This window comes from Lotus japonicus, chromosome 1 (assembly GCF_012489685.1).
Source record: "Lotus japonicus ecotype B-129 chromosome 1, LjGifu_v1.2".
Taxonomy (NCBI): domain Eukaryota; kingdom Viridiplantae; phylum Streptophyta; class Magnoliopsida; order Fabales; family Fabaceae; genus Lotus; species Lotus japonicus.
The window spans coordinates 44,751,129-44,823,217 of NC_080041.1; the positions used below are offsets into that span (position 1 = coordinate 44,751,129).

The 72,089-nt window shown below is 38.4% G+C and overlaps 2 protein-coding genes, 2 long non-coding RNA genes and 1 pseudogene across 5 annotated transcripts; 2 read left to right on the forward strand and 3 right to left on the reverse strand.

Annotated features, from left to right (window-relative positions):
- Positions 1 to 303, forward strand: part of LOC130729817 (serine/threonine-protein kinase STY46-like) — a 5,466-nt pseudogene extending 5,163 nt beyond the window's left edge.
- A 26,863-nt stretch (positions 304 to 27,166) lies between these two features.
- On the reverse strand, positions 27,167 to 30,087 carry LOC130731852 (uncharacterized). Its single transcript, XR_009016850.1, has 3 exons — positions 29,226 to 30,087; positions 28,986 to 29,055; positions 27,167 to 27,584 (listed from the first exon to the last, which is right to left on the reverse strand). It is a non-coding gene; the product is annotated as an uncharacterized LOC130731852 (long non-coding RNA).
- Positions 30,088 to 32,313: 2,226 nt separating this feature from the next.
- Positions 32,314 to 35,906, reverse strand: LOC130731853 (uncharacterized). 2 transcript variants are annotated; one of them, XR_009016851.1, is made up of 3 exons: positions 34,947 to 35,906; positions 34,707 to 34,776; positions 32,314 to 33,305 (listed from the first exon to the last, which is right to left on the reverse strand). It is a non-coding gene; the product is annotated as an uncharacterized LOC130731853 (long non-coding RNA). The 2 variants fall into 2 exon arrangements; XR_009016852.1 differs by lacking the exon at positions 32,314 to 33,305 and adding an exon at positions 33,335 to 33,673.
- Positions 35,907 to 37,243: 1,337 nt separating this feature from the next.
- On the reverse strand, positions 37,244 to 44,441 carry LOC130729902 (DEAD-box ATP-dependent RNA helicase 27-like). The gene is made up of 12 exons (XM_057581787.1): positions 44,015 to 44,441; positions 43,680 to 43,865; positions 43,408 to 43,593; positions 42,669 to 42,752; positions 41,830 to 41,871; positions 41,513 to 41,584; positions 41,129 to 41,428; positions 39,321 to 39,359; positions 39,115 to 39,219; positions 38,811 to 38,879; positions 38,595 to 38,720; positions 37,244 to 37,727 (listed from the first exon to the last, which is right to left on the reverse strand). Exons 1-12 carry the CDS (start codon positions 44,360 to 44,362, stop codon positions 37,614 to 37,616), a joined length of 1,671 nt encoding a protein of 556 aa, XP_057437770.1. The 5' UTR covers positions 44,363 to 44,441; the 3' UTR covers positions 37,244 to 37,613.
- A 5,077-nt stretch (positions 44,442 to 49,518) lies between these two features.
- LOC130729990 (kinesin-like protein KIN-8A) lies at positions 49,519 to 54,403 on the forward strand. Its single transcript, XM_057581889.1, has 7 exons — positions 49,519 to 50,134; positions 51,213 to 51,486; positions 52,157 to 52,207; positions 52,308 to 52,400; positions 52,493 to 52,858; positions 53,057 to 53,743; positions 53,928 to 54,403. The coding sequence occupies exons 1-7, from the start codon at positions 49,737 to 49,739 to the stop codon at positions 53,958 to 53,960; spliced, it is 1,902 nt and encodes a 633-aa protein (XP_057437872.1). The 5' UTR covers positions 49,519 to 49,736; the 3' UTR covers positions 53,961 to 54,403.
- Positions 54,404 to 72,089: the final 17,686 nt, after the last annotated feature.

Consider the following 72,089-nt stretch of genomic DNA (forward strand, 5'->3'; position numbering starts at 1 on the left):
TAATAATATACTTTAGTATAGTAATAAATATATTAAATATTAAATATTAAATATTAAATACAAGTCCTTAACTTAGGACTTTGAACCAAGCTTAATGGCAGAAATAAAGAGCCAACTCTGCTTCATCTGCAGAGTAACCGTTCCCCAACACGCGGCAAACCATCTTCTTTAATTCATTTATTGCTTTGAGTATATCAAAATTCTCATTCCTTTTTCTTTTTCTTCTTCCTCACATCAAACACACACTCCCTAGTCCCTCCCTTTCATTTCTCAACTCTGTTTCAGTTCTTCCCCTTTTTTTGTTCTCTGCTAAGAATGTCAGCCACCGGCAGCGGCGGTGACGACGGCATGTTCTACCCTCCTCCACTTGCCTATCATGAGGACATCGTCAATGATGCTAGCCTCTTCTGGAACACTCTCAAGCGCTTTCACTATGATATGGGTTCCAAGTTCATGTAAGCTTCAATAATTCCTTCATTTCTTAGATTATAGGAATTTTTCTTCTACCAGAGTACTGGATAATGGATATGTGATTTTTATTTTATTGAGTTTAAATTTTTCCACTTTCTTCAGAATTTAGTTTTTTTTTTAATTATATTATGTGATGATTATACTTGGACCATTTTGCCCTCATCATCTTGTCAAGGATTCCTGTGATTGGAGGGAAGGATCTGGATTTGCACACCCTTTACGTGGAGGTTACTAGGAGAAGTGGTTATGAGAAGGTGGGCTCCATTATCCAATCAGTTTTCATGTTTTTATTTTATTTTAATTTTTTTATTAAATAAACAATTTGTGGTTTGTGGATGATGCATGTTTTCATGTGCAGGTGGTTGCTGAGAAGAAATGGAGGGAGGTGGGCAGTGTGTTCAATTTCTCCGCTACCACCACAAGTGCTTCTTATGTGCTCAGGAAACACTATCTGAATCTCCTCTACAATTATGAACAAGTTCACTTCTTTAAGGTTCAGGGTCCTATGCATTCTTCTCCTGCAGGTACAGTACTGAATTCATTCACTCTTTGTTTTATGGAAATGGATTCTCTGCAGGGAATGTATCCCAACATTCACAAAGTCACCGAATTTGAGTCACTCTGTGTTGATCAAATTGGACGACTTAAATTTTAAGACATGTCGACCTATCTAAATCACAGGGTGCGTGTATTGTGAATGCATGATATCTCGAGATTTGGATTTCCCACCCCAAAGATTAGATTTGCCACCCAGCATTTTAAAAAAAATGCCAGGAGTACCCTTCGGAACATAAACTTCCGAAATATGTTATGTTCAAAAGATAAAGTTCCGAAACCTACAATATTTCAGAAGATTAACTCCCGAAACTATTATTCACAGCAAACGTTGGTTTTTTAAGATTCGGATCATTAAGCTTGAATGGCACAATGGAACAATGGTGAAATGGTGGTGGTGGTGTCTTGTGGTGGTGGTGGTGGAGATCTCGTGGTGGTGGTGCAATGATGGTGGTTGGGAAGAAGGCAGGAAGAATAAAGAGAGAAGTGGAGAGGGTTGGTGGTGGAGGAGGGTAGTAATAAATCAGTAGAGTAGTAGGATAGGTGGAGGAGTGTGGGAGAAGTCATGGTGGCAGGGTGGCAGACTTGTGCACCTTTAATTTCGGAACTTTATGTTCTAAATGATTCCGGTGATTTATATTCCGAAACAGTAAAAATTAGATTTGCCACCCCTTATTTGTAAGGTTTTGGAACTTTAAGTCCCGAAAGGTTTTGGAACTTTATGTTCCGAAAGGTTTTGGAACTTTATATTCCGAAACCTTTCGGAAAGTGAAACTATAATGTCTAAAGACTGGTGTTGTTCCAGAATATCACCTGGTACAATTTCTTAAAGGGAGAGGATGTCGAAGAGGGAGACGATGTCGAAGAGGGAGACGATGGGGGGAACTGGTTTGGAATTGAAATGAAATTGAATGGTTTGGAACTGGGAATTATAAAATCGATTAGTTTCGGAACTTAAACTACCGAAACCTTTCAAATCTTTATCTCCCATAAAATAACACGGAGGGATATTTTAGTAATTCCCCACGTTAAGTGGGGTGGCAAATCTAAATATAGGAGTGGGAAATCCAGTTCTCTGATATCTCTCACTCCATTTTGGTTTTTCTTTTTTCTTATGGTGTAACAGTTTATTTTTTTGTTGTTTTATTCATTGGCATATGAAACTACTTAAATGTAAAAGAATTACCCAATTTTATTGCATGGCAATTTGCAGGTGCATTTTCTGGTGGCAGCTCCTCGTCGAAACCTGATTTTAATCTTGTGGAGTATTCACCTAAGCCTGCAAACAATAGCCCTGAATCCATTGTTGAAGGTACCTAATTGAAAAATCTCAACTTATATAAGAAATGACTGAATACTCAATTTCGACCGTGAAAGTGAAAGTGTCCTGTCAACTTAGTCTCTAGAAAGGGGGATACCTCTGGCCGTCACGGATTGTGTTAAAATCAGTGTAACTGACCGATCCAATATTTGACACAATCAGAACTGCAAGAGTATTTTGTTCCTATAGGACTAATTGTCAAGATGCTTACAGTTTCACATTCAAAATTGAGCAATCAATTGGAATTGTTATTAGTAACATGAAGTGTAAGTTGGAACTGCTTTTGATGCTGAATTGCAGCTAAGGGAGGCCTCTATGGAGAGGGAACAATTGAAGGAAAATTTGATTGTGGCTATTTAGTGTCTGTGAAGCTGGGCTCAGAGGTTCTCAGAGGGGTGCTTTTCCATCCAGAGGAATCGGTTCCTCCTCCATCATCGGTTCCGCAGGATGTCGGAGCCATTGTACCATTCAATCCCAAAGCTCGCCGTTCTGTCCGGAAGAGGAGGAACAGGAGAAGGTGGGACCCTAATTACCCCAAGCCTAATAGGAGTGGCTACAACTTCTTCTTTGCTGCAAAGCATACCAAACTGAAAGAACTCTACCCAAATAGAGAAAGGGAGTTTACCAAAATGATTGGCCAGTCCTGGAACAGTCTTAGCCCTGATGAAAAAATGGTAATTAAATTGTCATTTTGTTATGTTCATTGTTTTGATTAGAGTAAGGTAAAATGTAGAGGGAATTGTAAAATTGTTCGCAGAAAATGTTGGGCGCTGGTAATACTAAGCAATAGTTACAATAAGAAGGAAATGCTCTCATAATCTCTTAATTGTGTAAAATGTCAGTCACGTTTTATCTCATTAATTTGACGACATTTTACACAATTAAGGACTGCACGAGTATTTCTTAAGCCCAAATGAATTTACCTGCGTCTAACACTTCCGGGACCAATTTGAGCATTCACTCATAAAATGTATAATACTTATGAGTTGTGAATGATGCAGGTTTACCAGAACATTGGGTTGATGGACAAGGAAAGGTACAAGAGAGAGTTGACGGAGTACAACGAGAGAATGAAGCTTCGGCAGCCAGAAGAGGTTGAACGTCGTCAATAACTTTATGGCAGAGGAAAGATAGAGTGGCTGGGATTGGAGTTCTATTATAACCTGATGGCTTTTTTAAGTTCATATATTGTTATTGTGGATAATGATCCACTGGACTAAACTATGTAGAACTATTTTTCTTTTTTCTTTTTTTTTTTGAAAACTTTTGTCGTTTCTTAGGTGATATTCACTATGCTGTGTTTTCCTGGGAGGATTTGCTGTTGGTCAGTAGGGAACTGAACCAGGAGCTTCCTGGCGCGGCAGATGAATCGAACCTGGTTTACAGGACGGTTCGGTTTGAGGTTTTGAAGATGGATTGGAAGGGGTTGAAATGGGACAAGATTGAAACATTGGGTGACAAGGTGTTGTTTGTTGGGGGGTATTCTTCGCTTTCGTTTTCTACTTCTGATTTTGGGGGATGTTGTGAAGCTGATTGCATCTATTTCACTGATGATTATTCTGAGTCTAATCACGACGAAGCGTGTGGGAAACATGATTTGGGCATATTTAGATTACAGGATCAGAGCATTGAGCCTTTGGCCTGTTATTCCAGAAATTCATATTCTGGGTTGGGTTGGCCACTTCCAATTTGGCTGACACCAAATCCATGTTAATCTAAGAATCTCATCATGTAAGTTTAGTTGCTTCTCTTACTCTCTTGTTTAAGTCAAATGAATTATTTTGCAGCTTGCTCTATTGTATCTTCATCTATTATACTGCATTACTGATCCTGACATTGCAAACTTGATAATGTAACTGTGTGAAAGTGGCTAATGGTCTAGTTGATGCATGTCTATTTGGTTGAAGCTATGGTTTAGACTCTATAGCTGAACTTGATTTTCTTTTGGAAGAAAAAAGAACAAGAGATATGAGAGACTTGAATCACATCCTGCACTGAATGCTCATAGATATCATTTCATTCGTTCATATTCCTTCTGCAGGATGCCTTGGCTGGATCTAGATTGCAAGGCTAGATCAATGTATTAATGCTGGATTGGATTGAGAGAGAGAGAGAGAGAGAGAGACATTGTTTTATGGTTGATGAAGAAGGGACTCTGATGTATAAATGCTGGAAATTTTTAAATGATTAAGTGAATGTTTATACATGTTGAACAGCCAGTGTTTTAGACTTATAAGTGGTTGACAGAATGCTTTAGTTTGGTGAACATACATTATAGTATTTTAGACTTTTAAGGGTGTGTCTGTTTGGTGATCTCTAAAACTATTCCCGGGAAAGTTCGCATGGGAATGTTGTTTGTCTCGCAATTTGTACAAGTTATGTAAAAATATACCCAAACAACTTATTCTCCGGAAAGTTGATTACACACATTTTATCCAATTTTGATTCTCATGTTAAAGGTTGGGAATCTTATATTCCCATGAGAGTGGAAATTATTTTTTAAGATAACTACCCACTTCTACCATATTCTATCTGATGTTTTTGTATTTTTTTTTTAATAAATAAAACTTTAAAATTTTCATGGGAATTGAATTCATTAACCAAACGTTTTTTAAAAGATGCTCTGGAATAACATTCTCATCATGATATTTTTGGGAATAAAATTCATGGGAATCATTTTCTAAAAGTTGAAACAATCGCCCCTTAAGTAATTGAAAGAATGTTTTTAGTTGAACATATATTGTGTCTTAGCATGTGTGTCGGGAGAGCTTCACAATTCTAACACTCATTGGTTTTAGAATCTCAATTGTATAACATGTTGGATTCTTTATATTAGAGCATGTTTGGATACCATCGAATGAGCTCTTTTTACAGCTTATTCACTAGCATAAGCTTTTTCGTAATAAGAAGTGGTGATTCGATCACAACTTCTTAAATTTTGGAAAAGCTCTAAAGAGAGCTTATTTGGAAGCTAATCCAAATAGTTATTTATGGCTTTTTTCAGGAAGCTGATCCTGAAATATCACATTGACTAAAAATACTTTCATGAGAACTTCATAATTACAACTCAATGGAAAACCCTAGCAGGTGAGGAAAAGGGTGGATTTTGGTGAACCAGAACCATAAATCCATGCCGGTCCACCATATGTCGTGTCACTGTTGGCCCTAGCATAGCTGGAGTACTACTTGCCCTTATGAATATTTTGATTTTCTTTGCATTTATTACCTAAAAAGAATAAATGCAAATGAAGATCATGAAGGAGGTGTACCTACACCTTCTAGTACCCCAAGTTTACGGGTATGTTCATCTTTTTCATCACATGATGAAGGAAATGTTATCGAGTTGGCTGAGTTGTCTTACAACTCAAACAACTCGCTTCCATTCGACCAAACATGTTGTCTTATATGTTTAAACAACTTTGAAATTGATGAAGAATCATTTAGTTTTGCATGTAGACATGTATAACAAAGGAATTGTTTGTCTACAGCTATTTTATACGAACATGAAGCGTGTCCACAATGTAGGGGGACCTAAACTATATTTTTAACTTTGTATTTAAATTTAAATAATAAGAAAATATATTGTGTTTCCTTTCACTTATTATTATTGTAAATGTGATTCAATCTTTCTAGTTCATCATTCAATGAAATAATTTTAAAGTTCTGATATACACAATAGAAGAATTTTGCACTCTAAATTTATTTTGGAGCTTTAAAATTTATATGAAATGCTTAACTAGAGATGACATATTTTCTTTTAATTTGCATTTCATTTTAGTTTTCGATAAACCAATCTAATAGTTTGTGTACAATGAAACTGTCGTTATTAATCTTTGCTAAGTTTTTCAAGCAAGGCTTCAGAGGTTTGTTATCATACTTGACGTTGACATTCATGGACTGATTGTATATTCAATAATCGATCTCTTAATTTTCTCTTGGTCCATCTATGTTTTCAAGTTATGATCGTCTTAATTGATTGATTACTTCAACAACTTACCTTAAAGCGGATTATAATTGACAAGCAACAAAAATGGAGGAATTTTATATATTCTATCGCTCATATGTTTTACTGCAATACATCGATTAAATATTATTCTTATATTTAATATGATATTGATCTTGCTTCGGAGATGGCACAAGTTGTGTCAACATGATAACAAACATATGATTGTTGTTTTTATGATATATATCTATGTTGTAGGTAGGGATGTCAATGAGTACATGTGGGCATGAATAGTGTATATATCCAGCACTCGTTTCGCAGGTAAAAAATTTGCACCCGTACCCGCTTCATAGCTACAAGGATATCCATTAAGTGGATTTTTAACGAATTTTGGAATATCCATGGATATCCATTGATATATATGGATTCACAAATATTTGTTCAAATGAGAATATAATAATATTAAAAATTAAATTCAAAATTAGACTCACAGTCCATACATAAAGGCGAATAATTATTTTCTTCCCCCTTTTTTGGGTTTCAGGACTTATTTTTACCATTACCAGTGAACATGTGTTTACCTGAAGGAGAACCAAAACTCAAAACCTAAGTGCAAAGTCATTAGAGTTAAGACTTAATATACATATATTGTTGGATTATGTGTGTGTGTGTGAGCGCGCGCGTGCGTGCTGCATGCGTGCATGTGCGTTTACGTGTGTGTGTGGTATTGTAGTAATTTATATATTGGTTGGGTATCCTTGGGTATGGATACCTCAATATTCGTACCTTCCCCATCAAGAAACGGATACTAAAAATATTCATCAAATAATTTCGTGGATGCCCATAGGTGTGGGTAATTTTTCCAATAGAGAATTTTTACTCACTGGTATACGTGGATGTGGGTAATTTTGACATCCCTCTCTTAGTTTTGATTAAGGCATTGTTTTCTAGAGCAGTTCTTGAGGCTGTTTGGTGCTTATTTATTATCATTTTCATTCTTTTATCTTCAAGTATTTGGAGTAGATTTTATTTCAAGAATCATTTGTCTGTTCTTTATAGATAATTGATGTTTTTTATACATTATGTGTGAAAGTTAACAAAAATGTTTCAATTTCCTAATTTAATTTTAATTGAAGTCAATTGATGACAATTCTAATATTATTTTTATGAATATGACGACCGACGGCCACAATCTTCTTGAGCATGTACCACATAGTAGAACTCTCGCTATAACTCTCGTTATAGTTGGAGTACTACTTGCCCTTATGATTATTTTGATTTTCGTTTGCATTTATTATCTAAAAAGAATAAATGCTTGAAGATCATGAAGGAGGTGTATCTACACTTTCTAGTACCCCAAGTTTACGGGTATCTTGATCTCTTTCATCACATGATGAAGGAAGTTGTCTTACAACTCAAACAACTCGCTTACATTCGACCAAACACGTTCTCTGATATGTTTAAACCACTTTGAAATTGATGAACAATTATTTAGTTTTGCATGTAGACATAAGACATGTATATCATAGGAATTTTTTGTCTACAGCTATTTTATATGGACATGTACCGCCCGCTAAACCAAAATTTAAATGTGTTCAAGCAGGGCCACTGGCGGCGACCGCCCTTAAATTGCAAAAGTGCTTTGCGCGGTTTTAACCGCCGCTATTCTCAAGATACATTGGGTTGAATAAGTGGCGCCTTTGGCGATTGTTTTAAACCTTTATTTCTTAATGTAATTATGTTAAATTTTATTTTATTTTTAAACTACTCAAAAAAAATCTTCGTTTAGTTCATTCTATGGTTACATTGTGTTTAAAACAATATATTTCTTTGAAATGATTTTTTTACTATGAACTTATTTATACTTGTTTAATAGTTAGACATATTTTCTTTTATGTTGTATGCTCAATTTGATTACAATTCTAATATTATCTTTTTTTAATATGACGACCGGCGGCCACGACCATCTTGAGCATGTACTACAGAGCTATAACTCTCGTTAGAGTACTACTTGCCCTTATGATTATTTTGGTTTTTGTTTGCATTTATTACCTAAAAAGAATAAATGCAAATGAAGATCATGAAGGAGGTGTACCTACACCTTCTAGTACCCCAAGTTTACGAGTATCTTCATCTCTCTCATCACATGATGAAGGAAATATGATCGAGTTGGCTGAGTTGTCTTACAACTCAAACAACTCGCTTCCATTCGACCAAACATGTTGTCTGATATGTTTAAACAACTTTAAAATTGATGAAGAATTATTTAGTTTTGCATGTAAACATGTATTTCATAGGAATTGTTTGTCTACAACTATTTTATATGGACATGAAGCGTGTCCACAATGTAGGGGGACCTAAACTATATTTTTAACTTTGTATTTAAATTTAAATAATAAGAAAATATATTGTATTTCATTTCACTTATTATTATTGTAAATGTGATTCAATCTTTCTAGTTCATCATTCAATGAAATAATTTTAAAGTTCTGAGATACACAATAGAAGCATTGCACTCTACATTTATTTTGGAACTTTCAAATTTATATGAAATGCTTAACTAGAGATGACAAATTTTCTTTTAATTTTCATTTCATTTTAGTTTTTGATAAACCAATCTAATAGTTTGTATACAATGAAACTGTCGTTATTAATCTTTGCTAAGGTTTTCAAGCAAAGGCTTCAGAGGTTTGTTATCATACTTGACGTTGACATTCAGGGACTGATTGTGCATTCAATAATCGATCTCTTAATTTTCTCTTGGTCCATCTATGTTTTCAAGTTATGATTCTCTTAATTAATTGATTACTTCAACAACTTACGTTAAAGTGGATTATAACTGACAAGCAACAAAAATGGAGGAATTATATATATTCAATCGCTCATATGTTTTACTGCAATACGTCGATTAAATATTTTTCTTATATTTAATATGATATTTATCTTGCTTCGGAGATGGCACAAGTTGTGTCAACATGATAACAAACGTATGATTGTTGTTTTATATAAGTTAGGTTCTGCGTTGTTCAGAAACATGCTTGAGAACAATAACGTTAGCCTTATCATAATCTGTAAGGAAAAGAGTTGTTTCTCCAGATTTCTCACAATTGGTTCGCAAGAAATAAGATTTGATAGAGTTCATTACCTTGTATTGAACCCTGTAGATTAAGGAGATGGGAATGGAATCCTCCTTCATATCAAGGCCGTGAAGCTTGATATTTAGGAAGAGGACATCAAGGATGTTTTTATCTTCCAGACTAACAGTTAGATCTGGGAAGCAATTGAAAAAGATTGGTCCATTACTCAGGATTCTGATGGACAAGATCAACAATCTCCTCATTCAAACTTCTGATGAAGAAGAATCTAATCCTTCGGATTCTGAGGTCTCTGAAGACCTAAATCAAATTCAGAATGATGATTCTCAATCATCATCTTCCGTCAATACCTTGTCCATCAACACTTTGACCAATGAACAAGATCTTCTCTTCAGGGCCATTAATTCTATCCCTGATCCTGAGGAAAAGAAAATCTATTTGGAACGCCTCAGATCTACTCTTGAAGATAGGCCTCCCAAAAGTCCTATAACCACCAATAAATTCAATCTTAGAGATACTTTCAAGCGTCTTGAGAAATCTACGGTCAAACCCGTCACTATTCAAGACCTTCAATCTGAAGTCAATTCCCTCAAGACTGAGGTTAAAAGTCTCAAACAAATCCAAAATAGTCAGCAGCTTATCTTGGAAAAACTGACTAGAAATTATGAGGAAGATGATTCTTCTGTACCTGATTCCAATCCTGCTCCTAACAACAATTGCGAAGACTTTCTGGAAAATATTAACCAGGTCACCATTCAGAAATTCTTCATCCATGTCAAAATCCTCATAGGAGATTTTATTCTCGAAATCCCTGCCCTCTTTGACACAGGGGCAGATTCCAGTTGTATCTCGGAGGGACTCATTCCCACCAGATATTTTGAGAAAACTACTGAGAAGCTCAGCGCTGCTGAAGGATCTAGACTAAAGATCAAGTATAAAATCCCCTCAGCTATCATCAAAAATGGTAGTCTTGAAATCGAAACTCCATTTCAGTTAGTCAGAAATTTGAGTCAAAAAATCATTATAGGGACCCCTTTCATTAAGAAGCTCTTCCCCTATAATACTGACGAAAACGGCATCACTGTTCAGCATCTTGGACAGCCTATCTTGTTCAAATTCTCTGAACCTCCCATAGATAAGACTTTGAACGTCATATCCTACAAGGAGAAGCAGATCAACTTCCTCAGGGAAGAAATCTCTTACAGAACCATTGAGGATCAATTGCAACAACCTTCTGTTAAATCAAGGATTGAGAATATTTTGGAAAATATTCAATCCAGTATCTGTTCTGATCTACCCAACGCTTTTTGGGAAAGGAAGAGCCATATGGTGGAACTTCCTTATGAAAAAGATTTTTCAGACAAACAGATTCCAACTAAGGCTAGGCCTATTCAAATGAATGAAGAACTTCTTCATTTCTGCCAAAAGGAAATCAATGATCTCCTTGAAAAGAAACTTATTCGCAAGAGTAAGAGCCCTTGGTCCTGTGCAGCCTTCTATGTCAACAAACAAGCTGAGATAGAACGGGGAACCCCTAGGCTGGTTATTAACTACAAACCTCTCAATCAAGCCCATTGTTGGATTAGATATCCTATCCCCAACAAGAAAGATCTCTTAGCCAGACTGCATGATGCTAAGGTCTTTTCAAAATTCGACATGAAATCTGGATTCTGGCAAATCCAATTGCAAGAGAAGGATAGGTATAAAACTGCTTTTACTGTTCCTTTTGGGCAGTATGAGTGGAACGTTATGCCTTTTGGGCTAAAGAACGCCCCATCTGAATTCCAAAGGATTATGAACGAAATCTTCAATCCTTATTCCAAATTCACTATTGTCTACATTGACGATGTTCTAATCTTTTCCCAAACTTTAGATCAACATTTCAAACATCTCAATACGTTCATCTCTGTAATCAAAAGGAATGGCTTGGCTGTATCCAAGACAAAGGTCAGTTTGTTCCAAACCAAAATCAGATTCCTTGGTCACAACATCCACCAAGGAACCATCATTCCTATCAATAGAGCCATCGAGTTCACGGATAAATTCCCTGATCAAATCATTGACAAAACCCAACTACAAAGATTCCTGGGTTGTCTCAATTATGTTGCGGACTTCTGTCCTCAACTCAGTACCATAATCAAACCCCTTCATGATAGACTCAAGAAGGATCCTCCACCTTGGTCCGATATTCATACCAATGTGGTCAAACAAATCAAACTTCGTGTCAAGAATCTCCCTTGTCTTTATCTCCCTAATCCTCAAGCTTTCAAAATTATTGAAACTGATGTTAGCATGTAATCTCTGATCCTTTCAAAGTAGGAACATGCTAAATATGTTAGATATAAGTTATTTTTCTGTTCTGTTCTTATATAATTAAGCACTATGGTCGGGATCTGGACTGGTAGTACACTTTGAACTAAACTAAAATGAAAGCTCTTTTGAAAACCTTCTAGGATTATTACTATTCATACTTATGATCATCTCTGCAGCGGAGGCGTTGAAGGCAGTAAGTCCCTGTGTGGCAGTAAGTCTATATTGGCCATACTACAGACATGTTATTAAGTTCTGAATATTTTTAATGTCCTTGTTTAGTTTCTTTTTGTGGTGGCTTAAGTCTGATCCAGATCTATACTGCTCAACTATTAAGAACAACGCAGAACCTAACTTATATTTCTAATTTATTTATCTGTTTCTATAGAACCAGGTGATGGCGATGATACTTACGGGTGAGGAAGATCTATCTTTCTTGATGCTTCGCTCTCTCTCTTCTAAGCTTTCTTTCAGATCTTCCCAACCCTCTTCTTCTTCTATCGATCATCCTCATCAATCCAATCAATTATCCAAATCTGTCTTCAAAGAAGAAATTCATTTTGAAGATATCAATCAAGATCTTGACAACTGGGAAATTCCAAAAATTTCTCATGTTGAGATCTACAAACCTAACAGATCCTTTTTCAAACGATCAGATTTCATTATCAAAACCGTTGAGCAAACCTACAAGCTCAGATCTGATGATGAAGAAATCCATCTGCTTTCCGAGAAAAGCATCAAAGAACATATCGGCAAGAACTTCAACTATCAGACCCCCTCTTGGTATCAGAGCCAGGTTTGGAATCAGGTACAGAAGAATCATCATCAATTGCTTCCCAGATCTAACTGTTAGTCTGGAAGATAAAAACATCCTTGATGTCCTCTTCCTAAATATCAAGCTTCACGGCCTTGATATGAAGGAGGATTCCATTCCCATCTCCTTAATCTACAGGGTTCAATACAAGGTAATGAACTCTATCAAATCTTATTTCTTGCGAACCAATTGTGAGAAATCTGGAGAAACAACTCTTTTCCTTACAGATTATGATAAGGCTAACGTTATTGTTCTCAAAACCATCCAATGGAGTGATATCAGTCATCATCATCTGATTCTGTGGTTTGGACAAAATCTGACGACCCAAGAGAGGATGGCTCGGAGACTTTGTGTTGGGGGGCCTTTGAAGATGAGGCCTGCTCAATTGGCTCCTTCAATAATTGAAGAGCAGATTGAAGATTCCTTAGCAAGTCTTCTTCTGTTGAAGCTCCTGCAAGGGCCGCTGTGATGTGGGCCTTTTGATTTAGCAAGAGGCTGGTTTGCGGACTTGCATGCTTGAGATATTTCTGATTGGTTTTGAACCATTGGCTCACATTTTCTTTGTGGGCTTTTGTCGCATCAAAGATTTTCCACCATTTTATGAGAGCCTGTTTGTAAAGGATTGGTTGGGTTTTGGTCTTAAGACCATAACGCCAAGAGAACACCCAAGAGAGGGAAAAGATTGTAAAAAAGTTTAAACAATCTGGATAATTGTTCAACTCTTTGTTCCAGTGTTTAATGAAGTGATTGTATCCCTCAAGAACTTCAGAGGGGAAAATTTCAGCTGTAGGTCCAAAGAAGCTCCACCATGAATGAAACCAATTTGGAAAAGAATATTTGTTGGTCCATTTAAAATAAATGAGCCAAGAATGTTTGAAACTTTTATTTTGCAGACCAAGGATTATATTATCCCAAGCCCTGATATAGTCCCAATAATTAAAACCAACTGGGTCGAAATTCTGGGAGAACTTTTTGTAACTGTTTGGATTTGGTCCAAAGTCCTTGGGACGAAGGACACGGAGGATTTGTAGTGTAGAATGGGTAATCAGGGAATTATCATTTTTATCCCTGAAATGTTTGATTTCCACACTGTTTGTGTCAACCAAAATAAACTCATAGAATCTTTGGTTTTTGATTGGGTGAGTGGGATCAACATGACTTGGGAAGAGCTTGGTACCAATTTTATTGGCCAGGTTAACTCCTCCAGAATTGTCCCACCATTCTGGTTCGATGAAGGTTTGGAATTTCATATCTGCTTTAGCCAAGTAACCTGAATTTGGGCTAGGTCGGGCAACTGGGCTAGGTTGGGCAACAACAACAGGTTTTTTCCCATCATAAGTTGCTAAGCTTCTGGTTCTATCAATAAAAGCTTGGAGGGATTGAATTTCTTGGTCATCATCTTTGTCTGCGATGCTGGCCCAAGATTTATTTGAAAGTTTGGTGAGGCCTTGAGGTATTTCATCTAAGCCTGCTTGTTTGAAGGCAAGGAGTGTTGGGATGGATAAAGCATAATCTGCTTTAGTTTGTTTTGGTTGGGAAGATTGGGTCTGAGCAGTGGGCTCAATTTTTTGGACAGTGGGTCCAGATTGGTGAGCAGTGGGCTCAGATAAGATTAAAGGATCAGAGATTACAATACCTTTATTCCTGCTTTTGCCTCTTCCTCGTGAGGAGGAGGAGGAGGGGCCTCTGGAGGCCATGTTAGGTTCTTCCCTGCAAATATTCACGAGTAAGAAAATCAGGGAGAGAATTGTTAGATCCTTTTATATATTCAATATCGAAGTAAAAAACGCTTAAAATAGCTTGCCATCTGGCAAAGATATGTTTTGAAGCTAAGTTTTTGACATCTCTTTGTAAGATTTCTTTCGCAGATTTGCAGTCCACACGGACTAAGAATTTTTTATTAATCAAATCAGATTGAAATTTTGAAATAGATAAAACGATTGCTAAAACTTCTTTTTTGACAGTAGAATAATTCTGCTGAGCAGGATTCCAATGTTTTGAAGTAAAAGCAATAATTTGTTCCTTGTCAAAAACCTTTTGTTTCAAAATACCACCAAAGCCAATATCAGAGGCATCAGTTTCAATAATTTTGAAAGCTTGAGGATTAGGGAGATAAAGACAAGGGAGATTCTTGACACGAAGTTTGATTTGTTTGACCACATTGGTATGAATATCGGACCAAGGTGGAGGATCCTTCTTGAGTCTATCATGAAGGGGTTTGATTATGGTACTGAGTTGAGGACAGAAGTCCGCAACATAATTGAGACAACCCAGGAATCTTTGTAGTTGGGTTTTGTCAATGATTTGATCAGGGAATTTATCCGTGAACTCGATGGCTCTATTGATAGGAATGATGGTTCCTTGGTGGATGTTGTGACCAAGGAATCTGATTTTGGTTTGGAACAAACTGACCTTTGTCTTGGATACAGCCAAGCCATTCCTTTTGATTACAGAGATGAACGTATTGAGATGTTTGAAATGTTGATCTAAAGTTTGGGAAAAGATTAGAACATCGTCAATGTAGACAATAGTGAATTTGGAATAAGGATTGAAGATTTCGTTCATAATCCTTTGGAATTCAGATGGGGCGTTCTTTAGCCCAAAAGGCATAACGTTCCACTCATACTGCCCAAAAGGAACAGTAAAAGCAGTTTTATACCTATCCTTCTCTTGCAATTGGATTTGCCAGAATCCAGATTTCATGTCGAATTTTGAAAAGACCTTAGCATCATGCAGTCTGGCTAAGAGATCTTTCTTGTTGGGGATAGGATATCTAATCCAACAATGGGCTTGATTGAGAGGTTTGTAGTTAATAACCAGCCTAGGGGTTCCCCGTTCTATCTCAGCTTGTTTGTTGACATAGAAGGCTGCACAGGACCAAGGGCTCTTACTCTTGCGAATAAGTTTCTTTTCAAGGAGATCATTGATTTCCTTTTGGCAGAAATGAAGAAGTTCTTCATTCATTTGAATAGGCCTAGCCTTAGTTGGAATCTGTTTGTCTGAAAAATCTTTTTCATAAGGAAGTTCCACCATATGGCTCTTCCTTTCCCAAAAAGCGTTGGGTAGATCAGAACAGATACTGGATTGAATATTTTCCAAAATATTCTCAATCCTTGATTTAACAGAAGGTTGTTGCAATTGATCCTCAATGGTTCTGTAAGAGATTTCTTCCCTGAGGAAGTTGATCTGCTTCTCCTTGTAGGATATGACGTTCAAAGTCTTATCTATGGGAGGTTCAGAGAATTTGAACAAGATAGGCTGTCCAAGATGCTGAACAGTGATGTCGTTTTCGTCAGTATTATAGGGGAAGAGCTTCTTAATGAAAGGGGTCCCTATAATGATTTTTTGACTCAAATTTCTGACTAACAGAAATGGAGTTTCGATTTCAAGACTACCATTTTTGATGATAGCTGAGGGGATTTTATACTTGATCTTTAGTCTAGATCCTTCAGCAGCGCTGAGCTTCTCAGTAGTTTTCTCAAAATATCTGGTGGGAATGAGTCCCTCCGAGATACAACTGGAATCTGCCCCTGTGTCAAAGAGGGCAGGGATCTCGAGAATAAAATCTCCTATGAGGATTTTGACATGGATGAAGAATTTCTGAATGGTGACCTGGTTAATATTTTCCAGAAAGTCTTCGCAATTGTTGTTAGGAGCAGGATTGGAATCAGGTACAGAAGAATCATCTTCCTCATAATTTCTAGTCAGTTTTTCCAAGATAAGCTGCTGACTATTTTGGATTTGTTTGAGACTTTTAACCTCAGTCTTGAGGGAATTGACTTCAGATTGAAGGTCTTGAATAGTGACGGGTTTGACCGTAGATTTCTCAAGACGCTTGAAAGTATCTCTAAGATTGAATTTATTGGTGGTTATAGGACTTTTGGGAGACCTATCTTCAAGAGTAGATCTGAGGCGTTCCAAATAGATTTTCTTTTCCTCAGGATCAGGGATAGAATTAATGGCCCTGAAGAGAAGATCTTGTTCATTGGTCAAAGTGTTGATGGACAAGGTATTGACGGAAGATGATGATTGAGAATCATCATTCTGAATTTGATTTAGGTCTTCAGAGACCTCAGAATCCGAAGGATTAGATTCTTCTTCATCAGAAGTTTGAATGAGGAGATTGTTGATCTTGTCCTCGATCTCAGGTTCAAGATGAAGCTCAGAGATTCTCCTTTTGAGTCTGCAATACCTGCTAATATGGCCCGGCTTGCCGCAGTTGTAGCAGGTAACATCTTTTCCTTGAGAGGGTCTAGTCTCAGAAGGGTTCTTTGGAATTTGCGAAAATTGGGGTTTTGATCTAGGCTTGGGTTTCCTATGATCATTCCTGCTAGATCTCTTTCTCCATTGTTGTTTGGGAGGAGGATCTTGATTTCTGGGTTTAGGTTTCTTGGGACAACCTTGAATTCCGAATTGTTCGCAGAAAGTACCCAAATCCCTGCGATTCTGAGACTTCTCCTTAGTGAGTTGCTGTTGGATTTTGTCATCCTGACAGATTTTGAGAGCAACTCTTTGAATGATAGCTATGAGCTGTCCATAACTAAGGGTGTGATATGGGATTTCTCCCCCCGGATTTTGGCTTCTAAGTTTCTCACGAACTTTGTCGCCAAAAGATTTAGGAAGACCGGCCAGGAATTTCTCTTTCCAGAAGGCTTGTTGGCTGTCTTCACGGGTGTAAACTCTGGTTAGGAAGGTATCCTTATACCATCTGAAATCACCCAAAGATTTGCACTTAAGATTGGACAAAAGATCACCAGATCTGTCCTTGATGAGGGAAGGATCTCCAACAAAATGTTGGGCTATGGTAAAGATTAAGGAGTTGACAGCATCAGAGATGAATTTGCCATCTTCCATGATAGGATTGCCTTCTTCATCAGTCTTGACAGCGGTCAAGATCTGATCTTTCTCGTCTTGAGTGAGATAATTATCCCACCAACCTTTGAGCTGGCCACAGAAACCAGCAACCAAGACTTCAACGATAAGAGATTCAGGACAATTGTTGGCGGTAACATAGGCAGTGGCTACCATAGTCATATTTTGGAGGATTTTGGTGATGCCATACTCGTTTTCACCATCAATATTCCATTCATAGACATTGTTGGCACTGAAGCTTTTGAAGTTTGAAGATTCTTCTAAAAGAAGATCAGGAGCAGTAGCTCTAGGATAGTAGAGCTTGGTTTCTTTTCTCCACTGATTCTTAGAATTGTGAATGACAGTATTGACCGGAATACTTTTGATAGATTGAACGTCAGACTTCATAGATTGAATATCAGAATCAGACTCAACCTTACCATCTTCAATATTATTTAAAGAAGTAGAGGTATTACGAGTAGAAGTACGAGTTTTTGGAGGAGCAGTAATAGTGGGATTAGAAACTGCTTCCGGAGTAGGTTCCGGAGTCTCAGGAGGTTCCGGAGTCTCAGGAATAACTTGTTTGAGAAGCTGAAGTTGCTCTACTACCTTTTGGAGGAGCTCATTGTCAGATTCCTTTTTTGCTCGAAGAGTTTGAGCCGAGTGTCTGGAACGGCTACTGATTTGAAAAGGTTTGAAAAGAGGTTTTTCAAGTTGACATCCTTTAGGGATATCAAGATTGGAAGAGGAAGGTTCAATCTTGACCTTTTCTTTTCCTTTCCTGGAAGAGGAATCCTGCACTTGGGATTCTCCAAGGATTTGAAGATACTTATTGGTATAATTGGATTGTTCCATGAGGTCTTTGATGTCTTTACCAGTGACATCACCTTCTTCTTTCCTAGTCTTGAAGGGAGAAGCTAGGACAGGTGTAGATTGAGCTCCTTTAAGAAGGAAAGGAGTTTTGGGTGGCAGGTTAGAAAGGGTTTCTTTTCCATCCTTATGCTGCCATTTAACCATGTCAATTTGGAAGGGGTAAGATTTCCAATTCTTGTTGGCATAATCTTGAAACCATTCAAAAAAGAAGATGTTTTGCTGGGTTTTCTCAAGGAACCCATAGAATTTTTCTTGGATCTTCTTTCTCTTTTCACCCTGATACTTTGCAAAGAACCATTTTCTTTGCTGAGTCCATTGGTCAGAGTAAAAGTCTGCTCGGATACCTTCTTTGTCAATGACAAATTCGGAAGTAATTGCTCCAATGAAATCAGAAGTCTCTCCAGGGGTTTCTAGAGAAGAATACGTTGGAGATAAGGTGGATTGATGATCTTCATTACTCTTGTCATAGGTAGTTTTGACAGGAGTAGTATTGACATATCCAGCTAAATGGATAGTAGATCCGTCATGAGAGAGGGAAGGTCGAGCACTAGACTCAGGCTGGTTCCTTCTAGTCATAGAAAAAGATCTTCTAGACATGGCGGATTGGAAATCATTTGAGGATGTCCTAATAGATCTAGGGATAGAGAAGGAATTTCTCCTATCAAAGATGAGATCTACTTGGCCAGATTGGTGTTGGATGATTTCACGAAACTCAGGAGTTTCAACAGGTTGGGCTGGAGTAGCCTTTTCCAAAGACCATTTCTCTGGAAGGGTGATATCACTCCATTGGATGGTTTTGGGAACAATAACGTTAGCCTTATCATAATCTGTAAGGAAAAGAGTTGTTTCTCCAGATTTCTCACAATTGGTTCGCAAGAAATAAGATTTGATAGAGTTCATTACCTTGTATTGAACCCTGTAGATTAAGGAGATGGGAATGGAATCCTCCTTCATATCAAGGCCGTGAAGCTTGATATTTAGGAAGAGGACATCAAGGATGTTTTTATCTTCCAGACTAACAGTTAGATCTGGGAAGCAATTGAAAAAGATTGGTCCATTACTCAGGCTGGTTTCAACCGTTCCTAAGAGGGAGTCATGGAATTGATTATGTCTAACATCCCTAAGACAAAGGAGTACAGCGATGTCAAGAGATTTCCTGGTTAGGGGTTTAAGACCAACTTGAACACTACCTATATGAAGATAGTTGAAGTTCTTGCTGATATGTTCTTTGATGCTTTTCTCGGAAAGCAGATGGATTTCTTCATCATCAGATCTGAGCTTGTAGGTTTGCTCAACGGTTTTGATAATGAAATCTGATCGTTTGAAAAAGGATCCGTTAGGTTTGTAGATCTCAGCATGAGAAATTTTTGGAATTTCCCAGTTGTCAAGATCTTGATTGATATCTTCAAAATGAATTTCTTCTTTGAAGACAGATTTGGATAATTGATTGGATTGATGAGGATGATCGATAGAAGAAGAAGAGGGTTGGGAAGATCTGAAAGAAAGCTTAGAAGAGAGAGAGCGAAGCATCAAGAAAGATAGATCTTCCTCACCCGTAAGTATCATCGCCATCACCTGGTTCTATAGAAACAGATAAATAAATTAGAAATATAAGTTAGGTTCTGCGTTGTTCTTAATAGTTGAGCAGTATAGATCTGGATCAGACTTAAGCCACCACAAAAAGAAACTAAACAAGGACATTAAAAATATTCAGAACTTAATAACATGTCTGTAGTATGGCCAATATAGACTTACTGCCACACAGGGACTTACTGCCTTCAACGCCTCCGCTGCAGAGATGATCATAAGTCTGAATAGTAATAATCCTAGAAGGTTTTCAAAAGAGCTTTCATTTTAGTTTAGTTCAAAGTGTACTACCAGTCCAGATCCCGACCATAGTGCTTAATTATATAAGAACAGAACAGAGAAATAACTTATATCTAACATATTTAGCATGTTCCTACTTCCCCATCAGGCTCTGATACCAAGAGGGGGTCGGAAGCAGAAGGAGGGGGATGAGAAGAGGATTAAGAGAAGTAGGACGCCACCACGGAGGGGCTTTTTGCAGAAAATTAAATGACAACCCAGGAATCTTTGTAGTTGGGTTTTGTCAATGATTTGATCAGGGAATTTATCCGTGAACTCGATGGCTCTATTGATAGGAATGATGGTTCCTATAACTTATATATATATATATATATATATATATGTTGTAGGTAGGGATTTCAATGAGTACAGGTGGGTATGGATAGTGTATATATCCATCACCTGTTCTACAGGTAAAAAATTTGTACTCGTACCCGTTCCATACCTACAAGGATATCCAATAAGTGGATTTTTAACGGATTTTGGAATACCCATGGATATCCATTGACATATATGGATTCACACATATTTGTTCAAATGAGAATAATATTAAAATTAAATTCTAAATTAGACTCATAGTCCATACATAAAGGCGAATAATTATTTTCTTCCCCATTTTTTGATTTTAAGGACTTATTTTTACCATTACCAGTGAACATATGTTTACCTGAAGGAGAACCAAAACTCAAGACCCCAGTGCAAAGTCATTAGAATTAAGACTTGATCTACATATATTGTTGGATTATGTGTACCTTTGTGTGCGCGCGAGCGCATGCGTGTTGTGTGAGTGCGTATGTATGTGCGTGTGCGTTTACGTGTGTGTGTGGTATTGTAGTATTTTTTATATTGGTTTGGTATCCATGGGTATGGATACCTCAATATTCGTACCTTCCCCATCAAGAAATGGATAATGAAAATATTTATCAAATAATTTTGTGGATACTCATAGGTGTGGGTAATTTTTCCCATAACATTTTTTATTCGCGGGTATACGTGGATGTGGGTAATTTTGACATCCTTATCTTAGTTTTGATTAAGGTATTGTTTCATAGAGCAGTTCTTGAGGTTGTTTGGTGCTTATTTATTATCATTTTCATTCTTTTATCTTCAAGTATTTGGAGTAGATTTTATTTCAAGAATCCTTTGTATGCTCTTTATAGATAATTGATGTTTTTTATACATTTTGCGTGAAAGTTAACAAAAAGGTTTCAATTTCCTAATTTTATTTTAATTGAAGTCAATTGATTACAATTCTAATATAATTTTTTATGAATATGACGACCGGCGACTTTGATCATCTTGGGCATGTACCACATAGTAGATCTCGCTACAACTCTCGTTATAGCTGGAGTACAACTTGCCCCTATGATTATTTTGATTTTCGTTTGCATTCATTATCTAAAAAGAATAAATGCTTGAAGATCATGAAGGAGGTGTACCTACACTTTCTATTACCCCAAGTGTACGGGTATCTTTATCTCTTTCGTCACATGATGAAGGAAATGAAGGTATGAAAAACACTAGAAATGGGGGTTTGAATAGGATTTTGCAAATAAAAACGTTTCCCTTTAAGATATCAAGCAAATATCTCGGTTTCAAAGAATAAAGGTGCAAAGGATAAAGAGAGAAGAACACAGTGATTTTATCCTGGTTCACTTGAACAAATCCTCAAGCTACCTCCAGTCCACCCGTTAAGGTGATTTCTTCCTTCGTTGAATGAAGGTAATCCACTAATCAAAGGTTGTTACAACTGCACCGGCACAACTTGCTACGTGACTAACACACCTAAGAACTAGCAACCACTAAGACACAAGTCTTAGTCTTCTCAAGGATTCTGACCTAACCGGTCCCTTAAGGAATTAGAAACACTTTGAACAAAGTTTGAGTTTACAATGAAGTGATTATAAACATGCAAGATGTAAACAGATTTAGAAACGGTTCGCCCTTGATATTAGAGATAATAGTTGATTTATCTTCAATTATTAGTTGTTTAATAACCCAGCCTATGTGGCGGCTAGGGTTATGTTATTAGTTATTTAGTATCCCAGCCTATGTGGCGGCTAGGGTTACATGCTTGCTGTGTAAGTTTGTGTGTTTTGTGGTCTCTATATATAGAGAGCCGCATAACCTTTTATTATCAAGAAAATAATACAGCGTTAAGTTTTCTCTCTTGCTTCTACCGTATTACAGTTTCTTATACTTGATGTAGTCGTTGACCATTATTGGTCGCATTTTCACCGTAGGAGGCTGCGTCATTGTTGTCGAAAGTTTCTCAAACTTTATCACCATTCGCGAGTCTTATTCTTTTAACCTTGTTTGTCTATTTTCGTTGCTTCTCTGCATCATTTATGGCTAACATCTTGATGAATTTCTGGTTCATTTTTTTAGATATGTTTTTGTTGCTCTTGCTAGATTTTTTGGTGAAGTACTCTCTTTCTCATTTTCGTATCTATTTTTGTATTTTTTATTCTGATCTTGCAATCATGGTTGTTATTTCTTTCATTTTCTCTGTTTTGGTCCTTGTTTCTAAGTGAGTAGTTTCAACTTAGGTTATATTTTATCTTTCTTTTCTTTTAATTGTTCATAGTTTAACAAAGCTGAAGTTTATGAAATTTCTAGGTGAGAGTGTGAGACACAATGTTACCGAAGTTTCCTTCATTTTCTGCTTCATTTTCTCTGTTCTTGACCTTGCTTTTTATTTATTATTTATTTATAATACAAATAAATAAAAATATTATTTACTAATAGTGAAATAGAATGATCACTTATGAATATTGATTCATTAGTAGTAAATAAAGATTAATTTTATGTTATAAGTTGCTATTATTTAAAATTATTTCTCTACTTATATAATAATTTATGATTTAAATATAGTGTACTTCTAGAAAAAAAAAAATTTTTTATCACTTGCCTCTACTAAGTTAAAACCAATTGGTTAAATATATTGTTTTTACTTTTGATTAAAATAGGCTCCTTTTGGGAAGAAATTAAAATAGGATAGTTAATAAAAATTAATTAAATTGTGAAACATAGGCTCATTTATGAAAATATAAAAAAATTAATAGAATAATCACTTTTTTAAAGAAAGTTAATTCAGAAAATTATTTTTTAAAAAAATATTATGTATTTTTTATTCAAAGGAAAATTTGATATTTTTTACTGTTTATATCATAAACCATCATTATCCTTTCCACCTCAAAGATATAATAAGATAAGAGTTTATCTTGCTCTTATCATATCCTGCATTTATCCAATTCTATATCATATCCTGCTCTTATTCTATCCTGAATCCTGATCACCAAACGTGCTCTATGATAATAATACTAATAGGATATTACTAATAAACCACATATATTGTACTTTGTATCCCATATGGCCATAAACATTCCAGAATCTAGATAACTCACAATGATACAAAACAAGAGCAAACCTGCCCCACAACTCAATAAACAGAAGCTTGCTTGAAACCTGTGAACCAAATTTCGAAGAAGAGCTGGAAGGGAATCCAGGAAATAAACCCTCTAATGAACAAATTGCAGAACAAATTGCAATTAATTAGTAGCATCCCTAACTTTGATGAGATGAGAATAGACTCTCACTAATCTTAGAAAGACAAATTGAAATAAAGAACACTTAAATTAATCAGATAGAGACTCACAAAGAGGGGCGATCCTTGGTGTCTCTTGATTTTTGCTAGGGCTCTTGAAGTAACAAAGAAGAAGAAAACAAAATCGTGAAAAAGAAAGCGTGACTGAGTGACAGAGATGAGAGAGACGAGTAGAAAAGAAACCGTGTGAAAGAAGCTAGGTAATCATATAAGTATAAAATATATTATTTTATTATAACTATATATATATAAGTATATTTTTTATTTTTTTGGGAGGCCAAGGCACTCCCCTGCCTCAACGTGGTTCTACCACTAACATGCACGTGCTAATAGACCCAACAGGCTAATATGTCTTTTTATATATCATTGCATTTTCATTTCAAATAATAAAACTTGTATATCATTGCTCTCAAATAATATTACTTATATTATTGATAAAAGGGTTAATCATCTACTTGGCCCCTATCTTTGTCTCGCCGTCTGAAATTAGTCCCTCCCCGAAAAATTTACAAATCTGGGTCCTCTCGTTTGCAATATGTAACGCCCCAATTTCTCAACTGAGGAGTCACATTAGTCACCTAACAAGGTCTAAGGACTATTTCGTAATCCTAAGAAAACACGATAATTTTTTTTTCCTTTTCAAAACAACTAAACACAGTTTAATACATAACACAGTCTTAATTAAACAACCCGTTCCCGACATATGATAATAGTGTCTTACAATAGCATGAGCAAGTTTCCAAAATAAGTACGCACACTTAAACAGTGGCGAAAACAGGGTTTTAGTAGCAGAGTTTTCAGATAACGAAGAAGACTCAAAGCATAAACTACTAAGAGGAAACTATACAGCTTCTTCCATCCTTGCTCCGCCGGTTACTATCCCTCCTCCATCTCAGCATGGCTAAGCATCGCCAGAAGGCTCTTCATCGCCTAATAGCGTTAAGCGCCCAAACAACAAATAGCAAATAGAAAGGGTTAACTCCATGCAATTACCATGTATAAAAGGGAAAATCATGCTATTCAAATTTAATTACCTAGCATGGTAAATAAACTAGCAACATAACTCAACTCATATATCAACAACTTAACATAGATTAACTCAGATAATAATAACCTCAACAATGTAACATCAAATCAGATATCAATAAACCAATAACTAAAATCCAACAACATAGGGTCAGGTGTTAGTTCCCTATAATGCAACTATATGCTGCTACCAAAATGGATCGATCAATAACGTCTCGCAAGACGGGACAATCACGCGGGACCACACCCCACCTCATTGCCACTTTAGGACATCTCACAAGATGGGACAATCACGCGGGACCACACCCCACCTCATCGCCACTGTATAACGTCTCGAAAGACGGGACAATCACGCGGGACCACACCCCACCTCATCTCCACTTAAAGACCAAGGCCTATATGCCAAGTCAATCAACAACAATGCCCAAACCAATGATTTATTCGGAGTAACCACATGTTATTCCTATTATCAACGAACATAACTCAATTCAATTGCATACCAACTCAGTTCAATGACAGAAACCAGTAAACGGCTGAAGCCTCTCAGAAAACGGAGACACACGTCTCAATAAGTTCACTCGGTCGAAACCTCCAGAAAACATTTTCCCAGTTCAACATAATAATCATAATCATCTGCCAATCAATATAAACATCTTCATCTCAAACGCAGGCAGTGCGATAAATACATGCAAGACTCAAGGACACTCTAAAACTGAGTTACCCTTACCTTCGTGAGTAGAAGTTGTGCATGGAAGTTGCGAACCTAAAACAAGGAAACACAATCATCAACACAAGCCTCACTTGAAGCAACACGATCTAATAATACAAATCGAAATCGTAAAGAACGCTTTTAAAGCTTCAGAGTTCCTATTTAGGCACGAATGGACAACGGAGACTTCGTTCGCTAAAACGAGCATAACTCGAGCTACAGAACTCGGAATGACACGAAACCGGAGCCAAAATTTCGACAATCGAAAGAACTACGCCATAGCTCAGGTCATAGAGACCCAAAAATTATTTTTGGACACGGTACCCTAACAAACAGGTTTCGGCCACTCTCAAAAATAGGATTTTCGAACTTTTTCTTCGATCTAAATCAATTCCTAGGTATTCTTAGGCGATATCTAGGCCAGGGAAACTTTCAGAAAAATTATCGGATCGAAAACTAGAACAGGGGTATTTTGGTCAAGATTTTTAGCTCGGAAACTCAAAATCAGAATTTCGAAAAATAAATTGGATGAGCGTGATCCTAACGACATTTATAACAACTAATCCTACTGACGCTAAGCTCAGACGAGAGTTTTTTATTCAAAAAGCGGAACCTTTGTCAGAAATGGGTATTTTGAGCATAATTGAAGTTCGGCGGCGATTCGGCGAGATTCGGCGAAATGTAATCCGCTAGAAGTACTCTTGGGTTAGTAGGGAATATGTTTAGACACTAAAATCAAGTTATTTGGACAGTTTTACAAAAAGCTCGAAACTTTGAGCACAGAAAAACATAGAGAAAAGCGACAGAATTTACGATCAGAGGTAAGGAAAAGCATCAGTACCTCGAGGCCTACGCGCAACGAACTGTGCGACGATCAGACAAGAATCGGTGAAAATCTTTTTCTCCTCCTTCCTCCTTGAAACCCACGGCCACAATGGTGAAAATGGTGATGATCTTTTTTGTTTTTTTTTTCATTTTTCAAGCTATTTATAGAAAATGGAAAACGCGGGAAAATGAATATTTCGCGATTCCGATTTTTCCTGCACATTCCTCCGTGAATTCTAAGATAGGTTCTGGCGACAGAATTCCATAACTCAAAACAGGTTTCTCAGATTTAAGCAAACGATCCAAAGTCGGTGTAAATCTATTTTACCCGAAAAACTACTTTTTGCAGTTGATGTCGGATGAGAAAACTTCTTTCTGAAGAAAGATTAGAAACATCGAAAGAAATGGGTGTACGCGTGTGGAATCTTCATTTGAAGCTCCGAATAGAAAAAGTCTTCATCAACAGTTTACTTTAAGGTTTTTTAGCTAACAGGAACTCGGTTTCGGCAAACTTCCGAGAATCGAAATCGATCATTCGTACAATCCCGGGTTTCTTGTCGAAACACTCGTCGTGGAAAGGAATAAGAGAAGTTCTTATATTCCTCTGAATATTTTTGAATATCGTTTCTACAGTACTTTAAGAGCAAATTAGCCATTTACTAACGTTTTCGCCCTAAGGCGGAAGTGAATAAGACTCGTGTTATAACCTATAGCGACTATAGAATTATTCTTAGTCATTCCCTGAACTTTCTTTCTCATTATACTAATCCGAACATCAAACATAAGTCGAGTTCCTCTCACGCTTACACCGAATCCTATGCGTGAGCTGGAATTTATCTATTTATTTAATTCTAAAATCCTGGGTCTTACACAATAAGTCTGGAGCAGGTCCTAGCCGGAGCCCACAAACAACCAACGTCTATCGCCTTTGGCTTGCACTACACTGTCGAACGCTACTGACCCCAAATGTCTTACGGAGGGTTCTAACAAGCTAATCGTCTTATAATAGAAATCCTAATTTAGGTGGCATCCTAACTGAACAAAGAATATTCATCAAACATAACACATGACTCGGAACTCAGTGAATGAGGAACAAACTCAAATCACACTTTGGAAACAACTTTAGGACTCTCATGAGGCGTTAATAGCATCTTTGAAGTAAGTTGTGCCGCGGTTCACAATTTACTAGCAAGATTCCATTACAACCTCATGTCTGCAGCTAATAGGACCTACAACCAAAGCTCTGATACCAACTTTGTCACGACCCAAAATCCTAAGCCGTGACCGGCGCACAGACTATCACCTTAGCCTGGCAAGCCTGTTTAACCAAAACCCACTTTCCAAAATGATTTCCCAAAGTTATACATGTTTACCAGAATTTGTAAAAAAAAAATACAAAATAATATTTCCTGTAATATCAATATCTCCAAAATAATAAAACCTATCAATTGATATTTATCATAACTAGAATTCCAAGAATACATAAATTCCAAATTCAGCACTAAAGTGCAATTTCTTAAATTTAAAAATAAATAACAACTATATCCCCCAAGACTCCTCTATAGCTGCAGAATAACAAAGACCAGCAAAGATACCAATATGACCACCTGCCAAATGAGGCCTATAAACGAAATGGGCCGAATGATCTGAACCTGACAACAATCTGCTACTCAGTTGCCTGAAAATCTGTGGAGGGAAAATAATGAATGGGGTAAGTCACAAAGACTTAGTGAGCAGTCAACAACCCCCATGAACAGGAAGGGGAAACAAACTAGGCACGAGTTTTTCGCTCTCAGCTCAGTATAAACAATTTATATCATCAATAATACCAGTTTAAATCATTTCAACAATGAACTTGACAAAAATCATAAAGTTCATAAATAACCATTTCAAATAAATACAATTAAAATCATGTCCAGATATGAAAAATATAAAACCAAAAATATAATTAATAGGGTTACACATGTAGAACCATGAGGCGGCTCCATCTCGTTGATAGCCCTTTCCTCCTAAGGGATGGCCTCTCCGATAGGGGCGGCTCCATCTAACGGATAGCCCTTTCCTTTCTTAAGTCACATCGTGTCATCGGGGGAAGCTACATCTCGTTGATAGCCCTTTCCTCTTAAGGATTATCTTACCCAAGAGGCGGCTCCATCTAACGGATAGCCCTCTCCACCCGGAATCATGTCATATCTCATCAATCTCATCGGGGGAAGCTACATCTCGTTGATAGCCCTTTCCGTGCACTGGCGGCTCCATCTAACGGATAGCCCTCTCCTCCCGAAATTAAACTAGCTAGGTGCACCTAGGCCGTTACCTCCGCTAACGGCTACGGGGTTCTATCAAGGATCCCCAAAACCATTTTCTCAAATCATATCAAGTCTCATCAACAGTCTCAAAATCAGCTTTCCAATACTCATCAAAGCTTTTCAAAATAACATTCTCAACATCAACTTTTCAATGCTCATAAAAGCTTTTCAAGTTCACAATCTCAATTTCATATAATTTCAAAATTAAACCAATGTCATTCTCTTCTCATATCAACTCATAAAACATACTCAAAATCAGCTTCATAAAATCAGCTTTCAGAGTTCAAGAATGATAGTCAAACATATAAAAAACATGTTTCCCCAATTTAGATAAATAGGCAATATGATAAAGTAATTAAATCAGTTATAAGACTGTTAAAAATATGTCATAGCAGTTGAAAACCACTCACAGTTACGAAGAACCAACACGATTGCTCTCTACAACGGCGCGACAACCAAACGAACCACTAACCGGCAGATCTAAACACCAAAAATCAACTTCAAACCTTCAGCAACAATTATCTTATGTCGTACTACCCATGAGCAACTATGAAATCCCCAATTATGTACCCAAACCCCTAAAAAAAATCCTACTCAAGTCTAACATATACTATGATATCATTCTTTAAATCTATAAGTGATAGATATACCTCAATGAAATAGGAAGAACAATTCTGTAGGAGTGGATACTCTTCTCCTTCCTTAGAGCACAAACCCTAACCCTCAAAATTATCCCAAAAGCACTTCCACTTGGATGCCAAAATATTCCTTCATGGGTGTCTATTGGTATCGGAAATTTGGTGTGGAACTTGTAGTGAAAAAGAACAAAAGATGAACAAGAATTTGTGGGAGATAATCAATTGCTTGCTCTCTGACGCAGAGCAAAAACGAGAGAGACCATAAGGTTTAGATAGAAAAGTAGTGGGTAGATGGGGTAGTATTACGTGGTTTTGTTTTAAGAATTAGGGAATTGTTTTTTTTTTTCATTAGGAATAGGGTGGGGTTACGGTGGGTTTTTTAAAGGTTAGATTTTTGTTTTTCTTGTTTTTTTTTTTTTTTTAATCTTCTATTCTCTGTCTTTTTTTTTTTGTCCCCACTTTTATTTTAAAACGGATCATTTCAATCTTCCCCCCTTAAAGAAAATTCGTCCTCGAATTTTGAGCTAACACTGGGTTTCAAATAAGAGTGGATACTTCTCGTGCATAGTCTGGTTCCTAAGTCATCTCTTCACTAGATGGTCCTCGCTAAAGTACCTACATTAAAGAAATCTTGAACTTAACTTCCCTTCCTTACCAAACTATACACTCACTTCATTAGAGAAACGCGTAAGAACACATGATCGCAATCGACAAACTTGAAGGGTGTCGCCTCCTACCAACATCAGACTCTTGCCTACTCTAAATTGTAACCAAATGATTTGGAACCATCTTAATCTTTCTCTATTGTATCTTGTACAAGTTCTGAGAGTCTACAAACTTGACTTCTTCAACATCAAACCAACTTATTGGTAATCTGCATCTCCTACCATACATGACCTCAAATTCTACAATCTTATTGCTGGACTGGTAGTTGCTATTATAAGCGAACTTCATCAAAGACAAATTATGCTCTCAATTCCTTTGGAATTCTAAAACATACGCACGAAACATATTTTCCAAGATCTGAATAGGCCTTTTAAATTAGCCATCAATTTAAAGATACAAAGTTGTACTCAAATTTTAATGTGGCCCAACAACAACTTTGAAAGTCTTCTAAAAACAATGCATTCCATTAATCTCCTTGATCTAAATTATAGACACGCTCACTCTATGCAAACAAACTATCTCATCTAGGCTAAATCTTAGGATACCATGTTGTAGTATAAGTACTATTTATAGGCAAAAGTGTACATACTCAGTCAATTGATCCATAATTACCGATACAAAATCATAACGTATTAATTTCCTAAGCAAACCTCTCACCAAGTTCATAACTACACCTTCTCACTTTCCCTATGGTATCTTAATGGATTGAAGCAACATTATTTGCTTTTATGCTCATCTGTCACCTGTCGACATGCTAAACCTTTAGAAACAAATTTTTTTTTTGTCCTCCTTCATCCTTTCCCATAAATAAAATTTCTTCATATCTTAATGCATTTTATTAGAACCTGGATGTATGATCTAAAAATAATGATAAACATCCTCTAATATTTTCCTCCACAAACTATTTGTATTAGGCACACACAGCCGACATTAAAGTCATAAATATCATCAGAGTCTACTGGAAAACGTGGAACCTTTTTACCTTAAAAATCCTCTACCAACTTCACCACCTATGAATCTTGACCTTGATCATGTTTCTCATCATTAACCCAATCACCAACCAAATTAAAATGAATCTGCATAAAAGTCGACAGTCCTTTGGGATGGACAATCCCAAACATAACTCTTCTATTAGCAAGCTTATAGTGTTCTTCTTTATCCTCAGAATGAATAAGAATACCTCCAATAAACACAATCACAAAGTGCTAAAAGAATGACTTAAAGATGCGGTTCATTGAATTCTTAAAACAGCATTGACATCACTAAGTCTAAATGCATGACTAACAACCCATTACAGTCATAACATGTTTTGTAAGTGGTCTTCAAAATTCTCTCTTTCTTAATATTCCATTTATGGTACCTAGATCACTAAGTCTTTTTTTTTATACCATCATATTCTCCATTTGCTTGTAGTCTACACATAACTACACAGTCTTGACTCTCTTCTTCACAATAAATCTGGTTTAGAAACTAACTATATGGAGAACTCTATCCCCTTATTGGAAGGTACACCAGAAAATTCTCTAGGAAATACATTCTGCAAAATACACACTACAAAAATCTCTTCTAGTTTCAATTTTGCTAACTGAGTATCTCTTACCAAGATCAATTGTCATCTACAACTCTTCCGTAGTAACTTGTTAACTTTCAATTCTGAAACTGGATTGTGAGGTGTCCAACTTCACTCTCCCGGAAATGAGAAAAACAACTCTCGCGGTACTTTAAATCTCACTACCCTATTTATGACAGTCCAAAGTATCATTGACAAAAGATTATCCAATCTATATCCAAAGATCACATTAAAATCAATTATGTCTTAAGCTGTAACGACTATCAACAACTCTCAATCGATCTCCAATGGATACCTTAAAATAATGGTTCACAAACTCAACTATTAAATACTCTCCAAGAGGTTCAGCAATGACCAACATCTTATTCATGAAAGAAGATAATTCACTAAGCAGACAACAATGATAAAAGAGTATATATCTTTAGCGCTAAGGAAAACATAATCATCTCAATATCATATAGGGAGTATACTTATTGCCACTTCATTGGTTGCCTAAACATCTTGATGGGTCAAAATAAAGACTCGAGCTCAACTCTCCTTACATGTCGTTAACATCGACTACTGTTTCATTTACCATTATTTTTAGATACTGCACGACCTCGGCGAAAAGAACTCATAGCTTATCTACAAGTGTTGTAGGGAGTCAAAGAAAATGCTAAAGACGCTTCTACTAACGCTTATCCACGACTAGAGGAAGTTGCACCACAACCCCAAGAAAATCCTCCATAATATGACTTGTCTGACTGCGCTAATGTCACACCCTACTATCTCCAAAGAAAGCTACATGATGATCTTTTGACAAACAAAACAAGGTGTAGATCTCATGCAAAAATGCATTTGGGGAAAAATGGATCGTAAGGGCCCTTTAAATCTAGTCTATGACTCTACATAAAGCTTTAAGATTATCTACTAGAATTACTCTAGAGAGTACTTGAGAAATTATTATCAATTTTCTTCAGCAGCTCAAACTTATATGCAAAGTCATCTCTAACAATTTAGAAAAAAAGCGATTTATGAGTTTCTAGGAAAATTTATTCACGTTATCAAAGCCGATCCAATCGCTCACATACCATAAAGTCATTAGATCAATCATGTGTTACAATCCTCCAACTGAATGACGTTAACTTTGCCACCCTTATGCATGAGCATCCAAGTGCTCTCCATATACTCTCAAAAGCATCAATAAACCTCTATGATCCACCCTTGACTAGTACTAGAAAAGCATGATAATTAAGTTTAACGTGAACAATCAATGTGACATCAACCTCTCCAATGACACTCACTTGTTGTTGCTCCCTTTTTCTAACACTTGGTTGACGCTCCCAATAACAACTCCAACACATAGATTCACATCATGTTGTAATCCCTTCAAGCCAATTGCAAGCTCTATCATTCATAAATTTCATTGTCTCGATATAAGTACCTTAACATTTCCTACGTCAACAAACAACCAACGTCTATCGCCTTTGGCTTGCACTACACTGTCGAACGCTACTGACCCCAAATGTCTTACGGAGGGTTCTAACAAGCTAATCGTCTTATAATAGAAATCCTAATTTAGGTGGCATCCTAACTGAACAAAGAATATTCATCAAACATAACACATGACTCGGAACTCAGTGAATGAGGAACAAACTCAAATCACACTTTGGAAACAACTTTAGGACTCTCATGAGGCGTTAATAGCATCTTTGAAGTAAGTTGTGCCGCGGTTCACAATTTACTAGCAAGATTCCATTACAACCTCATGTCTGCAGCTAATAGGACCTACAACCAAAGCTCTGATACCAACTTTGTCACGACCCAAAATCCTAAGCCGTGACCGGCGCACAGACTATCACCTTAGCCTGGCAAGCCTGTTTAACCAAAACCCACTTTCCAAAATGATTTCCCAAAGTTATACATGTTTACCAGAATTTGTAAAAAAAAAATACAAAATAATATTTCCTGTAATATCAATATCTCCAAAATAATAAAACCTATCAATTGATATTTATCATAACTAGAATTCCAAGAATACATAAATTCCAAATTCAGCACTAAAGTGCAATTTCTTAAATTTAAAAATAAATAACAACTATATCCCCCAAGACTCCCCTATAGCTGCAGAATAACAAAGACCAACAAAGATACCAATATGACCACCTGCCAAATGAGGCCTATAAACGAAATGGGCCGAATGATCTGAACCTGACAACAATCTGCTACTCAGTTGCCTGAAAATCTGTGGAGGGAAAATAATGAATGGGGTAAGTCACAAAGACTTAGTGAGCAGTCAACAGCCCCCATGAACAGGAAGGGGAAACAAACTAGGCACGAGTTTTTCGCTCTCAGCTCAGTATAAACAATTTATATCATCAATAATACCAGTTTAAATCATTTCAACAATGAACTTGACAAAAATCATAAAGTTCATAAATAACCATTTCAAATAAATACAGTTAAAATCATGTCCAGATATGAAAAACATAAAACCAAAAATATAATTAATAGGGTTACACATGTAGAACCATGAGGCGGCTCCATCTCGTTGATAGCCCTTTCCTCCTAAGGGATGGCCTCTCCGATAGGGGCGGCTCCATCTAACGGATAGCCCTTTCCTTTCTTAAGTCACATCGTGTCATCGGGGGAAGCTACATCTCGTTGATAGCCCTTTCCTCTTAAGGATTATCTTACCCAAGAGGCGGCTCCATCTAACGGATAGCCCTCTCCACCCGGAATCATGTCATATCTCATCAATCTCATCGGGGGAAGCTACATCTCGTTGATAGCCCTTTCCGTGCACTGGCGGCTCCATCTAACGGATAGCCCTCTCCTCCCGAAATTAAACTAGCTAGGTGCACCTAGGCCGTTACCTCCGCTAACGGCTACGGGGTTCTATCAAGGATCCCCAAAACCATTTTCTCAAATCATATCAAGTCTCATCAACAGTCTCAAAATCAGCTTTCCAATACTCATCAAAGCTTTTCAAAATAACATTCTCAACATCAACTTTTCAATGCTCATAAAAGCTTTTCAAGTTCACAATCTCAATTTCATATAATTTCAAAATTAAACCAATGTCATTCTCTTCTCATATCAACTCATAAAACATACTCAAAATCAGCTTCATAAAATCAGCTTTCAGAGTTCAAGAATGATAGTCAAACATATAAAAAACATGTTTCCCCAATTTAGATAAATAGGCAATATGATAAAGTAATTAAATCAGTTATAAGACTGTTAAAAATATGTCATAGCAGTTGAAAACCACTCACAGTTACGAAGAACCAACACGATTGCTCTCTACAACGGCGCGACAACCAAACGAACCACTAACCGGCAGATCTAAACACCAAAAATCAACTTCAAACCTTCAGCAACAATTATCTTATGTCGTACTACCCATGAGCAACTATGAAATCCCCAATTATGTACCCAAACCCCTAAAAAAAATCCTACTCAAGTCTAACATATACTATGATATCATTCTTTAAATCTATAAGTGATAGATATACCTCAATGAAATAGGAAGAACAATTCTGTAGGAGTGGATACTCTTCTCCTTCCTTAGAGCACAAACCCTAACCCTCAAAATTATCCCAAAAGCACTTCCACTTGGATGCCAAAATATTCCTTCATGGGTGTCTATTGGAATCGGAAATTTGGTGTGGAACTTGTAGTGAAAAAGAACAAAAGATGAACAAGAATTTGTGGGAGATAATCAATTGCAGAGCAAAAACGAGAGAGAACATAAGGTTTAGATAGAAAAGTAGTGGGTAGATGGGGTAGTATTACGTGGTTTTGTTTTAAGAATTAGGGAATTGTTTTTTTTTTTTTTTCATTAGGAATAGGGTGGGGTTACGGTGGGTTTTTTAAAGGTTAGATTTTTGTTTTTCTTGTTTTTTTTTTTTTAATCTTCTATTCTCTGTCTTTTTTTTTTTGTCCCCACTTTTATTTTAAAACGGATCATTTCACCTCTTCCCTCCCTTCAAACCTCACCCTCACCTGCAAAATCCTAGATCTGAATCATTGGGCTGGTAGCGAGATTGAAGATCAACGACAAAAGAGGCCGTGCCTTTGTGAGGATGAGACCTTCTTGAGCAACAAATCTGGGTTAATCATCGCCATCGAAGCTTCTGTTAGGAACGAGGTTGTTCATGGGTTTCTGGATTTGGGAATACACTGGAAATGATATCGTTCGTCCCAGATCTGGAAATTATATTGTTCGTCCATGACCCTGGCTGGTAGCATCGAGCTTGCTGCAAGCAGTGGGGAAAATAAGAGGAAAAAGAAAGAAGATCTATGCTACAGTGAGGAAGAGGAACAACACCACCACCATTTCTGGGTTTCCTGGCCACCACCAGCACTTATGGGTTTCTTTTTCTTGTTTTCTGGATTTTGATTATTTCTGGACTCTTGATTATGATGATGAAGACCTTGGGAAATTAGATTTGGTGTTTTTGGGATTTTATTGTTCATTGTTGGGGTTATAATTTTTTGAAGAAGATGATGAAGAAAATAAGATGAGATTAATGTAAAAAACATGATGTTGAAGATGATGAATTTAAATTTTTAATTGAATTTAGATTAAAATAATTGTTTTTATTTTTTAAAATAAATTAAAATTTCTGACCTGTTTTTTATTTTATTTTATTTTAAATCCACATAAGCAACATTAACCAGTCAGCATGCCTATTCATCACTCCTCGGAGTTCCGGGCTCCGGCGAGGACCTGCTCCAGACTTATTGCAAACGAGAGGACCCAGATTTGTAAATTTTCCGGGGAGGGACGGCGAGACAAAGACAGGGGCCAAGTGGACGATTAACACTTGATAAAAATAATATAACATAAACAAGCTGACTTAACAAGTCAGATAGTTTTATTTTTTTTTGATAACTTGGATCTGACCTTTTTCGTTAATGAAGCATTTTAAAAAGTTTAGGTCCGACCTTTTTTAATAAACAAGTCAGGTCAGGCCTCTGACGAGTCAGACCGTAGAACTCTGACACGTCGCTTGGCTTATTTCCACCCCTAGTCTTGAATATGCCTAGAGTGACTTTACATATTCATGGGTTGGAGGGAGAACTTAGGACCATATTCTTTCTTAGGCTCCTTGCGGTGTTATTCTGGGTGCTTGTTTCTTGATCTTTTGGAGTTCTCCTTTTGTGCAATTTTTTTAGGTGTTTATTCTGCTTGGGTCTTGTGGGCGTGGGTTTAATTTTTTTGCGGACTTATGTTTTCTACTCTGACGGATATATTGCTCACCCCCAAATTGGGTCTTCTGCTTGGGTCAGAGTTGTCAGTTTGATGATTATCCCATTGACCCCGATGTTAATGTTGGGCACCACTTTTAGTTCAACTCATTTCTTCTTCCAGATTCCGTCCTTGAATTTGGGGGTGAGCAATATTTCCGTCAAAATTCTGTGCGAACAGCCTGCTTAATCATAAGAAGTATGGATTATTTATGCCTTGGGAGTATTGTGTTTGTGGTTGTTTTATTTATGCCTTGGGAGTATTGTGTTTGTAGTTGTTTTTTGAGATATTCTCTGGAAGGCGAGTAATGAGTTGGTTCTAAAGAGAGTGGGCAACTCCTCAACCTAATTTAAACTGATTTTTACGGCCTTGAGTGATTTTTTATTTCATGGTTTCAGGTTGGGCGTATTAGCTTCCTAACTTGAGTGTGCAGCTCTTATTTTGCTTTATGTATTTGATTTGCAGTATCACTCTTTAAAATTTAGTCGGTAAGTGTTGTTAAATAACCCTTTCATTGTCTTTGTAACTATATCATGTTAAACCTAAAAAAGAACGACGCATCTCAATTCAGTATTGCTATTGCTTTTGAAAGCTGTAATCGAAGGTTGATGATCAAATTTACAACAAAAAGAACAGGCCTATAAATTGAATTTATAGGATAGGAAACCCATGTCAAATATTTCAGTTCAAAACTGCTCATAACACATTCCGGTTGAAGAATTATAATCCGTCAAATAATCTATTGTTTGACAAAGTTACACTCACCTAAATAAAATTGGGATTCCTACCAAAATTTTCTGGTGTATTGTGGGAAGGAGATGAGAATAACATCCACTACAGTGCTGGTACATGTTTCCTGACAGTGCTTTCAGAAGTAGAGCCGTTTATCATCTGCAATTCTCCTTCTACAAGCATTGCTTTTGCGGAATCAATGTCTTCTTCCTTCAACTTTGCGTATTTTCTTCCTATGCTTTGAAGCACTGCTGTCTATGTTCAGATTTACCTTCGGTGGGTTTGAAAAACAGAATGAAGTAGCAACAGCCTGCACAAGAACAGTAACTTTTACTATCATATGTTGTAATTGTAGTTAATATTATACATGATTTGACTATCCAACAATTTGACTAGAAGTTTGATACATGGGATTGTTTCTCTACCGGTAACTTCAATGGATGTAGCAGGGTATGTAACAGTTACTTCATAAGCCACAATAATACAGGGTTGTCCATGAATACACAATTTTTTCAAAAACCCTTGAGTTTTACTAATTGCTCCTACTAAATAAAGAAAATTATTAATTTCTGCAAATAGCTAATTGCAAAGCCAAGGTGCAGTGCTTTACAACTCTTGCAGCTAGCCTTTCCTTATGATTGACAATATTTGACGTGAAAATAAAATGTTAGGTGAATTGACCTGATCTATGAGAAAGAAATAGGAGAGAATTAAAAAGTGGCATAGGGTATAGGTAACAAAGGGAAACAAGGGAAGGTTATCAATAACTTGTAGCAACCCCTCTATTTATCTTCTATCCTAGAATCTACAATTTTATGTAAGTAACTGAATTTCTAACATACGATGAAACCTTAACAAGGAATTTGCACATATATCTTTTTTTATGTTGCCATTTTAATTATTTTGTTTCAAAAATATATTTTTATATTACTCGCTCATCCAACATACTTTGTACCTATTCTAAAGTTTGATTTGAGATTAAAATGAAAGGAAAATACAAGAAGTCCCAAAGGCAGTTGATTTAAATCAGGAATGTCATGACTGTATACACTAATAAAACTTCAGATTTTAGATCAATTCAGATTCGTATATCTACTTGATAGAAATGGATATCCATACAGTTCAGGAAACCCTGAAGTATATAATGATAATGTAAAATGCAAGGAGAAAGGTTTACCTGTAAATCAAGGCGGTGAACATTGAATATATCCTTCATAGAATGTGAATTATATGCTAATATATATGACCTATAAGCATCCTTAGCCATATTATTCAAATGATAATTGACAGCCACCAACTTCTCCTGCATAATCCAGATGCTACTTTGTGAGATAAGCTGCAATGGTTACCATACTAGTTTTTATAATTAGCACTTCAGGAAGCAGGAACATACCATTTGAGAGTGTACATTTGCAAGCTTCTTATTGTCAAATGAATACTCTTTCACAGGAACCTTTGCTGCCTGAGATTAAACATACATACAAAATTCAGGATGGTCTAAGAATAAGTTTTCAGCAACCTACATTATATTATAGTTTCATTTCACAACCTAATTTTATCACTTGCACAAAAACCAAAATTACAGCTTTCCCTTCTCTAATAAATGCATGAAACCCTTGAGGTTTCCTCCAGTAACCATTGATAAAGCAAGTGCATAACATTAGAACCCCAGCTATCAAAAAGAGAGAGAAACTGACCTTCAAATAAAGAAGAAAATTCTTTTCTTCAGGAATTAGGAAAAGTAAAGCATTTCCCTTTCCACCTTCCCCACGAGCAGTTCTACCAACCCTATGGATATATTCCTGGAAGCAGTATCATATAGCATGTTACACAGTGCATTAAGTATAAGAATGCAAATAAATAAATGGTAAAACATAGTAGTGACCATCAATAAAGGGAGTACCTTTGGTTCATCAGGTGGATCATACTGCACAATCCAGTCCTACATGAAGCAGAAAAGGAGAGAAGTGTTAATCTGTTGCATGCCCTTTAATGATTGCAAATTAACAGAATATAGTTGTAACATAAATACGACATTTAAATCAAAATGTGTTCAGTTTTATCATTGTCATAAAACAAAAACTAAGGGCACATTCAGGTAAATAGCTCAATTAAACACTTATTTAAAAAGCTTATAAAAACAAAGCTTAATTAATCATATGTGTATCGCTCTAAAGAGTTTATAGGTACCGTCATAAGCTATTTTATAAGCTTAATAAAACATCTGTTTAAATGCTTCACTCATAAGATAAATTTATATAACCTCTAGAAATGCTGTTCTAAACAAACCCTAATTCCTAAGTACATAAAATTTACATCAGTTTATGGTTCCGCAGCTGTACATGGATTATCATGATAGGTAAAAAAAAAACCAGCATCTCTGTTGATAACTTCCTTTGGAAATTGAAGTCTGATTCTATTGCTAAGTATTTCAGTTAGACTCTGGTGCATTTTAGAATGAACGTTGCGGTAGATTATAGAAACAAAATAAATGACTTGTTGAACGACCAGACAAAGAGTCACTCTCCAAATGTATGAGACTTGTTGGCATTTATTCTTACACTGTCCATATGCTACCTAGTCACGGTGGAAGCTCTGGTATCACTGGGGAATGTTTGAACTAGGATAAGTGCCAACACATGTGAGAACTTTCATATACATCATTTCAAGGATTTCAGGAGTAAAGTGCCCGCGAAAAGTATTGATTGTACACTAGCATTAGGGGCAAATTTAGTCTTCTTAACCTTGTTATGTAGCTCGGTAATGGCTGATTAAGAGGTTTGTCATTGGGAATGTAGGAAATCCAGTAAGCTTAACTTAGTTGATGTGCTATTCCTGTATGTTCAGATTTTTTGTACTAGCTAATATAGTTATCTAGTAGAAAATTAGGCCCCAGTTTGAAAAGTATAAGGCAAGAGTATAGGAGAGACCAACTGAACCAATTGGGCACAAAACGGTTACAAAATGATAGTGAAGGCCAAAACTAGTTACTAGTTGCTAGTTAGGGGCTAATTGACAAGTGCAGGTTTGGGCATATCCCTCTATTAGAATTGCCAGAAGAAGAAAATAAAAAAAGCAGAAAGGAGCATAAGGAGTATCTGGTTGAATCCATAGAGGTAAGGCACACAAATTCCTAAAGACTTACCCTGATGTATCGATTCTTTCACTTCCCAAACCTGAGTTCCACGGCTGGTGAAGGTTACAGCAAAAGTAATCTACAGACTACAGTTTATTCCTATTTTTCATCTAAATCTCTGGTCCAGACCTATAAGGTATCTTATCTTTTGCTATAATGTTTCTTTCTGGAGATTCTTAGCTACTCCTATTATTTTGGCACCCTTGAACCAACCACTTAATTCTGTACCCAAATTCATCCAGAAGTCACCTATACAACAACAATACTATTACCAGCTAAGCAAGATTACCAGTTCTAGAGTACCACAGAAATTCCCTAATTTCATTCTCTTCTCTATAAAACTTCTTTTCGTATGCTCCAACACCTCTAAATTTTTTTACTTTTAAAAATGAAAGTACATATTATGTTCTTTTAATATTTATTTGCAGGCGGTTGTGAACTTGTGATTTATTTTTGCTAGTTCCAACTGAAGAGCTTTGACTGAACTATAAAAAGCTGATACAACTTATTGACTCAACCAACCACATTTACAGGTCGGAAAAATTCATGGAACTTAGTAAGAAAAATTAATATACCACATCAGGTATGTCAAGTCCACGAGCAGCAACATCAGTACAGAGCAAGATCCCTTTTTCTGCTTTGCAGAAGCTAAAGAAGGTAGTTGTCCGGGTATGCTGCTTTTGTTTTCCATGAATATTCAAGCACTCCAGCCCAGTGTACTTGAGAAGATCTGCATGGAATTTGACAGAGTTGCATGAAGAGAAAAAGACCATCACTTTTTTTGATTGATATCTCCTCAAGAATGAATAGAGAACAACAAAACGCTTGTCACAGGGAACTTGAACGTAGCCCTGCTGCAATCCTTCATTTGTGACCTACATTGATGAGGATCTTGTCAGATAACTATGATAATTCTACAAAAACAAACTTCAAAGATGATACAAGTCGAGAAGTACCACCTTTTTCCTCCCATCATCTACATCAATATAGACAGGAGGTGTCTGAAACGACAGGCGGGCAAGATCCTCAACCTGAAGTGCAACAGGGAAAATTTAGTCAAAAGCACAGGCAAGTAGGCAATATGCTAGCATTCCCAAATTCATACATTCCAATATAACATTTATTATAAAGCTTTCACTTCAAGTATATCAAGGGGGGAAAATTGAGTGTTATTTATATGACTGTTATTAAACTTGAGTTGAGTCAAGAGAACGAAATTGAATCAAGATTTGATTCAGGGATAGGAGTGAAGAAGCATGGAAATTGAAGGACAAACCTTTTTTGTTTGTGTAGCTGAAAACAGAGCTGTTTGCCTTTTCTGTTAAATGAGAAACAGAATAATTAGCCATACTCAAAATATTAGGAAAACCAAAAACAAGATAGAAACTTAAAGCTAGATTAATACATTCCAGAAAAGATGGGGAAAATTAAGTAAGAAATATAGCAACCACATCTCAGCCCGAAAAGCTAGGCCCCAAACCTTAAAAATGTCAGCCAGATGACCGCAAATATTTGGAACCTTAAGAAGAAACATTGATACTCAAATAATATGGATATCAGAAGAAAGCACTACTTCTTTGTCAGAGAAAAACACCAGTATTTTCAGAATGTTACAAGTTAAATTGCAGGCAGCTGCTGATATTCAAAATTCATACTCACCAGACAGCATTTAGTCAACAACTTAACACAGATTGAAAGAGTTAACCACAGATAGTGGTACAGACTACAGAGTAGCCAACGCCAAAAATGCTAACAGAAAAAGACTACTTTATGGAATGGAAACTTTCACTACTCTAAATGTAGTTGGAGATAAGAAAATAATCACATATTGGTAAAAAAAAACATGTAGACTGTGCTCTGAACCTTCTGGAGCTTGAAAACATTTTAGTTTCTTTATCATGTCATAAATTTTCATCCATTGTCCAATGTACTTTTCCCTTCAATTATATTTTAGGAACTTTTTTTTGTTGTTCACCAGTTAAATAATCCCATCCACACACAGACGATGTGGTTGGACATGATGCGATCTCGTGGCTTCATTGAAATTTCAAAACCTCATTGCATAATTGAGGAGGGGAAGGAGGAAAAAGAAACATGTTCAAACAGTTTCAATACCTTCGGGAGTATATTAATGATCTGCTTCATTTCGTCCTCAAAGTTGGATTCCAATATCCTGTCTGCTTCATCAATCATGAGACACTGCCAAATCATGCAAAAGCTCAGAGTAAGAACTAGAACTAGAATATAGAATTATAGACTTACCTATGAAATCACTACATTGGTTTTCCTAGTGAAAATCTTATTTCGTGAAAGAGTAAGAAGCAAAGTGTGCAAAGTGCCAGGTCAAGTATCAAACTATGGCTCAAAACATATGAGCTATTGTGGCTGAAGCACTTATTTACTTCAAGAGTTGTGGTTCAGCAAGTTTGGTCCCATTAATCTAATGTGTGATAAACTGATAATCAATTAGTTTTGTAGAGGACAAAATATTTAGAAGTCAACTGTCTTTTCCTCAGAGAAAGGAGCCTCTGGAGTTCATAAGAACTTCCTCTGTTTGCTCCGAGGATCAGCTTGCCAATATTTTCAATAAATCTTTACGAGGTCCTAGGATATATCTATACTCCAGCTTGGGGAGGAGTGTTGAGATGTTATTAAGATTTGATTTTATCCTAGTTACCTTAGTTAGGAAATCTTAATCCATAAACTTAAGGGATTGATTCGATCATCTTGTAAACACACTGTACAAATTGCTTATGTAAATATAAATATTCACTATTAATATTCAAGTGCCATCAATGTCAGCAGTCAAATATGAACATATTAAAACAACTGAATTAAAGATGCATAACTTTACCTTCAAGTTTTTATATATGAATCCTTTTGTATTTTGAAGGTGATCAAGAAGACGACCAGGCGTTGCTACCAATAGATTTACCCCTTTGACAATGCGCTCAGCTTCTATCCTTCTACCTGCACCCCCAATTACCAACCCAAGAGTTTGCGAATGATGCTTGAGCAGTTCCTTAGCCACAGCATGTGTCTGAAAAATAAGTGGTGAGATTAGTCACAACCAGAGCCACATCCAATAAAAGAGGAAATATGAGCATGAAGAGCAACAACTATTACCTGAATGGCAAGCTCTCTAGTTGGGCATATGACAACAACACCAGTTCCATTGCGAGGCGTGAACTGAACATTGTACAACAATTCCACAGCTGGAATTAAAAATGCAAGAGTTTTTCCAGAACCTGTCCTAGCAGCACCCAAAACATCCTTTCCCATCAATAGCGGCGGAATCGCCTTAGCTTGAATCTACAAATTTCATAACATTCACATAAATTATAACCTTCACTCTATTATTATTATTATCATTGCCAATATGATAACTTAAAAATTCTACCACTCACAATTAATTTTATTAAGAAAAGTAAACAGAAAAAAAATATATATATATTCGTTACCTGAGTCATGGTTTGAAAACCCATGTCCATAATAGCCTTAGAAGTAGGTTGAGACAAACCCAGAGACGAAAAAGACAGGGTGCTCATGATTCCAGACCCAGAAGCGGTCTCCACCTTTTCCTCTTCTTCATCATCACCGTCTTCTTCTACTTCTACTTCTTGTTGTTCTTCTGGTTCAGTTTGTGGTTGCTCACTCTCCTCCGGAGATTCTGCGTTCCCATTGTCTACTTCTTCTTGTTCTACTTCATGCTCGGTTTTGCGAGATCTTTTCCTCTTGCGAAGCTTCTTCTTCTTAGCTTGGTCGTCGAACTCAGGGGAGGTGTGATGGTCGTGTTCCTCTTCGGCCATTGCTGCTGCTTTGCGAAACACAGACTATGAACACTGTTCTCTCACACAGACTATGTTGGTGGCTTTGCTAAACCCTAGTTACCGTCTACATTTTCTTTTATGTGGTTTTCATTATATTATTTTAAATTACCAAGGTACCCCACGGATGAGGTTTGATTTTATTTTTATTATTAAGTATAAATATTTGTGCAAGCATGTATATTTTGATGTCATTTATATTCCAAAATATTGATTTGTAATTAAATGTATAAAATAATAATATGATAATTTGTGACGTGTTTGTTTCCACTTAGAAAAAAGTTGTTTTGAAATTAAATAAAAATTGACTTTATTTTAAGTGATTTTTCAAAAATTGAGATTCACTTGTATTTGTTTACAAATATAGTTTTGAATTGTTTTTCTTGCTTAACTAACACCTAACGAATCCCTCAAAAGCAAGGGCGGTAAATCATGGGGAGGCACCTCGAGCACTCGCACACTATAACTCGGGTGCCTTGCACCCATGGAAGCCAAATGATCCACTACCATATTTATCTTCTGGCTCATAACAGAGATCTCCACTCTCTAGTCTTTATGAAGCCGATCTTGAATCTCTTGGAGCACTAGCATAAAGCGAATGGATTCCCTGTCTCCTAGTACAACCAGCAACTCACTACAATCAATCTCGCATACGACCTGTTTGTGCCCTTTACTCCAAGCAATACAAGTGTTTTTTCATGTAAAATTAAATTAAATAACATAAAATTATAAATAATTATTTTTTGAAATAAGTATTTAACGATAAAGTTGTAAATTTGAATTCAAGTAGACGGTCTATTGCTTCTAGTGCACGACCTTCTCATCTGAAACAAGCTGCATCTGCACCTAAGTATACCTAAGTTGGTTCTGAAGAAGACTACATTTGAGTCTTAATCGCTTACCATTATAGATGACACCTTGGATTTTGATGGAACTAAGGTCAACAAGACACCACCTCCCCTCAACTTTGCAGCTCCTACTGCATTAGTGCCAATTAAGGGATGAGTAACTTCAAATTAAAGGAGCGTGTTGAAGAAGCTAATGAGCATGAATTCACCTAGGGGTGAACATGGGCCGGGTAAATCCAATGAACCCGCCCAACCCAATCCGATCCAATAGAAAAAATGCGGGTTGGATCGGGCAATCGGGTTAGTCGGATGGATTTTACTACAACCCAACCAAGTTCGGATCGGATTTCGGATTCAGTTCAAATCCATCCAACCCAACCCATAATCCATACATATAATAATATTTTTTATAATTTTACTCATACTTGGAGTGCTAGTGTCGGAGTGATGACTTTTTGAAACTTTGAGACTTAAGTATTGAAGGTGTGAAAAACGACTAGAGGGGGGGGGGGTTGAATAGAGTTTTGAATATAAAAACTTTCCCCTTAAGATTTAAAGTAAATATTTTCGGTTTATCTGAGATAGATGGTGCTGCGGATAAAGATAGAGAGAAGAGAGAAGCACACAAGTATTTTATCCTGGTTCACTTGATAAATCCCTCAAGCTAATCCAGTCCACCCGTTAAGGTGATTTCTTCCTTCTTAGAATGAAGGCAATCCACTATTCAGAGATTGTTACAACTGCACTAGCAACCTGCTCAGTGACTAACAATACAATGAACTAGTAAACACTAAGATTCACTCTCTTAGTCTTCTCAAGGATACTGACCTAATTGGTCCCTTAAGGAATCACCACTAAGATACACAGATCCTAGTCTTCTTAAGGATACTGACCTACCCGGTCCCTTAAGGAAAATCAAACAACTGTTTGAGGTTGGTGTTTACAAAGGTTTGCTTCTGAATAAGCTAAGTGTAAACTAAATAAGAACAGATGAAGAAAGTGGAGGCTTGAATCTTTTCTTGTATTGCAGCTCTTGGTTTCTCTCTCCTCAGTCTTTCTTCTCTTCTTCAGCCTTAAATAGTCCAAGGTGCAAAGGAGATTTCTGTTGAGAGAATATGATCGTTGGAGGGCATTTCTGGAACTTCCAGAACCTGCTGTGGCTGAACCTTGGTAGGTAGGCTTGTCAGAATAGTACACTGCTCTTGTGCTACTTGATAGAGACATTTGCCTTTAACCATTTACTTCTGATCTGACGACGCTTCATGTTGGAACTTGTGAAGCTTGGTGATCAGAGTCAGAGGGAAGCTTGGATCCTCTGACCTTCGTAACTTCTGCTTCTGGACCTTCAGAGCTTCTGGACCTTCAGAGCCTCTGGTCCTTCAGAGCTTCTGGACCTTCAGAGCTTCTACACCTTCAGAGCCTCTGGTCCTTCAGAGCTTCTGGTCCTTCAGAGCTTCTGAACCTTCAGAGCCTCTGGACCTTTAGAGCCTCTGGTCCTTCAGAGCTTCTGGACCTTCAGAGCTTCTGGACCTTCAGATCTTCTGATCCTCAGAACTTCTGATCCTCAGATCTTCTGGTCTTCAGATCTTCTGATCTTCAGAACTTCTGATCCTCAGATCTTCTGGTCTTCAGATCTTCTGATCTTCAGAACTTCTGATCTTCAGATCTTCTGGTCTTCTGGTCTTCAGATCTTCTGATCTTCAGAACTTCTGATCTTCAGATCTTCTGATGAATATATCTTCTGGTGTCAGAATCAGAACCTGTTTGTCAAAACACTCAAGACAAACGTTAGAGTACCATAATTGTTCATCCACAAATAAATACTTGTTATCATCAAAACATAGAGTTGTACCACATGACCAAATTTTGATCTTACAAGTATTTGTAGTTATTTGTCATATTTGAACTTAGAGTATTTGTTCGTAGTTATTTGTTACATGTTTATATATAGTTATTTGGCATGTTGGAGAAATCTAAGTTCTAAGTGTCATGACATGACATTTAGTGTTGTTTTTTACTTTTTAGATACTATTTATATTAGATTGTTTCATGTCATTTGCTAATAAAGTTTTATGTTTTCATGATATTTGACTATATGTCATTTATGTGGTATTATTTCTATAACTTTTTGTGTCTTTTTCATATTATTTAGTATTATAACATATTTAGTATTTTTTATAACTTTTTCTGAATTTATAATAATTTTTGCAAGATTTTTTAATATTTCAGATATATTATTATTTTAATATAGTGACCCAATAAATCCATCCAACCCAATCCAAACTTCGTCGGGTTGGTTCGGATCGGGTCCGAAGAAGAAATTTGTGAAATCCAACCCAACCCAACCCAGACAATTTTGATCGGTTCGGATTTTATTTTGACCAAAATCCATCCAACCCAACCCATGTGCATTCCCTGTCTCCTAGCACAACCACCAACTCACTACAATCAATCTCGCAGACGACCTGTTTGTGCCCTTTACTCCAAGCAATACAAGTGTTTTTTCATGTAAAATTAAGTTAAATAACATAAAATTATAAATAATTATTTTTTGAAATAAGTATTTAACGATAAAGTTGTAAATTTGAATTCAAGTAGACGGTCTATTGCTTCTAGTGCACGACCTTCTCATTTGAAACAAGCTGCATCTGCACCTAAGTATACCTAAGTTGGTTCTGAAGAAGACTACATTTGAGTCTTCATCGCTTACCATTATAGATGACACCTTGGATTTTGATGGAACTAAGGTCAACAAGACACCACCTCCCCTCAACTTTGCAGCTCCTACTGCATTAGTGCCAGTTAAGGGATGAGTAACTTCAAATTAAAGGAGCGTGTTGAAGAAGCTAATGAGCATGAATTCACCAATAGTTGAATAACCATTTTTCTGCTTCTCATACTCATTTACCTTCTTCACCACCTCTTTCCCAAAAAAAAAACCCCTCATTTTTTGACTCAAATAGAACCTGCCAAATTTCTTACCCACTTGCACTGTGTGCGTGCAATGAGAGTTTATCACCTCACGTAAGCTATGAAGCTTTTTATCCAAGAGAAAGGCATGAAGATGAAGAACATAAAGACATCAAAAGAGAATCCATGAGTCTTAGAAGAATCCAGGAAATGTTTAGAATGAATAGCATGTTACATAAATAAACGAAGGAACTTGTATTTATAGGCTCGATGTCCATGTTCGGAGTCTCTACAAGTGTAAGACTCCTTTAAGTGGAGCTTTTGGGAGCCAATCGGAACAAGATGCGAAAATTCAAACCGAGTTCTCATGCCATGAAGTGAAAACTGTGGTGATAAAGTATCAAGCTTCATTAGAGGAGGTTGCTCAAACCACTCCTCCTATTCAAATTTATGAGAATGAAGAAGACTTCACAAGGCCATTGCACTCACTCACTTATTAAGTGGCATTTACACATGCTCCCGGAACTATGAATCCAAAACTGGCTTAACTCAATGAAGATTTACTAGATTGGGATGAGAGGAATCAAGTTTATATAAACTCATGGGGCTTTCAAATGAATGGAGCTCAGCCAATCCAATTTAGATTGGATAGCAAGCAGGGTTGAAGCAATCAGATGACACAACCGGGCTCACTTTGTATCCCATTTGGGGTGGTCCACTAAGACCACAACATCGTCTATTACCAATGACTATTGAGGCACTATAACTTATAACGAGGGGAGAGTAGAGAGATGACCACAATTGTGGGATGCAAGGGCCAAAATATAATCATAAATGATGGCAGAAGGATAGATTCTAAAAACGCCTCTATTCACTCGACAACTACAAATTGTCATGATAGGAAAAACACCGGTTTTTGTACCCAAATGGTATAGTTTAGTTTGGAAATTACAGCTTTGGGGTATTTTTTTTTTATTTACCAAACTAGTATAAATCGCCACTGTTAGTGGCGATTCTATTTCTTTTTTTTTTTACTTTTTTAAAGAATCGCCAATGCTATTGGCGTTTTTGTTTTTTTTTTCGTTTATTAAATAAATCGCCAACATGGTTGGCGTTTTCTTTTCTTTTTAAAATTTTTTTTTCTTAAAATCGCCAACATAGTTGGCGTTTTCTTTCCTTTTTTTTTTTCCTTAAAATCGCCAACACAGTTGGCTTTTTCTAATTTTTTTTATTTTTTTTTTAAAATAGTAATTAGAATGATATTTAATCAATTGATACTCACACACAATTTTGTGTCATTACTCACTTTTGCAACACTTTGATCATAAATATGAATGGGCGACATTTGACCGTTGCTATCAAGTATGAATGATTCAAAACTTATAATATAGTAACACTGAGAACCACTGACACTCTACTCTTTTTCTCGTTCGATAACATTTCTTCTTTTTCTTTTTCTTTCATGATAATTTGCAGACAAATCAACAGCGAAGAACGCTTTGAGATTGGGTAACCCTGAAGCTTAAGCTTGTAGCCAATCATCGATTTCACAGGGTTTTCTTGCAAACTGGTTCAATTCAATTGCAAGAAACCCTACAATGCCGGTTTCAACTCGATCCAAGATTTTGAACCCACAAGAACAACCCCAACAACAATGCTTAAAGGAGAAACTGAAAGCCCTGACTCAGTTGTACGAGCACCACAAGCAAAACCTCGCTCCTTCAGCTCCGGTAGCGGCGGCGGCGCGGAAGCTTGCGTTGCCGCCGGAAAGTGGGAGCAGGATTCTTGTGTTTGTGAGGGTGAGGCCAATGGGGAAGAAGGAAAAGGAAGCGGGTACGAGGTGCTGTGTGAGGATCGCGGATCGCCGTGACGTTTATATTACAGAGTTTTCCACTGCGAATGATTACCTGAGGTTGAAGAGGGTTCGGGGACGCCATTTCACGTTTGATGCTTCATTTCCAGATTCGGCTACTCAGAACCAGGTTTATTCCACCACGTGAGTTTGTTTCTAATAAATTCCTCAATTTAGTTCCTGAAGATAGAAACTACCATGTGGGTTGCTATCTGTGATTGTTTAATTTTCAAGAACTGGCCTTTTCTTGTTTCTATTTCTGTTCTGTTTTGAGTTTTAATTACAAAACTATCCCATTGGATTCATTTTGTTTCCTATTTTCAAATAAAATGTTATTTTATTGTCTTTGAATGCTGAAAAATGGAATCGAAAATGAAGTGATGTTGTTTGCATTTATAGATAGTAAGAAATCTATAAATATATGATCTGAAATGAAGTGATAGTTAATATCTACTATTTTTCTTCCCCTCCAATATGTGACTATTGGATGAAACTCATTTTCTTTTTAGAATTTAACTAGTAGTTTAGTACTGAATGCGTAAATAGTTTTACATAGACTTGCACAATTAGTACAATTAGAATTGGTGCTAATTGAATGTATTCATAAAACTTGTTTACACTGTGATCATATAGTTATTAAACTTCACTAGTACAATTAGAATTTCTGTGTTTATGTTAGTGTGAATAAATGCTATTGTTGTTAGTTGTTACCGGTTAGTTAGGTCATTTTCTTGAATTTTAAGCATGCCACTGGCACCTTGCCTGGAGCTCAGGAGCCCTTCCGCGCGTCCAGATCCTCCCATTGATCAGGGAGTGATCACCTGGTATTCTGGAGGTGCTTTCTCTCTGTTCTACCATTTTGTAACCAAAAAAAAAAAATTCTGCTTGTTTTTGGTACCAGTGTGTTTCTGGTGTCTTTTCTATTAGTGTGAGTGGAGGCTTGTTTTTACAATTGTTGTATACCCAGTCTTGTTGCTTGCTTAATGAAAGTTCAGAAGGAATGATTGCCAGGTTAAAAGACAAAAGTTTTTTATCCAAATACTTGAGGTATAATATAAGTATTAGGGCAGGGAGAGGAAAACATGGCCTTATGGGGGAGTGAAAACTTCTTTTGTTAGTCTTACTAGTTGAGCTTCAAGCCCATTGGAGTTTGGAGTTTCAATTTACTATTCAAGCAGTTATTTGTGTTTGATGGGAAGGTACCTTGACTTTGTACTTTCAGAACTTCAGAACTTGTGGAAGCAGTTCTGCAAGGGAGAAATGGATCAGTTTTCTGTTATGGTGCCACTGGAGCTGGGAAAACTTACACAATGCTTGGTACATTGGAGAGCCCAGGGGTGATGGTGTTGGCAATTAAGGATCTTTTCAGTAAAATCAGGCAGAGAAGTTGTGATGGAAACCATGCCGTTCATCTGTCTTACCTTGAGGTTTATAATGAAACTGTGAGAGATTTGCTTTCACCTGGAAGACCTCTGGTTCTTAGAGAAGATAAACAGGTGCACTACACCTTATCTTATAAATAATTTAAAAAACTTCAGAACTATTCAAGAGATAAGCTACTGATTGTTTTGTGCCTGCTGGTAGTAATAGTCATTATAGTGTGTGTTGCTATCTGCTCTCCTTCCTTGATATCCGTCTTTAATTAATACCTTTTGAAATACATTGATCTGTAATGTATTTCTTGATGCTATTGTCAGGGTATAGTTCAATTTGGAGATATATGTCAAAGTTTGGATAAACTTTCCAAACTCACATTTGCAATTTTATATGTATATTCATAAAGGCCATCCATACTAGGTGTAAGGATATTTTCTTGCAGTTCATGATTCCTTGACTAAATCTTAATGAGGAAGGCAATAGTTTACTTTATATACCTGTTTATTCACATTAGTTCAGTTTTCCACTTATTAGGTTAAGCACTTTGAGAACATATGCACCAACTCTGAACCCTCACGTGCAACCTCTTTTACCAGTCAGATACAAATATGGAAAATGAATTGGTTGATAAGAGATTAGAAATTAAATAAGCAAATTATGCAACCTCTTTTACCAGTCACATGCACCCTCTTTTACCAGTCAATTGTTGGATAAACTGTCATGTTTTTTATCCTTTTAAATTTTAGCTCCGAAAGATATATGATTGTACATTGTCTAATTATGTTATAGGGGATTGTGGCAGCAGGTCTTACACAATACAGAGCCTACTCCACTGATGAAGTAATATTCTGATCCATTTGGTAGATTGGAAGTTTACACCGCTTTGAACCCTCACACGGAATTTTATTTTATTTTATTTCTTTTCCTCTGGCTGCTTCAGGTGATGTCATTGCTTCAAGAAGGAAATAAGAATAGAACCACAGAACCAACTCGTGCAAATGAAACTTCTTCACGTTCCCATGCTATTTTGCAGGTGAACTTTGAAGGTTTTTTTAGTGAAAAGCAATGAGCCTTAAATGCTGTGATTGTGAGATGTGCTTAACCCAACTATTTTGTTACGTCTAGGTTGTGGTTGAATATCGAGTTAGAGATGCTGCAATGAATATTATTAACCGAGTGGGCAAGCTTTCATTGATTGATCTTGCAGGGTCAGAGAGAGCTCTTGCCACAGATCAAAGAACACTTAGGTCTCTGGAGGGTGCCAATATAAACCGGTCTCTTCTTGCACTAAGCAGCTGCATTAATGCTCTTGTAGAGGGCAAGAAGCATATACCATATCGCAATTCAAAACTTACTCAACTTCTCAAAGATTCATTGGGAGGAGTTTGCAACACTGTTATGATTGCAAACATAAGCCCAAGTAACCTCTCATTTGGTGAAACTCAGAACACCCTTCATTGGGCTGATAGAGCCAAGGAGATTCGAACTAAGGTTGAATCCATTCCCCATTTCAAGTTTTCACTGGCATAATAGTAGTATATTCCAAATGTTTTGTCATAAGTCAACATACATATTAACAAGCATCTTTAACTTTTACTCGTGCTAGTGCAATGTTCACATTGCAACATTGCACTCTTTTGAATTTTCACTCTGCTGAATAATGAAACTGAAACCTATATTTGGATGCAGGCAACTGATGCAAATGAAGATCTAATTCCAATACCTGAGACAGAAACAGACCAGGCCAAGCTGGTACTTGAGCTGCAAAAGGAGAATCGTGAAATGCGAATACAACTAGCAAGACAGCAAAAGAAGCTTTTGACACTCCAAGCACAGTCCTTGGCTGCAAACTCCCCAACACCACCTTCAGCTACATCCTTTCTTTCCACTCCTCCGACTTCTGCCCAACCAAATGAAAAGCGAATGACCAGAATTTCTTTCTTAGGTGCAAGCCATTTCACTCCAGAGACTAAGAACAAGGGAGATGAGGTAGCTGTCACTGTCAGAATACTGCAACAAAAAGTAAAAGTCCTTGAGGCAGAAATAGGGAGAATGAAAAAGGACCATAGCTTGCAGATAAAGCAGAAAGATGATGTTATTCGCGAGCTTTCATTGAAGGGTGTGAAAAAATTAGCAGCTGTAGGGGAAGTGGGGAAGAGAGTGGTAACAAGGTCTAGCATAAGGCCAAAGGAGTCAAACACTGGTGAGTTGAAGAGTCCAAATCATCGGTTTCAATCACCAGTACCAGCTGCCAAGAAACGAAGCTTTTGGGACATAACTGCTGCTAACAGCCCATCAGTTACTTCAGTGAATGGGAGAAAAACTAGAAGTCATGTCATTTCTGAACCTACTGCACATCCATCCATGCTTCTTCAGGTCAGTATTTATTTTCTTCTCACTCCCTGTACTTATTACCTGCATGTGTGTAGACCATTGTGTAAGGGCCTTTCTTTCACCATTGTGTGAATATAATCACATTTCTTTCTTCCGTGACTAATCCAGTTTGCTTATATTTTTGTGTGTGTTGTTGATTCTGGGGCTTCTTCATTAAAATATTCAGCCAGGATTTGCTCGTCAAAAGGGAAATATTTAAAAGTGATTTAAGGATGGAAGAGGAAGAAGCTCAAGGACTGAACTTCTGGTGTTTTTTTTTTCACGAGAAATACATCGACACCTCTTCAAATTCTCTCTAGGCTTGAACTGGTGGCTCAAATGCAAGTGATCATTACAGCTTTGTGTTCTCCTCCTCTGCTCGTGTAGTTCAGAGATAGGAAGATAGTATTTTAGGGTTAATCAGCAGCAGAGGAGGGTGCTACTTCAATTACATACTTCATTCACCCCTTCCTCCCCTGTATTCCGAGGGTATTGAAGCTTTTGAAGAAAACTCCAAAATGATTTATTGTAGTTGTACATTCATTTTTTCTTATTTGGTTTGAGTTGGTAAATTAATGTTCCAGCTCACCAATTTAATCTAGGTTATATTTAGGAACAAAGGTTTATAATTGTTGAAAGACCCACCGTGTCTTCTTTTCATAATTGTGTCATGTTTTAACAAGGTTAACATTCCAGAAGTTCACAATAATAAGTAAATGTGAACCTCAAACCTTCATTTCACAAATCACAAAGTATCCTATATTCAGCATTAACATTAGAACCATTGCTAATCTAATCTAATCAATGTCAATATCAATCAATATATATTAAAAAAAGTAGAACTTCTCTAAGGCTGATTTGGTGAGGTGGCAATTTTTGGTTTAATCTCATAAGAAAAATCTCACGTGTCAATTTGTTAGGACGCAAATTCCACGTGTCAATTTATTAGATAACTTCTCTTAAAAAATATTGAATTGCATAAAAAAATAATTAATAAAATCCAATGAGATAGTATTCTTAAAAAAATATATTTTCCATGTGTGAGCTGCCATCAACTTTTTTAGGGTTACAATTCAATCTCAAACTCAACCCTCATTTTTCCCCTAACCTTCTACTGGCCTCTTTCTCTATCACCGCCGCGTCACCATTGTTGTTCCTCTAATTCTACCACCGCTGTCCACGCTGTTTCAATCCCCTCGCGTTCGTCGTTCCACTCCCACACCCCGAAGATCTCTCGACAAGAATCCTTCATCCTCCTCCAACGAACGCACCTTGATTAGGTACGTTGACTCAGTTTACAGATTCTATTTTAATTATGCACATTCTTCCTAGAACATGAAGAAGCAAATGTTCTTCACTTCCCTTTTTATCTTCTTTTTCTGTTTTGTTCCTTAGAAACCCCTCCATGAAGAATGTCAATGTTCTGTTTTCTAGACACCCTTCAATACATTGATTGTGTTTAAAGCAACCTGGCCTATTAATTAATCCATATATATATGCCCCTTTTTTCTTTTGCCTTTCTGCTTTGGCTTCTTTTTGTGATTGGAACAGTACTGTGGAATCAAAAGAGGGTCCCTTGCGTATTTTGATTAAATATGTGATCCAAGTCCATGAATAAGCTTGGTCGCTATGGGGTGGTTGGATTCCCTGTTTGGGGAAGGACGAAAAGTTATTAAAAGGAAGGACAGTGATGCTGGAGAAGCAGGTTTTTTCTGAATTTCTTAGCTCATATATCATTGTTATCAAGTTTTATTACGTGCATAGTTTTATATAATGTATATCAAATTTTAGTTTTTACCTCAATTCATGTGTTCTTGAATTTCTAGGATTAGCTTTTCAACTTTGCTATGGCCAATTATTCAGAGATTAGATTTAAACTCTCTTAAGCTAATTATTACTTTCCCTTGGCCATTATGTGTGAGATTATATTTTATCAGCCAAGAAGATGGTGTTTTATATGAACTGATAGTGCTATTTTATTTTCTGTAAATTTGGTTGATGTTCACACTACCCAATTCCAAAAATGGAATCATCTTTTAGAACCACTTTGTGAATGAATATGAAATAGAAACAAATGATTATATGACATTAATGACAATATCCTTGGTCTCAAACCACACTAAAACCCCTGTTAGAAGAGCTGGACCTACCATAATGTGTATATTTTTGGCTCGAACAACATTGTATTCAGAATACCAAAAACAGCGAAAAAAATGCGGGTTCTCATGGTTCGAATGATTAGGTAGAGCACTGGAGGAGATAAGAGGTTCTTTGCACAATGAGCTCCGGACCTCAGAAGGAGCCAAGCGCCAACAACAAAGATACTGTGGACCAACGGTGGCATTGATATTAGGTTTTTTTTAGATAAGCAAAACTTGTATTAAAAGGAGGTACAAGGGGTACCCCAACCCTTAATACAACAAGGAAAAACAGAAAAGGTACATAAAACAGAGGATAAATTGCTAAACCAGCAAAAGACACCAGCAGTTCAAAAAAAAACTTGGGCAAGAGTCCAGCAGGCTGGATAAGAAAAACGGTCACCACCAACCAGCCTCACAAAACCAGATGCTTCAAACAGACAAAGAAGAGAGCAGCACCATCCACTTATAGTCCATGAATGCAAAGCAACGGGTTAGTATACCAAGCATAGAATGAGTAAGAGAACTCCTTGACCTTTACTTTAGCCCACGCCCAAGATTGTTTTTTTACCAATTCCAAAATGCTTTCATGATTGAAAAGGCCACCCTTGAAAACAATTGAGTTCCTAACCAACTATAAATTCCAGACAGTGGCAAACCACACAGACAGTGCAACACGTCTTTGTGTATTATTCCAGCCAATTTTGAAGCGATTGAAATGATCCCGCGGGGAAGAGGCAGTAATAGAATCCACACCAAGCCACCTAAAAACCAGCTGCCATATCACAGACGAGACAGGGCACAAGAACAGCAAATGCCAGTTGGATTCCAAACTGATACGACAGAGACTACAGGTAGCTTGTTCCGGTGCTGCAAAAACTTGTCGTTTAAATAAATTCTCCCGACTTGCAATCCTGTCCTGCAAGAGCCTCCAGGCAAAAGCTTTAATATTGGACGGAGCCAACGACTTCCAAATCTCAGAGAGAGCATGATCCTGCGCCGGTAAGAGTGGTTCCTGCAGAAATGAATATGCAGAACTAACCGAGTAAGCTCCATCACTACTAGGCAACCAAGACCAACGATCAAAAACGCCTTCGACGAGCTGAACACTGTTGATATCAGACAGCAAAGTCTCAAACCAGTGCAGCTCCCTACCCAACAACGGACGCCTCCAAGGGAAGTCCCAAAACCACACACCATCAATCCACTTACCACAGTCAGATATAGTGGCCGATTTTAATTTTGAAAGATTGTACAAACGGTAGTACTTACTACGAAAACATCCACGACCTGACCAATCCTCAAGCCAAAAATTAGTGCAATTACCCATTTGTACTTTTTTACGGGAGCCCATATCCAACAAGTTCAGATCATCAAAACAGCAAGATTGTTGAATACCCCGCCACCACGCAGATTCAAATGGAACAGAATGACCTGCGCTCTTGGACTGAATAACCCTGCACCATAAGCTATTAGGGTCCGAACGCCATTTCCACATCCACTTCCCAAGCAAGGCCTTATTGAAAAGTGACAAATCTTTAATACCCAAACCCCCAACAGCTTTGGGTTTGCAAATAGACGCCCAACTTACCCAAGCATTGATATTAGGTAATTTTTATTTCTTCCTATCGAATCCTTTCAGTCTGTATAGTATTGAAGAAAGCATTTATGATTATTTTTTTGTGATACCAATTCTTATTTTAACAATACAGCTTTTATCAACGGTAATGTGTTCTTTTATTTTACAAATTTGTATGTCTATTGCCTTATGTCTCTTCTATGAATGAATTTTGGGACAGTTTTAAGCTTTTTGTTGTCGGGGCCGGTATTTTTTTTTGTTACAAGTGGATAATTGTCGGGGCCGGTATTGAGAAAAAGGATCTCACCTGAATTCGTTTTCATATCAGAAAAATATTTCACATAAATCTATGAGTATATTTTGTATTCATTACTATCTTCTAGATTTAGTTTAACTTTGTATTATGATTTCGATTTAATTTGTTAATATACTACTAAATTTACAGATTGAGGTTTGATAATGGTGCGTCAAACACATGCTATGGAAGACAAGATAAGTGAGTGTCAAGTTTTGTAATTTGTAGCCATGATTTAATTTCAAATTTAAATTGTCAAAGCCTTATTAAGATAGAATATTGATGAAATTTGTTAGAATGTTAATGAGATTATGTTTAAATCTGTTTAGAGCTACCTTTCTGTTAGTTTAAATTTTTTACAGATTCTGAACATATTTTTAGATTAGATTGTTGGTCAACTGTTGTATTTTAAAAGAAAATCCTATCAATAAAAAGCCTTTCATTAGTTTTTTCTCTCATCTTTCATCTTCACATTTAGAAAAACCAACAAAGTCCTCATAGAATAGCTCAAGTGGTAAAAGTTGAGTGACATATAGATTGGGAAAGAGAAAGTAAGCGTTCAATCCCGAGCAATGTAATTTATCTTTCCGATTTAAAAAAAAACCAACAAATGGAGGTTGAATAAGTTTCTATTGAAAGTTTATTACTTTATAAAGTATAAAAGGTCAATAATGATCACAATGTACAAGAATTTAAAATGAATCATTATTATATTAATATTTAAATTTTTGTCTACATTTATTTTATTTTATTTGTACATATTCAATAAAAAATTAGATAGAAATTCTTTTTTTTGCACCTCGGAAAACAAATTAGATAGAAATTCTGATAAGACTATTTATCAACCAAGTTTGTTATATTCTTTTAATATTTACTTAACAAATAATTTCATTTTTTTTTTCTGAAACACGAATAATTTCATGTTAAAATTAACAGAGAACTCACAAAAAATTAAAACATCAATTTAAACTCACGCACCATCATTTTAGGATTTTTTTAAATATGTTAGTTAAATTTGTTAATTTGAAATGATTTTTTAAACTAATTTGATAATTCCATTCCCACGCAGCTTATTTGTTTTATTTTTTAAGTTAAGAATTAGGTTATACCAAAGCTTTTAAGAAATAAATATCAAATTTTTTAATGCACCTGGTCATATATGGGTCCCCATCTTCAACTCCAAAAAACAGAGCCAAATTCAAAATCTAATATTTCCATAAAAAAATTTTAAAAAATGTACAATATAAAAATATCACTCTTACATTTCCAACTCAAATTCTCTCAAACTTTCACAACTTTACTTCTCCCTGCCACCGACCATGACAGATCTCATACCAGATATTTGTCTTTTAAAAGCAACATGATCCTACACGAAAGATTTAAATTCTATATATAATTCGTCCAAGATAGGTAGTATTTCATTTTATTTTTTATTTTTTAAACATGTTGATAATATTAATTGAAAACATGAATCATGGATATATATGAACGTAGCCTATATGGTTTAGGCTTTTGATTAGTTTCCACATTTGTTTTTTTTTTAACTGTCTTGCAATCTAGAACTCTATGTTAAAAAGTTTACAGTGAAAAAAAGAGAAATTTTTTTTTATGAATGTGATTATGCGTGTTCGTTTTCACATAGTAAAATAAACTAAACTTGATCTAGATCAACATAAAATTGTTTCACATTCTTCATGAACATGAAGACAATAGCACAAATCATAGATATAAGAAATAAAAAATAAATCATTCAAATCAACAATAATTATAGAAACTAACACAGGATGGAATTTTTTAAAAAATCTTTCAGTTTTAGAACTAAATGGAGAATAAATTTTAATATGATTTGATAAATTTTTCACAATAATTTAAATAATTTTAGAATATATTCTAAAAAAATATCTTGCCCAGTTTAATTACATAAAACTGAACCTATATCTAAAAAAGTGATTATGTTAAATATGAAAATAAATCAAATCCAATGTGACCATACTCCATTCATAAGAGATTCATGTCAAGGAAAAAACAAAAAGATATACATTGGGTAAATATTTTATATCTTCTTTTATTTTAACCTTTAAATTTCCCTTATATAAAACTAAAGATAAGAAATATTCTTATTGATTTAGCAAAAAAAAAAAAAAACTATTATGTTACTTCTTTTTTAAGTTTTACTCGAACCTCAATTTTTTTCTTTGGATTCTTAAGGTGGGCGACGAAACATTTAACACCATTGACGAGGCTGAAACCACAATTGAGATTCCGCCAGATTAGTTGATTGGACAAGGTCCTGATCCTCTTCTTGAATTGATTAATTTGGTTTATCCGGACTTAGTGGCGAAATTGGAAAATGATTCATACTTCCAAGAAAGAGCAATTCTCACCGCAACCCTCGAGAGTGTTGAGCAAGTGAACAACTACATGTTGTCAAAGCTTCCTGGTGTCGAGAGAGAGTATTTGAGCTATGATACCCCATGTAGATCGAATAAAGATTCTGAGGTTGACGCAGAATGATTCACCTCTGAGTTTTTAAACGACGTTCAGTGCTCGGGAATTCCAAACCACAGACTGATATTCAAAGTTGGAGTTCTGATCATGCTTCTTTGAAACATAGATCAAGCGGCTGGTTTGTGTAATGGAACCCGGTTGAGAGTCACTCATCTTACTCAATATATAATTGTTGCAACTGTTTTATCAGGAATCAGGCTGGGTAAAACAGAGTACATTCCAAGGATAACCTTAACGCCTTCTGACTCTGGTCTTCCCTTCAAATTCTCTCGAAGGCAGCACGGGTAAAAAAACACTAGTCTAATATAATATTATATAGTTTGGGAGTCATCAAAAACTTACATGTCAGCAATTTAGAGCTTCCACAATTTTAGGTACATGTGTTAAGCTATTAAAATTCATAAAATTTTCAATATACAAGCTTGATAATTTTTTTTGAGGGAAAAGCTTGATAATTATTATAGCTAAACCTATACTATTCGAAAACTCCAAATATAGAGTAAAGAAAAAAAATAAAAAAAATAACAACCATCATTCATAGAATAGAATTGGAGCTTATGTTTTAAGATTGATTTTTTTCAACTTGTGTGGTAAAAAGTTTAGGGAAACAATATATATTTTGAATAAAAAATCTAGATTGCCAATGCATCTGGTCATAGATTCATCCATCTTTTTTTTTGAAGGAATATATTCATCCATCTTCAACTCACAAAAAATAGGCAAATTCAAAATACAAAATTGATTTTTTTTAAAAAAAAAACCTTCATTATGAAAAAACCAATATGACACACTTCTGAATTCACGTTCTCCATCTCAAAAATTCTCACATAACTTTCTCTACTTCTCCCTTCTTCCTCTCAACCATGACAAACATATATTTGTCTTTCAAAAGCAACATGTTCCTTCGCTGCAAGATATTACGTTTATGCACTATACCTTCCTTTGATAATCCATCAGAGATAGGTATGATAGATCATCAGATACATTTACAAACTTTGCAATTATTCTCTGGTAAATTTTTCAAATATTTAAGCATATAATTTTTTTTAATCATTTAGGAAGTTCTAAAATACAAGCATCAATAAAGAACTCGGCTATCATGGGGATCTTTAATGACAAACTAAAGGAAGCTCTAATCTACCAATTTAGTGGTTTAGCTATTGTCGGTAATAACAGAAAGTACAAATCAACAAGTCACTCATGTCGTCTGAACTTCCGAGAAAAAACTATAGCTAATATGATTACGGAAACAAACATTCCCATGTACATCTTTTCTGGTTGGTATTTCCTTCCGTTTTCATTTTATCTGGAAAAAAAAAAAGCTGACTCCTTTTTTTTAAAAATAGACCTACTGTAATTTCATATTTTTTTCATTTAATAATATTTTTTCAATATTTAAATTAAAAAAAACACAAACTCGTTTTTTTAAATAAACATACGGTAATTTCTTTTTTTTTTTCATTTATATAAACATTTTTTTTCAAAATTTGAATTCAAAATAAATAAATAAACTCATATTTTTTTAATTGAGATTCTTGCTAATGAGAAGGGGGCTCTTGATCATTGCAAGGGTGCTCATTGAGATGGATGTTCCAGCCAAGAACATAGAAAGAAGGTATAATACCTAGAGTGAGAGGATTGCAATGAGAGAATCTACAGAGAGATAGGGTGTGTTCCAGCCAAGAACATAGAGGTAAGGTATAGTACCTAGAGTGAGAGGATTGCAATGTGAGAACCTAGAGAGAGAGAGTGTAACCGCTTAGAGAGAGAGAGAGTAACTGAATTTCAAGTTTGTTATTTCTCAAATAAGCCAAGAGTCCTTTACAATTGGTAACCGCCCCCTATTTATAGGCTTGGGGTTGGGCCTAGCGTCCCTAACCGTCCTTAGTGGGCCAGTTGGGCCTCCCGGGAGAAGGCCCAACTCCCTGGCTCGCGCGTCGCCTTGAGGCAAGCGTCCCTAGGTGAGGGCCCCTGGGGTCTCGCCCAGTCCACAAGTCCACAAGACACCGAGCTCGAAGCATGAGAGCTGAGAGTGTCTTTAATAATAGGGGCGACAAGCACGAGAACAACTAACTAATGTAACAGCCTAGTGATCAAGAATGATTGCCAACATGACATAGTAAGTAAAGCTAAAGCTAAAATTTGATTTACTCAACAGGTCCCTCTGAGTCCACGAGTCCACAAGTAAGCTTGCGGCGACAGCGCTTGACTCCCTCGCCCAGCCGCAGCTGTGGCCGCCATGAGTCATGGTGGCTTGACGCGTGTAGGCCGCGTGTAACACTTTGAGGAAATGCAAAGGTCAACGAATCTGTAGAATCTCGACCGCTGTCCTCGAAACGTCCCTTCTAATCATGATGGAGCCTACCAATTTGAATTCAAACCAATCGGCACCAGCCATTGTGACTTTACTTTTAATATGCCGTTTCCACTCCCCAAAATCCGCGTCGCTTTCCAAAAGTAATCATTTCACCTTGTCATCATGGGACACGATCTCCCACTACCTTCTACACGCGGACGCGATCCCAACCGTTAGTTCTCCCAACCTTTAAATCCCTCCTTTCTCCATCATTTGTCACTTTCAGAATCCTTGAACCTTGCGAAAAGGCTAACACCTTAACACCACTTTTCATCCCCGTGGCCGCGCCCCTCTTCTGTTTTTCCTTTTGCAGAATGACTTCCCAACGACGCTCTAAGAAATCCTCTCGTTCTCAGAACATTGTCCCTGCGCCTCCATCCCTAGTTGACCCTCCTTCTCCGGGAGGGCTTCCCCTTGGCGAGGAGGCCATTGAGGCCTTCTGGTTCCGGGTGTTAGCCACCCTTCCTGAGCCCACAGACTATACCCCCACCCAGGAGGCCATTTGTCAGTCTTCCGAGCAAACCTCAGACGAATCCGTCATCGAAACGACCCGCCAAGCCGGCGGGCTCTGCTACGAGAAACCCCTCGAGGACATTCTCGTTACCGGGATGTGCTTAAATGATCGCCGGCCTTGGCAGCACCGCACGATTGATCACAGCGTGAAGAGACCCCATTTATTTTACGTCTATGAGTATTTGTTCCTCGATTTGGGGATCAAGCTACCCTTCTCCCCCTTCCTTCAACAAGTTATGAGGGAAATCAATGTTGCTCCGTGCTAGCTGCATCAAAACGCCTGGGCCTTCGCCCGGTGTTTTGAGATCCTGTGTAATGCCGTCGGCCTTGAGCCGAAGGTTGCACACTTCTTCTATTTTTACGCCGTAGAGCCAAAGTCTCTGAAAACCCAAGGTTGGGTTTCTCTGAAATCCCGCACGGTCCGACAACGCCTTCATCCCTACAAAAGCAACGTCAAGATGGGGCTCGGACGCCGGTACTTCCGCGTGGTCGTGCATCCCACATACCCCGAAGCTTTCACCCTACGGGACGGAACTGCCCAGTTCCCCTTCTACTGGACCAAAAACCTCTGTGTCGTTCCGCCGCCCCCGGACGCATCGCTGAGTGACGAAGACAAAGCCATCCTCGGCTTCTTTGCCGACCTTCCTGTTCTCGAATGCTCACAATTTCTCGCAGCCTCTCGCGAGATCACCCTTGATTCACTCTTAGGTTAGACTTTCCTCTTATATTGCACCATTATTTTTCCCTGTCGTGTCCGTTGCTAACATGTGTTTTTCCTGCTTTTTCCGTTCTCAGGGGAAATGAAGTTCACCAAGGCTGAACTGGAGTGCGCTCTAGCTGCCAAAGTGATTAAGTTTCCCCCTACCTTCAACACCGGCGGGGGTAAGAGAAGACGTGCCGCTGCTTCGGGTGCTGACGCCGAGACCGCCATCCCTTCCTCGAAGAAGCGGGCCAAAGGGACCCAAAAGACCGTACCTGTCGAACTAGCGCCGGGCTTCACAAGCGGTATTGCCCTTCCTGAATCCGGCAAGCCAACGTCGAGCGTCGCCGGCGAGTCCATCCTTCCTGAGTCTGGTGGGCCGATGTTGAGTGTCGCCGACGATGCTGTTCTTCCTTTCCCAAAGAAGAAACCCCGTAAATCCAAAGAAGCTGAAACCAGCGTGCCATCGTTGGATGGAGAGGACAAAATTGCCCCCTCTTCGTTAAAGAAGAAAAAGAAGAAATTCAAGAAGCCCAAAATTGGCGAGATCGTCCTCTCCTCAGGAGACCCAGAAGGCGGGGCGGGAACACTGTCCCCTCTCAGAATACCCTCCACAACCAAGTTGCGCCCGAGAACACCGCTTCCGTCGCCCCTCAGCCGATTCCTTCTCCTGATCATTCGACACCCCAGGTCGAGGTGAGCTCACCCTAGACCTCCCCTGTTCGCCCAATGAGTGGCAACGATGAGGATCAGGTTCCTGTCGTCCCGCCATCACCTCATCACCCTTCTCCTGCTTTTGACCGCTTGAACACCGAAGGAAAAGAGAGCTCCCCCTCGAACCACCAACTTACCCCTGTCGACTTTATGTTGACTGATCCTTTCTTTGGGAGTTCAAAGGAGGCAGAAAATCCCGATCTTGACGGCGTGGCTCAAGAAGCCATCTCGAGCCTTCTTCGCGCCGGGTGCCTATTTGCTAAGTTTTCCAAAGCTTCGATCACCGCTGCCGAAGTCGAAGAGCTCCGCCAGAAAGCGGAGAGTTACCGCCTTGCCACGCTCGAGGCGTACGACGAGCGCAACAGGCTGTTAACCCAGGTGGCGGCCAAGGTAATCAAGCTGAACAATTTGGGAATTCAGATGTGTGTTCGCGAAGCTGATTTGTCCGCCAGTGAAGGGAGGGTGGAAGAGCTGGAAGATGAGCTTGTTGATATGCAGAAGGAATTGGATGCGAGGGCCCAAGCGATCGCCGCGAGTAGGGAAGCTTGCGTCGCCAAGGATAAGGAGCTCGCGCCCTTGCGCAATGAATTAGCGTCGTCGAGCGAGGCCCTTGACACGGTGAGAGCCCAGCTGGAAGCGAAGGACAGAGCTATCGCGGAGGCGGAGGCCCGGGCATCCTCCGATGCCAAAGCTCTTAGGACGAAACTGGAGATTGAAGCCGCTGCTGAGGTTGTGGAAGAGCGCGACCGCGGTTTCTTTCTTGCTAAAGCCCAGGTCCAGCATCTTTATAAAAGACTAGACCTTAGCGGGATGAGGGCCTTCAAGAAAGTTACCCCCGAGGGTTTGGTCGGACCTAATGATTCCCCAGGCTTCAACGCGGAGTACTTCTTGGCTGCTGAAAATGTAAGAGAAAAAGAAAACATTAATGCAGTCTGACTACTTGTATTTATTCTCCCTTACCACTTTTGTAATTATTATTGCCCAGTGAGGCTAGTCATTAATGAAAATTTGTTGCTACTCCTTCTGTCTTCCCCCGCTCATCGCTTTGCCACGTTTTTCCTTTGCGTTTGTTTTACGATTTAAGTTTGAATTTCATTTAACGACTTTGAATGTGTGCCGGGTTTTTAACTAGGACTTCTGCTCAGTTTTGAACTGAGGTTTTGTTCACACCATTTTTCCCGTAAGATCAGGTGTGGCCTTGCCAGTTTTTTCCTCGCGAGGACTTATTGTGGCTGGGGTCCCAATGGCCATGTGGGTTGCCGAAGGCTTAGCCTAGTTATGTGTACTCGCCCATATTTCGGGGAGGCTTTTGGGATAAGAAGCTTATCCGCACACGTCGCCAACGAGTAGCAGCGGTTCGCGCCAGACTTTCCAGAGCGATCCCCAGACATCAAGGTCGTGTTGGGATCGCCACCTTCAGGGAATTTTTCCCACCGGGCGACCGTGATAATTCAGTTGTGAGTTAGGAGTATTGCTGAGAATATCCTTTTATATTTGATTGTAAAAGAGATTTTACATTTGAGGGATGGCTCATTAAAAAACTCCCGTGATGGAGAAAAAGAGTACATCTTTATTTTTGTCCTTTTCTACGCTCCCGCCTGTCATGCCATTGCTCCCGCTCTGCACCTGGTGATCATTCCCAATTAGAGCACCGTGCCAAACACCTCATCCTTCAGACCCGATGTGCTCGCCTCCCACTCTTCGCCCATGTGAGACCGGTCTTCTCGCCTGCTCGCCCCACGGTAAAGAGGATCTTTATCTAACTGGTTCCTTTGCTTGTTACGCCGAGCCGCCCCTGAAGGTTTAAAAATCGCCGACCCTACTGGTTTCCAATACCCCACCTTTCCCTTTTCCTTGCTCCTGCGGCGGTGCGCTCGGCTCCGTTTCCCTACTTTCTCCAGCTCGCCCCGGGGTTTCTCAAATGTTCCCCATTCGCTTCGCTTATCGCCGCCCTACTGTAGATCCATCCGAACCATACCTTGCATCACTACCTCCTTTTCTCCGCTCCCCTCTTGGCGCGTGCTCAAAAGAGTCGGCTTCCTGAACCTAGGCAATTCCCAGAATGCCGCATTCTTCTGACTCCAACTAAAGAGGTCAAAATTGTTGTCCACCAACTTCTCTAGGCGCCTTTCCTGACTAACCGTGAGCCTGGGCTCAATCGCCAGCACTCCTCTGCTGAATTTATACATTTCCAAGTCCTCGATTATGTTTGCCCAGCGCTCCTCCGCATGAGCATCAGTGAATTGCCCATCTCTTCTCGTCCTACCATTTGGCCTTTCCTGATTCCGGCCACTCCTTAGCCTCTCATTCTTTTGATCAACCCACCGTTCCAGTCTTCCCGCGCCGCTTTGACCCTGGCTCTGCACGCCCTGCCGACCTTGATCGCCTTCCAAGATCTTAATCTCGTGACATCTGTGCCCATCGCTAGCTCCCTTCTTCCCATATAAACTAAGGCAGTTGTTGTAGCATTCCCTCGCCCGCCGCTGATCGACCGCGATCTTACCTATCTTACCGCAGATTAGCGTGTACTTCACCGCCAGATGAGTTGTCGATATCACTGCGCAGAGGCGATTTAGCGTATTCCGGCCAATGATGACGTTGTATGATCCACGACCTGCAAAACCAAATACCTTACGCGCAAAAGCTTGGCGTTCTCATCAATACCAAAAACCATGTCCAAATCCAAGTATCCGCACACCCAGACCTGCTCCCCTGAGAAGCCTACCAAAGTCCCGGAGTATGGCATCAGGTCCTTATCTGTTAACCCCAACTGGTCAAACGCGTCGCCATAGATGATATCCGCAGAACTTCCCTGGTCCAAGAGCAATCTTCGCACATTGAAACTATTGATCCTTACCATTACTACCACAGGATTGTCCTTATGTGTCTTAATCCCCTCAAAGTCTGCCGATGATATCACTATGTCTGGGTGCTGAAAACCGAATGGGGTTGAAAACTCTTGCACTGACGTTACCGCCCTTACATGCCTGCGTCTCGCCGACGGTGTGTCACCGCCCCCGCCGAAGCCCCCGACAATTGTATTAATCGTCCCAACCGGCGGTTCAAGGTCTTTGTTGAAGGTTTCTTCAGCTCCCTTCTTTCTTGTCGCCAATGTCTCCTTCTTGTCCGCTGTTGGTGTCTGACGACGATCGTCCCGCCTGCGATCATCTTGTTGACGGTTTCCCTTGTGTCGATTCCCCTGTTGTCGATCGCCTTGCCAGCGATCACCTCGATCATTCAACTGTGAGCGTCCCGCCCTGATTAACCTTTCAATCTTATTTTTCAACGTGAAGCAATCTCCGGTGTCATGACCCGCCGAGCGATGGTACTCACACCACTTGGTTTTATCTACTGCCGCCCGAGGCGGGTTGACTTCCCTCTCTCCTTCTTCGACTGCACGCGTTGCCTTGACTTCCCGGAGCAGTTCTATCAAATGTGCGCTCAGACTTTTGCCCGACTCTTCTCGCCGGCGAGAATCGGCTTGATGCCACGGGCGCCGACGCTCAAAACTTTCCTTCTTTGGATAGAGTTGCTCCTTTGCAAACTTTTCCACTGGCTTTGCTTTCTTGTCCCTTCGCTTACTACTTTCTCATTTCTCCTGACTTTGTTTGCCTATTGGTGATACGTCTCTCTGACCTCCATCCTTCTCCGTTTTAGCACACTTTCTCTTGAAAGCGTTGTCCTCCTCATCTAAGATGTAGGTGTTCGCCCGAGCGCGAACTTCCGCCAATGATCGAGCTGGCTTGTGACTCAGCTTGCTGTTCAGCTTTCCCGGCAACAGTTCATTCTTGAAAGCGCGCGCACAGGCATGCGGTTCCGACTCTTCGATCTTAACAGATGTTGCACTGAATCGCCTCACATACTATTTCAGAGTTTCACCTTCTAACTAGCGAACGTTGTACAGATCGTCGATCGTTACCTGCTTGATCTCGCTCGCGGAGAATTGAACAAGGAACGTCGACGAGAAGTCGCGAAAATTTGTAATGGATCCACGAGGCAAAGTCGTGGACCAAGCCATTGCTGTGCCTTTAAACGTCGACGGGAACATCCTGCATTTCACCATATCAGACGCCGCGCTTATCACCATCTTCGTATTGAAGTAAAGCAGATGATCCTTTGGATCGGTCTTTCCACTGTACGTCTCCAGAACAAGATTCTTCATATTGTCTGGTATGGCTACTTCCCTCACCGCCCCCGAGAACGGTTCAAACTCTGCTATGGCCTCTGCTTCCTGCTGTCCTTCGTCTTGCTGGTCAAGGCAATAGGATTCTAACTGCTCCTACAAGTAATCATTCAGCTGCCGTATGTCGTCAACATTGCAGATCAGACGTATCCAATCTCTGTGAGTGATCGGAGCCTGAGGCAGCGGCGATCCATCTCCTGCGACCTCCGGCGAGTGCGCTGGAGATCCCTGTTGCGAGGATGAGGACGGTGGAGAAGGTAACGGAGGTGTCGGAGAAGGAGGAGGAGGAGGCGGCGGATGCGGAGGAGGAGTTGTTTGCTCGGGTTGCTCACAACGAACCTCCTTACGGCGCGGCCTTCCCCTCACACGGCGCGGTGGAGAACCGCGCCTCTGCTCCAGCGTCTCGTTGCGTCGACGACGGCGAGTTTCCATCGGATTTCGATTGCAAACCATAATTTCAAACCAAAACTCGAAAATCAGAGAAAATTGCATAAGATTTCAAACTTCTCTCAACCAAAATCACAATCCACGTAGTCGGGGAATCGAAATCTACCGATCCCCACAGACGGTGCCAAATGTTCCAGCCAAGAACATAGAGATAAGGTATAGTACCTAGAGTGAGAGGATTGCGATGTGAGAACCTAGAGAGAGAGAGTGTAACCGCTTAGAGAGAGAGAGAGTAACTAATTTTCAAGTTTGTTATTTCTCAAATAAGCCAAGAGTCCTTTACAATTGGTAACAACCCCCTATTTATAGGCTTGGGGTTGGGCCTAGCGTCCCTAACCGTCCTTAGTGGGCCATTTGGGCCTCTCGGGAGAAGGCCCAACTCCCTGGCTCGCGCGTCGCCCTGAGTTAAGCGTCCCTAGGTGAGGGCCCCTGGGTCTCGCCCAGTCCAACGTGTAACCACTTAGAGAGAGTGTGTAACTAAATCTTGAGTTTGCTATTCATGAAATGAGCTAAAAAAGGTCCCTTACAATTGGTAATCGCCCCTATTTATAGGCTAGGGGTTGGTCCTAGCGTATCTAATTGTCCTTAGTGGGCCAGTTGAGCCTTTTAGAGGAGGCCCAAACCCCTGGCTTGTGCCTCGCCTTGGGGCGAGCATCCCTGGGCGAGGGCCTCTGGGTCTCGCCCAGTCCACAAGTCCACAAGACACCGAGCTCGAAGTATGAGAGCTAAGACTGTCTTTAAAACAAAGGTCGACAAGTATAAGAAAAGCTAGCTAATGTCAAAGGCTAGTGAACAAGATAGGTCGCCAACATGGTGTGGTAAATAAAGCTAAAGTTAAATTTTGACTTGCTTGGTAGATTCCTCCAAGTCCACAAGTCCACGAGTGGGCTTCCGGCGACAGCACTTGACTCGCTCGCCCAGCTGCAGTCGCGTCCGCCGTGACTCCCGGTGGCTTGTTGCGTGTAGGCCGCGTGTAATATGCTAAAGAAATGCAAAGGCCAGCAAATCTACAGAATCCCAACCGTTGTCCTCATTACGTCCCCTCAAATCACAATAAAGCCTGTCAATTTGAATTTAAACCAATCAGCCGTTGTGACTTCCCATTTAATGTGCCGCTCCCACTTCCCCAAAATCTGCGTTTCTTTCCCCAAAGTAATCATTTCACCTTGTCATCATGGGGCACGATCTTCCACTTATCTTTACACACGTCCTTCCACTCCTTGCATTATTAATCCCACTCTTCATGCTATTAGCAACTTCCACATTCTTCTCAAGCTTTTACACCTCCTTACTTCTGTCTTTCCCTCTGGTTCCCTGCCGATTTCTCACGACTGCCATGCCGTCTCCGACTTCCTTGCTCCTCCCTGTACGACTTCCACCCGGTGAGTCTCCTCATTCCCGCCTTGTTTCCTTATTTCGCTTTTGCGTTTTCCCGTTCCTTCCTCTCTCACGATGTCTTCAAAGCATTACCCTGAAACTTCTTCAATAGGAGCCCTTTCCTCCGTGGGGGAGATAAAGGCTCACAATCTCAAGACCTTTGCTACCCTTCCTCCCTCGATTCAGGATGTTCCTGACCAAGAGATTCTTAACCAGCCATCAGAATTTTCCTCCGACGACTCTATTACCGACCTTGCCCGCAGAGCCGGCGGGCTTTGCCACACCCCGTTATTAGAGAACCTCCTCCGTACCACAGGCTTTCAAAGCCGAGACCACCCGTGGCAGCATCGCGCGGTTAATAACTTCAAGTACTCTCATTTCTTTTTCGTATACGAGTACCTGTTTCTTGATCTTATAATCAAACTCCCCTTCTCCCCGTTCCTTAGCCAGGCGCTGAGCTATATCAACGCTTCCCCTTGCCAATTACATCCCAACGCCTGGGCTTACTTGAGATGTTTCGAAATCCTCTGTGACAGTATTGACGTCGTTCCTTCAACCGCCCTCTTCTTCTTTTTCTTTGAGGTGGATCCCCAATCTCCGCGACTTCGCGGCTGGATTTTGTTGTCGCCCCGCTCAGGCCGCGAACGTCATGGCCCTTACTGGATCGACTCCGAACCCTGTCTCGCTCGCCGGTATTTTTAGGTAGTCGCTCACCCAGCCTACCCCACATCATTTACACGAAAGGACGGAACCGCCCTTTTTCCATTTTATTGGACCGAGTGTCCCCGTCTCTTTGTCGATCCCCTCAAAGCGTCCTTGCCCGCCAAGGAGAGGTTTACCCTTGGGCTCCTTTCCCGACTTCGCCCCCTCAACTGCGCCGAGCTACTCAGCGCCCCTCCAGGCTCCAAATTACTTCCGCGATTAGGTCACCTTTTGTACTTATTTTACGTCCCCCTTTGACTTCTCCACTTCTAACAACTTTGTTTTTGACTTTCAGGGAATATGAAGTTCTCCACCGCCGAGTTCCTGAGTGCCTTTACTTCTGGGAGTGCCGGAATGCCTCCCTCCGCCAACACCGAGGGAAAAAGGAAACGATCGTCGGTGAATGCTTCTAGCGAGGCGAGCGCCTCTGGCGACTGTTCGCCCAAGAGGAAAAACTCAGGTGAAGACCCTGTTGCGCTCGAGTCTGTCATCATGGACCCCCCTCTGCACGGTGTCCAAGGCTCCCCAACGCCTTCACCCGAACTTATCGTCGCTTTCCTCCCGTCCTGACAATCAAACCACCAATGGCCCGCCAACTTCAGATCTCCCCGGGGCTGGTGGTGAAGAAGAAAGTCTTTCTGTGGACCATCCAAAGGGCCCCCCTGCCGGTTCTTTCAGTGATCCCTTTGCTTTTCTCCTCTCTCACCCCTACCTAGAGAAATTGAGGGAGGCTTCGAATCAGGACTCGCAGGACGTGGCCCAAGAAGCCGTATCAAGCCTCCTCCGCGCCGAGTGCTTGTTTGCCCAGGTGGCCCAGCGTCCACAACACTTTGCTGG

Coding starts and splice junctions, on each gene's coding strand:
- LOC130729902 (XM_057581787.1), bottom strand. CDS start 44,362: ATGGCCGAAGAGGAACACGACCATCACACCTCCCCTGAGTTCGACGAC. Junction 43,594..43,679: donor CTAGAGAGCTTGCCATTCAG/GTAATAGTTGTT, acceptor CTTATTTTTCAG/ACACATGCTGTGGCTAAGGA. Junction 41,429..41,512: donor TAGATGATGGGAGGAAAAAG/GTGGTACTTCTC, acceptor TCATCAATGTAG/GTCACAAATGAAGGATTGCA.
- LOC130729990 (XM_057581889.1), top strand. CDS start 49,737: ATGCCGGTTTCAACTCGATCCAAGATTTTGAACCCACAAGAACAACCC. Junction 51,487..52,156: donor TTCTTAGAGAAGATAAACAG/GTGCACTACACC, acceptor ATTATGTTATAG/GGGATTGTGGCAGCAGGTCT. Junction 52,859..53,056: donor CCAAGGAGATTCGAACTAAG/GTTGAATCCATT, acceptor ATTTGGATGCAG/GCAACTGATGCAAATGAAGA.